Genomic DNA, 72,089 nt, shown 5'->3' with positions numbered 1-72,089 from the left:
AGGGTCACAGACCACCTTGGGACTGCCACCTGATATGCTGAGACTACCTCTGAGCCCATTCTCCTGCCAGCTTGGGACTTCCAGAACCCTGCCTTGTTGAGCCAGACACGCTAGCCTGCTGCAAACACAGACCCAGGTCTGAACCACATCCACCAAAAGCTGCAGACTTAATTGAAAACAGCTTAAGTGGTGCTCCTGTCTCTAGCACCCAGACATCCAGCTCCCAATGGGATCCAAACCCCAAATAAATCAGTTTTACTCTGTATAAAGCATATACAGGGTAAACTCACAAATTGTCCACCTTCTATAACACTGATAGAGAGAGATGCACAGCTGTTTGTGACCCAAGGAATTAATTACTTGCTCTTGGTTAATTAATAAGCAAAAAGTGATTTTATGAAGTATAAAAAGTAAGATTTAAGTGGTTCCAAGTAATAACAAAGAACAAAGTAAAGTAAAATAAAGCAAAACATGCAAGTCTAAGCCTAATACAGAAAGAAACTGATTACAGATAAAACCTCACCCTCAGAGATGTTCCAATAAGCTTCTTTCACAGACTGGACTCCTTCCTAGTCTGGGCCCAATCCTTTCCCCGGTATAGTCCTTGTTCCAGCTCAGGTGGTAGTTAGGGGATTTCTCATGACTGCAGCCTCCTTTGTTCTCTTCCACCTCCTTATGTAGCTTTGGCACAAGGCGGGAATCTTTTCTCTCTCTGGGTCCCCACTCCTCCTTCTAAATGGAAAAGCGCCAGGTTTAAGATGGATTCCAGTACCAGGTGACATGGTCACATGTCCTGTGAGACCCCAAGCCTTCATTCTTCTTGGTCTGATTCACAGGAAGGCTTCCAAGTAAACAGAGCCATCTACAGTCAATTGTCCTGGTTAATGGGAGCCATCAAGATTCCAAGCCACCATTAATGGACCACACTGCATAATTACAATAGGACCTCAGAGTTATTTCATATTTCTAGTTTCAGATAGAAGAATGATACATTTATACAAATAGGATGACCACATTCAATAGATAAGCTTTGTAATGATACCTTACATATTCCAGTTACATTATATTCACACTCATTAGCATATGTTCATAGAATCATATGGCGTTCAACATCACACTATGGTCTGCCGAGTTCTTTTACTGAGTGCAGATCTGGTCCCCCCATCTCAAAAAAAGATCTATAGGAATTGGAAAAATGTACAGAAAAAGGCAACAAAAATGATTAGGGGTATGGAACAGCTTCTGTTAGGGTGACCAGATGTCCCAATTTTGGGAGCTTTTTTTATATAGGCACTTATTATCCCCCACCTCCTGTCCCGATTTTTCACACTTGTTATCTGGTCATCCCAGCTTCTGTATAAGAAGAAATTAACAACACTGGGACTTTTCAGCTTAGAAAAGAGACAGCTAAGCAGGAGATATGATAGAGGTCTATAAAATCATGACTGGTGTGGAGAAAGTAAATAAGGAAGTGTTATTTAATTCTCATAACACAAGGACTAGGGGTCACCAAATGAAATTAATAGGCAACAGGTTTAAAAACAAAGGGAAGTATTTCTTCACACAATGGACAGTCAGCCTGTGGAACTCTTTGCCAGAGGATATTGTGAAGGCCAAGACTATAACAGGTTCAAACAAACAAAAAACCACACACAACACTAGATAAATTCATGGAGGATAGGTCCATCAATGGCTATTAGCCAGGATGGGCAGGGATGCAAAATCCTGCTCTGAAGTGTCCCTAGCCTCTGTTTGCCAGAAGCGGGGAATGGGCGATAACCATAAAGTGATCCATGCCCTATCTGTCCTGTTCATTCCCTCTGGGGCCCCTGGCATTGGTCATAGTCTGAAGACAGGAGACTGGGCTAGACGGACCATTGGTCTGACCGAGTTATGGCCGTTCTTATGTTCTTAGCAAATCACTGTAACCTCATCAAAATAACAACTTCTCATAACTGCTCATAAATATATCACCCATGTGGTTTGCTTAGTGCAGCAATGACTGGAACAGCTGATTTGTTTTCTGTAAAGTATTTGGATCTTTTACAGTGCTGTCTACGTCGTATTGTAACATTTTATCTGCTACCCCAAATAAATAAAGCAACCCCAGAAAAATACACAATGAAAAAGTAAAAACACATGTTAACGAAAAGAATGTTTTGACAAGTATTTCACAATATTTTAGTGAAGAAAATAGCAGCAATTCATTTAAAAGAATGCTTTTCAGAATACATTTCCAATGGGATATGCAGTGAGATTTGAGTTTTTATTGCTTTTCTTTTTTTTTTTTTTAACATGATCAAATTCTCCTTCCACTGTCAACAGAATGATAACTTCCATATTGTTTTTTTACAGAGGGCCAGAAACCCTTACTTGCACTGGTTATCAATTACTCATCCAAGTAAATTCCTGGGACCACTTGTATGAACAGAAGCTCATTAATGTGCAGGGGCGGGATTCATAATCTGACCACGAATCCTCAAAATCAGGGAAGACATTCCTATTTCTCCCAAACATGTCATCTGCTCTAAGGGCCTGATCCAAAGGTTGTGGAAGTCAGTGGGTAGTTTTCTATTTACTTTTCATAGGTTCATATATACAAAGGCCAGAATGCACTGTTGTGATCATCTGATCTGACCTCCATATAACACAGGCCATAGAACTTCCCCAAAATAATTCCTACAGAATCTCTTTTAGAAAAGCATCCAATCTTGATTTTAAAAAAACCATCAGTGATGGAGAAGCCATGTCAGGAGTAAGGGCCCACAGCTAACCTGTTTACCTGCCAGCACAACCTCCAAGCAGTCTAATGAGTGCAACTGGGCCTCAGTTAAGCCTCCTGATTGACCCAACCACCCAGTTAGCTGAGGGGATCAGCAGAGCTGCTCTTAAGACCAGCAGCAGCAGGGCACTGGCCACATAAAGTATTTGCCAACAGCTGTACTAGTGTCTCCTCCTGCCTTCTCCCTGTACTGTCCTAGCCCTGCTCCTGCCTTTCCTGATTTGAGGTAACCTGGTTCTGGCCTTTGGCACGGACTCTGGCTTGACCCTTGTTTCTGACATCCAGACTCTGACATGGGCCCCGACCCTCAGCTCCATTTCCAGCTCCTGACTCCTGCTCTGACCACGAGACAAAATTACCCTGGCCCTCACAATCCACCATGACTCTTGGAAAGTTGCTCCAATGGCTAATCTGACTGTTAAAAAATGTGTGCCTTATTTCCAGTCTGAATTTGTCTAGCTTCAACTTCCAGACACTGGATCAAGTTAAACCTTTCTCTGCTAGACTGAAGAGCCCATTTTTAAAAATGTAGGTACCTATAGACTATAAATGGCCTTTGGATATGGATCTAATTGAACTCTGCCCAACTTCTCTTTCGTAAACTGGGATGATTGCATTAATAGATTAACTTCCTGCATAGAATGGGCCATCACTACGTGATTTCTACATCAAGCCCATAACTTCTGGTTGAGCTGGTCACATCTCTTAAAGATATCCAATCTTGATTTAAAGAATTCAAGTGTTGAAGCATCTACATCCCTAAGTAAATTGGGTGAATTACACTCATTAGATAGAAGGGTGGGTGGAGAGAAAATGCACACCTCCTAGTCTGAATTTGTCTTGTGTCAGCTTCCAGTCATTGAATCTTGTTTTGCCTTTGTATGCTTAGATTAAAGAGCATCATACTTACATAAATCATCTTTCCATATAAGTACTTGTGGACTGATCAAGTCAACTCTGAACCTTCTCTTGGATAAAATAAATTGACCTTCAGTTTGTCATTAGAAAGCATGTATTCCAGACCTTAATCATTCCTGTAGCTCTTTCTAGACCTTCTCCAGTTTGTTACCGTTGTCTTTAAAGTGCCTAGACCAGAATTGGACATAGTGTTCCAAAATGACCAAGCTAATGCCACAAACAGCGATAATACCACCTCTCTAATATTCTCCCACTTGTACTTCCAAGAATCACATTTGCTTTCTTATCCATCCCATCATGCTAGCAGCTGATGTCCAGTTGGATTTCTCTCATTACCCATAAAGCAGGGCCATATAAAATTGATGGACTTAATTATTAAGGAGCCCCTAGAAGGGCTCCTCAATTATTATCTTCGATACTTGATCTTTCATTTCTTAATTTATTTACTGGTCTCTAAAACGTACACAAGATACATAAACATCACTAAGAGCAGTGAAATAACACTTGACATCCCCTCCTTTGTAAATGGTTTGAATGTTTCTGGCATGTGATCTGCTTTTAGACAAACACCAGTGCACTTGAACTGCAATCTGAATATGTAAATTAATATACATATGACTGGTGCTTGCTCACACTGTGGATGCTGGCATTAAAGACATTCAAACTGTTCCTGATATGCTAATTTGCAAATAGATACATGTACCAGCCATTGCTACCCAAGTGAGGGTGTGAAATGGAAGCCAAAAAGAAAAAGCTGCTTGTTTTAAACATCTATTAGAAAAAAATTCTAAGTTTAGCCAGTTTTTAAAAAACTTAGAGAAGCCTCTCTAACAGTAGTGAAGTGACTTGGGAAAAAGCAACCGGGGGGCTGGTATTGTTGAAAACTTGAAAGCAGAAGGAAAGGCTGTGGAAATACAGCAGTGAATTGCTACTTTCAAAGCTGCAAGAAGAAAAGATAAATATATCTACCGCTGACTATAGATCTTGCACTGCGGAAAAAAATTGATTGAAACAACCAGCAGTTGTTAAAGGTTGCTAAAGGTTCCGCTGTGTGGGGAAATGTGGATGGACTTCCTGACTTTTGTGCAGGTAGTTGCAGGGAACAAAAGAATGTTTTCTAAAGAACGTTTTCATTTTGCCTGCACAATGGTGAAGCTGTTGCATGAGATGGAGAGTAAATAAGCCTATCTACTGGAAATGGATATTGTCTTTCATCTAAACTTTTCTCCATTAAATTGCATGCTTTTTACAGAAGGATTCAGTAATTGGAAACCACGTGCTTACCATGTGATCCAGACCACTCTGTAGAACTGACTTGCCCTTATCATTAACTACTCCACCAATTTGCATCATCTACAAAGTTTACGAGCAATGACTTTCAAATTTTCTTCCAGATTGGTAGACATCAAATTGCACTGAGTCAGTAGCAGATCCCCGAGGAACCCCAATAAAAATGTCTCCATTGGATAATTCCCAATTTAAAATTACTTTGAGATCCATCAGTTATCCGGATTTAATCCATTTAATATAGGTAGGCTTGGCAGAAATCAATTTTTTATAATTCAAACAAATGTTTATTTAAGCATTTCTTTTCCATGTTTATCAATTTCAGTGTTCACAATTGTAGAAAATTATGGAAGTCAGGCAAACTATTGGATCAAACTATTTAATCATAACAGATATTGCTATTCAAAAGGTTAGTTTTATAACCAAATACAAGATGTCAACATCACATGGCAAAAATATATGAAGTACGGTAAATAGCCTTAAAATCAAACCCTAATATACTTCCACTTGTAAATTTCTATTATCAATGGCAATATGTTGTGAGTTTTTATGTGTGGTAAAAAAATAACATTTACCGGGAGGTGGAGGAGAAATCTAATCCTTCCAAGCCTAAGTATGGGCTATGTTGATTTTGTATCATTCTATTTTTTTTAATCAGCATGTCACATGATACTAAGCCCAATACCTTACAGAAGTCTAAAGATAACTTGTCACACAACGTACTTAATCAACAAAACAAGTAATTTCATAAAAAATCGTTTGCTTGACAAGACCTCTTTTCAACAAAAACATATGGATTGGTATTAATTATGCTACCATCTTTAATTCTTTATTGATTGCATCCCAGGTCATCCCATTTTCTATTGTTAACTTTCATAATGTTTAAGTACATCAGAAGCAGGAAGCCTGCTAAACAACCAGTGGGGCCCCTGGATGAGCTCTTAAAGACAATAAAGTCATTGCGGAGAAACTAAATGGATTATTTACTTCGGTCTTCATGGCTGAAGATGTTAGGGAGATTCCCAAACCTGAGCCGGCTTTTGTAGGTGACAAATCTGAGGAACTGTCACAGATTGAAGTGTCACTAGAGGAGGTTTTGGAATTAACTGATAAATTTAACATTAACAAGTCACCGGGACCAGATGGTATTCACCCAAGAGTTCTGAAAGAACTCAAATGTGAAGTTGCAGAACTATGGTTTGTAACCTGTCCTTTAAATCGGCTTCTGTACCCAATGACTAGAAGATTGCTAATGTAACGCCAATATTTAAAAAGGGCTCTAGAGGTCATGCCAGCAATTACAGACTGGTGTGGAAGCAGGGAAATAATTAACAAGGATTTGAAGGGGATTTTAATTCATGTCAGTCAGTTAGCAAGAGTCAGGCCATACTGTAACCCTAATGATGTGAGACTTGTAGAAGCAAGGATAGTGTGAGGCGAGAGGACAAGAACTGTGTACAAAGTTATTACGACCTTGTAACTGATAACCAAATATGCAGGCTTGCTTTTCTTAGGAGTGAGACAAATAAGATAGCAGAATGGCTTATGTATAAACAAAATGTAGTGTTGCTCTTTGTCGTCTGTATTATTGTTAGTTATTGTCTGTAACAAAAGTATAAAGGCTTGCTGTAATTGTTTACCAGTTGAGAGACCTGTCCAGGACTGGGGCGACCCTGTGTCCTATGGCACTCTCTCCCTCCATTGTAATTACTGGAGAAATAATAAAGTATTTGATTTTGCTGCACCCAAACAAAAAAGCGAGAACTGAGTTTTTCTCCGACACTGGTAAGTCTAATGTCAGTACCAGGCAAATTAGTGGAAACAATAGTAAAGAATAAAATTGTCAGACATATAGAAGAACATAACTTGTTGGGCAAAAGTTAACATGGTGTCTGTAAAGGGAAATCATGTCTTACTGAATCTAATAGAGTTCTTTGAAGGGGTCAACATACGTGTGGACAAGGGGGATCCAGTGGACATAGTGTACTTAGATTTCCAGAAAGCCTTTGACAGGTCCCTTACCAAAGGCTCTTAAGTAAATTAAGTTGTCATGGGCTAAAAGGGAAGGTCCTTTCATGGATTGAGAACTGGTTAAAAGACAGGGAACAAAGGGTAGGAATAAATGGTAAATTCTCAGAATGGAGAGGGGTCAGGTGATAGAATGGAAGGTGGATAGAATGGAAGGTGGAAAGGTGATAAGGAATAGCCAGGATGGATTTGTAAAGAACAAATCATGTCAAATCAATCTGATAGCTTTCTTTGATAGGATAACGAGTCTTGTGGATAAGGGAGAAGCAGTGGATGTGGTATACCTAGACTTTAGTAAGGCATTTGATACCATCTTGCATGATATCCTATCAATAAACTAGGCAAATACAACTTAGATGGGGATACTATAAAGGTGGGTGCATAACTGGCTGGATAACGGTACTCAGAGTAGTTATTAATGGTTCCCAATCCTGCAGGAAAGGTATAACAAGTGGGGTTCTGCAGGGGTCTGTTTTGGGACCGGCTCTGTTCAATATCTTCATCAACGACTTAGATATTGGCATAGAAAGTACGCTTATTAAGTTTGCAGATGATACCAAACTGGGAGGGATTGCAACTGCTTTGGACGATAGGGTCATAATTCAAAATGATCTGGACAAATTGGAGAAATGGTCTGAGGAAAACAGGATGAAGTTTAATAAAGACAAATGCAAAGTGCTCCACTTAGGAAGGAACAATCAATTTCACACATACAAAATGGAAAGAGACTGTCTAGGAAGGAGTATGGCAGAAAGGGATCTAGGGGTTATAGTGGACCACAAGCTAAATATGAGTTAACAACGTGATGCTTCTGGGATGCATTAACAGATGTGTTGTGAGCAAGACACGAGAAGTCATTCTTCCGCTCTACTCTGCGATGGTTAGGCCTCAACTGGAATACTGTGTCCAGTTCTGGGCACCGCATATCAAGAAAGATATGGAGAAATTGGAGAGGGTACAGCGAAGAGCAACAAGAATGATTAAAATGTCTTGAGAACATGACCTATGAAGGAAGGCTAAAATAATTGGGTTTGTTTAGTTTGGAAAAGAGAAGACTGAGAGGGGACATGATAGCAGTTTTCAAGCATCTAACAGGGTGTCATAAGGAGGAGGGAGAAAACTTGTTCATCTTAGCCTCTAAGGATAGAACAAGAAGCAATGAGCTTAAACTGCAGCAAGGGAGGTTTAGGTTGGACATTAGGAAAAAGTTCCTAAATGCCAGGGTGGTTTAACACTGGAATAAACTGCCTAGGGAGATTGCGGAATCTCCATCTCTGGAGATATTTAAGAGTAAGTTAGATAAATGGCTATCAGGGATGGTCTAGACAGTATTTGGTCCTGCCATGAGGGCAAGGGACTGGACTCGATGACCTCTCGAGGTCCCTTCAAGCCCTACAATCTATGAATCTATGGATAAACTAGTAGTGTTCCCCAGGGGCCAGTCCTAGGACCAATCCTATTCAACTTATTCATAAATGATCTGAAAAAGGGGTAAAAAGTAAGGTGGCAAAGTTTGCAGATGATATTAAACTGCTCAAGATAGTTAAGACCAAAGCAGACTGTGAAGAACTTCAAAAAGATCTCACAAAACTAAGTGATTGGGCAACAAAATGGCAAATGAAATTTAATGTGGATAAATGTAAAGTAATGCACATTGGAAAAAATAACCCCAACTATACATACAATATGATGGGGGCTAATTTAGCTACAACGAGTCAGGAAAAAGATCTTGGAGTCATCGTGGATAGTTCTCTGAAGATGTCCACGCAGTGTGCAGAGGCAGTCAAAAAAGCAAACAGGATGTTAGGAATCATTAAAAAGGGGATAAAGAATAAGACTGAGAATATATTATTGCCCTTATATAAATCGATAGTACGCCCACATCTCGAATACTGCGTATAGATGTGGTCTCTTTATCTCAAAAAAGATAGACTGGCACTAGAAAAGGTTCAGAAAAGGGCAACTAAAAATGATTAGGGGTTTGGAGAGGGTCCCATATGTGGAAAGATTAAAGAGGCTAGGACTCTTCAGCTTGGAAAAGAGGAGACTAAGGTGGGGTATGATAGACGTATATAAAATCATGAGTGATGTGGAGAAAGTGGATAAGGGAAAGTTATTTCCTTATTCCCATAATACAAGAACTAGGGATCACCAAATGAAATTAATAGGCAGCAGGTTTAAAACAAATAAAAGGAAGTTCTTCTTCATGCAGCGCACAGTCAACTTGTGGAACTCCTTACCTGAGGAGGTTGTGAAGGCTAGGACTATAACAGCGTTTAAAAGAGAACTGGATAAATTCATGGTGGCTAAGTCCATAAATGGCTATTAGCCAGGATGGGTAAGGAATGGTGTCCCTAGCCTCTGTTTGTCGGAGGATGGAGCTGGATGGCAGGAGAGAGATCACTTGATCATTGCCTGTTAGGTTCACTCCCTCTAGGGCACCTGGCATTGGCCACTGTTGGTAGACAGGATACTGGGCTAGATGGACCTTTGGTCTGACCCAGAACAACTGTTCTTATGTAAGGGAGGATGATTTCATATAGTGAGAATATTTTTGGTCACTATTTCACAAGAATGTTTTAAACTCAGGAAATTCTACTTACAGACCAGTTTCTAAGATTTAAGCATTACTTTAAGATATGATTTTTCCATTGGGTTTCAGCTACCTAATTCATTGTTTTCCTAGTAGACCATATGCCTTTTTCTGCTTTCCTTTTGCACCCAAAAATACTATTGCAGACAATGGGAGTTTTAGGTATGCAAGCATTGAACCCCAAACAGAAGGTACAAAGAATGCAGAATTAAAAATGAAACCGTTCAAGATTGCTTTGAAATACATTTTATCTTTCTTTACCACCACAGTAGATTGTCTGTTTGTGTGCTGTTTGTTTACATAAATGCACATAAATTATTTAATAAGGATAGCATGTGATAAGGTGCCATCAATTAGGTGAATCAGATTCAGGTATTCTTTGCCTATTGGCTACCAACCAACAAATAAAAGGTAGGTAGAGTGACTTTAATAATACAATTAATGGTACAAATAGTCTGTTGTCCTTTTGTTTGTTATTGTTTGAGATGACTATTTATGGTAAGACCATATGCTCTCATCTGCTAAAGTCAGGTCCAGTGCAAAGGGAAGGAATGGGGAGCTATGTAGCATGCTTCCCCTGCCTCTTGATACCAAATATGTAGGGCTCTACCAAATTTACAGCCATGAAAAACGTGTCTCAGACTGTGAAATCTGGTCTCCCCCCGTGAAATCTCGTCCTTTTTGTTCCCTTTACCTTATTCTATACAGATTTCACATGGGAGACCAGCGTCTCTCAAATTGGGTGTCCTAACCCAAAAGATAGTTGCAGGGGGGTCACAACATTATTTTAGGGGGGTCGTGGTGTTGCCACCCTTACTTCTGCACTGCCTTCAGAGCTGGGTGGCCAGAGAGTGGTGGCTGTTGGCCGGTTGCCTAGCTCTGAAGGCAGCACTCTGCCAGCAGCAGTGCAGAAGTAAGGGTGGCAATACCATACCAGACCTTCCTTACTTCTGTGCAGCTGCTGGTGCCGGCTCTGCCTTCAGAGCTGGGATCCAGGCCAGCAGCCGCCGCTCTCCAGCTGCCCAGAGCTGAAGGCATCACTGCCGCCAGCAGCAGCACAGAAATAAGGGTAGCAGTACCACAACCCCCCCCCCAATAGTAATCTTGCACCCTCCCCCCACAACTTGGTGGATCAGGACCCCTACAGTTACAACACTGTGAAATTTCAGATTTCAGTAGCTGAAATCATGAAATTTATGATTTTTAAAACCCTATGTCTGTGAAATTGACCAAAATGGACCATGAATTTGGTAGGGTCCTACAGATATGCCTATTAGGTCTCACTCTGTGTGTATATAAGGAGAGGGCATGTCTGGCTGGTTCATGTTTGTGGCATGACAGAGGATGGACCTTTGGTCTGACCCAGTTCAGCCATTCTTATGAATATCCATTCTAAAAATATTTATTATGATAAGTCTGAAATCCATATAAATGTCCAGTCCTTTTTGAATCTTGCTAAGTTCTTGGCCTCAGTGACTTCTGGTGGCAATGTGTTCCACAGCCTAATTTTATGTGGGTGTGTGAGAAAAATTTCTGTGATCAGTTTTGCATTTGCCACCTTAATTTCATTGACTGTACCCTTATCCCTGTATCATAACACAACAGTAGTAGTTCCAGATCTGCTTTCTCCATATCATTTATTTTATGAGGTCATCTCCTTTCCCAGATAACCTATGAGTTTTTCCATACCCGTGTTCATTCTTGTCATTCTTCTCAGAACCCCTCTACTTCTTCAATATGGGGAAAGCCAGAACTGCATACTGTTCCTGATGACACTTGCACCATTGGCTCTTATGACTTTGGGGACACAGGTGGAGAAAAACTGAGAACCCTTACACTGAAGGATCCAGTAAAATAAATTCAAATAAATGGAACACCTGATTAAATAGACACTACAGCTAAACATTTGTTTTCTTAAGGTGAAATAACCTTTAATGAAACCAAAGTAAGGGTTATTTCCCAACACTGAGTAACTGATAGGACATCAAAAAAAGAAAGTTCTTAAAATACAAGTTTTGTTTTTTTAAGCTAGAAGCCATGTCACTTGCACCAATGAGTCTGCTTGTATGTCAGTTGATCTTCCTAGCCCCAATCAAATATAGTAGCAAAGGTCAAAAGGCAAGTACCTACAGTAACCACCTTCCCAACTATTACAATAAAGGTAATTGTAAATTTAACACAACAGGGGTTTATTTAGAAGAAAGAGAAAATGACCACCTAGAAATAATCAAAAATAGCATTTCTCACTTTGACAGCAAAAGGTAAAGTAGCTTAAGGTCTGATAATGCTTGACGCCACTCGGTGGGTAATTGTGGAGTCTGTAAAAGCTCTTTTTGAAGCTGGGAAACTGATGTCAGTAAATAAAGTGGTTAACCCCAGCAAAGGAGAAGTTCACTTTGGGGAAAAGTTATCAGAAAAAATATTTTGGTGCTCTGATAAAGGCAAAAAGTGTCCAGTAAGATTAAAATGTATTGTGGAATGTCATTATTCCAGGGGGGAAATGGGGGGGGGGGATAAAAAAATGTCCTCGCAATGTCACATTTAAAAGATGGGGAGGTGGAGAATCAGTCTCCTGTACAAAGGTGTCTGATGTGTCATACAAGTGGTCAAACTGGTTTCCACATGACACTGGATTTAATGTGCACTTTGCACTATATTCAAAGCTGGTGCCTTTATACCTGCAGACACATTTTACTCAAAACTTGATCGTCTATGGGTAGTCATGAGGTGTGTTGTGCTTGTGCCTTTACAGAGCTGTTCTAAGCAGGCTGCCCTGTATAACAAAATGCTTTTGTGCTTTGGAGACAATAAGGGGAAATGACCTAAATGCAATTCAGTCTTGATATTAATAAAAATCCATAGCTCTTCCCTTGTACAGAAGACAGTTTTGGTTTGGTCTTCCCTGAATAATTTTTGAAGATTGCTTTTTAAAGAAATCAACTACATTATGGAAATTTAATTCCAGCCTGCTGAAAACTGATCTACATGACAAATGAATTCACAAAGCTCAGTGTGCATTTGTCAGATAAAAGCCTTCACCTGACCATGGGGGAAGCTAGTCTTTTGCAGAGAGATAAAAAGGGGAAAAAAATACAGCTCACTCTCTCGCCCCACTGAAAGGTTAAGATTAGAAACACTTCTGCCATCCAGTAGGAGGAAGACTGTCTGAAGAGGAGCCTACACCAAAAGTAGTAATAGCAAACAGCAATCCTTGTGAGTAATTGCAAGTGATGGCTATTTCAACATCACCCTGAATTGATTTGTTATACATAGTTTGTGTTCTTTGTCATCCTAAATCAGATACCTTATATGTAAATGGTGTTTACTGAAGCCTGCCTAAAAAAGCCAAATTATTCCAAAATTTGCTATTATGAATGCTTGTGTAGTACAAAACATGCTGTGCTGCTGAAATACCTTGTAAGGTAACAAAGGGGTTGCAGTGTTTTGCTTGCTCCAGATGATTACCCAGAGAATACTTTCAAAGTATTTGAAGTGATGAGTCTTCAGTTTTTTTAAAAAACTGATCTGTTCAGATATTCATTTGTTTGCTTTGTCTTGTGGTGAAAACACAAGTGGATGGTAATATTTAATGTCATCCTTTGGACACAGCACTACATAGCTCATGCCCAAGTAAAGCATTTGCCTTTTAAAAAGAGGGCCTGCATTCATTTTCTATAACTGGTTTGTTATTGAAACTGAACAATCAACAGGTTTAAACATCACTTCATCAAACCTTATCCAAAACAAACTGCAAGCAAGACCGTGCTGTCTTTTGAAATGGAATTCTTTAGAACTAGGTCACTTGACAGAGGGAATTTAAGTCGTTTCTATATTTGAGGTACAGAGCTTCCATTTGCCTTTTAGAGCTCATTTTATCAGGCATTGTTTTGTTTGTATGTTAAGTAGATCAGCAGGAGACCCCTGCTGAAAAATTCACACATACAATGAAACCTGACTTTCTGCAACCTCCTGGAAAGTAAAACAAAAAAACCAACCCGCCACTGTTCAGTTTGGATTATTTGACCAGGCAAAGATGCAGAGCTTACAGCAAATGCTCTTAGCAAGGTTCTTTAGGATGGGAACTCCAGCTTGTTTGTTAAAGTGAACATAGGCACTGACTCCATGGGTGCTCCAGGATTGGAGCACAGATGCAGGGGGGCGGGGGGAAGAAGGGAAGAAGTGGGTGCTCAACACCCACTGGGAGCCCCGATCAGCTCCTCCCCCTACCTCCCAGCACCTCCTACCACCACAATCAGCTGTTCAGCAGTGTGGAGGAGGTATTGGGGGAGAGAGGGAAGAATGGGGGGGCAGGAAGAGGCGGGGATTTGGGGGAAGAGGTGGAGTGGGGGCAGGGCCTGGGGCAGCTTCCCCCAGGAATGCGAGAAGTCGGTGCCTCTGAAAGTGTATGTGGAAGAAGATGTTTTGCCCAGTTTGGTGGCCTTTGTGAAATGGATTTTTTAGGGTCTAGTGGGCAAGTGCCCATGTCAAAATACACTTCCCCCTCCCCCCGGTACTTTTATTGTCCCAGGACTGAACTGACTAGAAACTATCTTAGAGATAGCGTCTTTAGACTACAAGGGCAGTGTTTCAAATATGCCAGAATGATTGATGTAGAGTTATACTCTTGGTTTGATCAATGTTCTTCAGTGCAGTAGAGTGGGAGTCGCTTACTATACCATTACTACTTGCTGTGGTCTAATTATTTTAGAGAAAACCTATTGAGGGAGTCAGCTAAGCAGAAGCTACACTTTGCATAGAATTTTTTTTTTTAAGAAGTTCAATCTGCTTCTTTATTAGCTCACTCGTTTTTAACTATTTCAGGTTCTATTTATTTATTTTTAGCAGTGAATGTTTTAGCTACCACTAACAATCTGACAGATTCTAATCTGGTAAAGGGGGTGGAGGATATATTGTCTTTACATTATATAATGAAAGATATGCTATATTAGCTTGTTAAACAATTAGATTTTGTAAGATATTGCAAAGATTTTCTTCCATTCTAGACTAGTAAGTAATAAAAATCCTATGAGTATGTGATCTGGTTTCAAAGAAGCCGCCAAGTCTTCCTATATTTATCTCAAGTGACTCTTTTGTGGCTCACATCATTAGAGCTAAATGAATAATTATTTTTTTGGTTTGGGGGCAAACAGATATTAAACAAATTTATTTATAATACCGGAAACAGAATATTTTTGGGTTCTCTCCCCCATGGAAAAAAAAGTTGTTCAGGTCAAGTGAAATGTTTTCAAAACATGTTGAAATATGCCATTTCACTTTTTTCCCCCTTCATTTTGATTTGGCCCAAATTATTTTTTGAATTCAACCCAAATTGGAAAAAATAGTGTCAGTTGCCCTGGAATTACATTTTTTCCCCAGCATATTTACTAAAAAATTTGACCAAACCCTCCTCCCCCACCCCCCAAAAAATAAAAAACCCCCAAAAACTCATTACTTGCCCAGCTCTGCTCACCATTGGTCTATTTTTGGGAGTGTTTACAAATGCTATAATCTAACTGGTGCATATACACATTGATGAAAACCTTCTTTCATGTCCTCTAGACCAATGTGACCTCTTACTATGAAGCAATGTTGCTGAGTAAGCATTCAGCAGCGCACGTGCGTGTGTGGGGGGAGCACTCCCTTTTATGGACCCAGCCAGCTAGCTATAAAATCCCTCTTGATAGCTGTTCTCTACTTGCTTTACCTGTAAAGGGTTAAAAGTCACTGCTATGCATAGGTAAAAGGAAGTGAGTGGGCACCTGGCCAAAAGAGCCAATGGGAAGGCTAGAACTTTTTAAAAATCAAAGCAAGACTCCCTTTTTGTCAGTCTGTTCTCAGGGAGAAGCAGACAGGAAGCAGCGATGCTGTAAGAAGCTTTGGGCCAGGTATGGAAAAAAAATTGGTATCATACCTAGAAACTACTCATTTAAAATCCCAGATATGCAAGTAGACCAGAAAACGTATAGGAAGATGTGATTAGGTTTCTCTCCATTTCTTTATGGCTTGTGGACTCCTCCACTTTTGCTTTGCTTGTAACCTTTAAGCTGGACCTCAAGAAACTTCTTCTTGATGCTTAATTCTTGCAAGTTTTTTTTTTTAAATCTAGCAATAGCTTGAGTTTCCAGATGTATTTTCTTTCTTTGTTTTTAATAAAATTTACCTTTAAGAACAGGATTGAATTTGTGTGTTCTAAGAGGTTTGTGCACAGGTTTAATTAGCTTGTGGCAAGAGCTGATTTCCTTTGCTTGTCTTTCTCAGCTCTTTCCCAGAGTGGGGGGGGAAGGGCTTGAGGGTACCCCACAGGAAGGAATTCCCAAGTGGGCCTTCCTGGGTTCTCAAAGGGTTTTTTCCCCCACTTAGGTGGTGGCAGCATCTACCCATCTAGGGTCAGGAAAAAAAGCTGTAAACTTGGGAGTTTAATAGAAGCCTGGACTGGTGAGTATTATTAACTTTTAGAGTCCTTGCAGGCCCCCAACTTCTGCACTTGAAGCAGGGCCGACCCACAACATTTTGGCACCTGAGGCAGGGAGCTCAAACACCACCCCCATATCCCCTTGCCTAGTCCAAAACTTTGAAAGGTCTCAATTCTGCCTTCTTCCTGTTCTGCTCCTCTCATGGTACTGCTCTACTACCTACCCCAGTAAAGGAGAACTAACAACTTAAAATGCCTTGTTCAAAACTTTTAAGTAACACTTACACTTGCTGTTCAGGCATTTGAAAGTTAACTTTTCTTGTCTGCATAGTAAATACTGGCATTTTTATCTGTTTGAATAATCAAAGTGGTGCTTTCCGTGCCTTCTTGGTTGCAAAGATTTGAACTGCTTCCTGCTGAAGGTCCACAGTCTGGGCCAGCTCATGCTCTATTGAGATAGTTGCAAGGCCGACCAGCCTCTCCTGTGTCATTGTGGAGCATAGATGTGTTTTTATTAACTTCAGCTTGGAGAAGCTGCGTTCTCCACTGGCAACTGTTACAGGAAGTGTTAGAAGTATGCAGAGCAACAAAAGCATTTGGAAAGAGGGTGGTCATCTTATTCATGCACATATATTCCAGAACAGCCTTTGGAGTGGATCCTGCTGAAATGAAATCCTACTTTCAGTTCATCACCTAAATCACTCGCATCAATATCGCGCATGTCATCATGTGTCACTGTCTCTAGTGCCCTGCATTGCTGGTGTAGGTCCTCTTCAGATATAGTGAGAAGTTTTGGAATATCATACAAAATCCCAAATATACTGCTGTGTTCCTTGAGCTGCATGAAGAACATTCTTCAGCTGACTATATTGCACAATCTAGCACCTGGTTAAAGAATTCAACTTTGAATTGTTGTTTGGGGTCTCTTATGGGATTATCCTGTGCCTCGTAATCAAAAAATGTCTTCTTCCTCAGTGACTCTTGTATTCTTGAATGGGTGAGAAAATAGCTTCAGTGTGAAGTTCCTCTGCCAACTTCTGTGGACTCTTCAGAATGTTTTGAAATCCCTCATCTGACCAATAAGACTGTAGGTATGGCTTTGCTTTGCCCAGTTGTTCCATTGCTCCAGATATATCAAGGTCAACACCTTAGAGTCTCTTGCTTACAACATTTATTTCAAACAGTATGTCATGCCACAACACTAAGCCACACAGATATTTGAAGTGATGTATATTTCTGGTGATTACATTTCCCTCTGCCACTGTTCTCCCACAAAAACAGTTCCTGTCACAGCATTATCCTCCATAATGGTAATATCTATCTTCCCAATTTGGTGTTTGATAGGCTTTATTGCCTCCACTCAACTTTCCCATCATGTGGCACTCAGTGGTTTCAGTGTCAGAGGATGTTCCTAGATGTTGCTTCAAAAATTTGCCATCGATGGGTTGATGCAGAAAAAAAAATAAAAAATACATAGATGCTTTGAATGACATTAAAAAAAGTCAGCAGCCTCACTAGAAGCTGATGCTGCATCACTGACCACCAAGTTCAATGAATGAGAACTACATGGGAAAAAAAAAAAAAAAAAAAAAAAAACCCTCTAGGGTTTAACTCTTAGATCCGTGTCTGCACTCCTCTGTTCTTTCCTCTCATGTTGGCACCATCATCGTAGCCCTGACCTCTCATGTAATCTATCGCAATTCCCATATCTTCCAGCTTTTTAAGAAGCACATTTGTCATACCAGATCCTGTAGTATTATCAATGTCAAATTCTAGAAAACACTGTCTGACAGTCACCATTGCAGGGACATTTTCACTATGTTCCGTTGTTAATGGTGCTTTTTGTAACAAGGTCATTTGTTCCATATGGCTGATGTCAGGTGTGCAGTCCAGAATAACATCTTGCTGACTTCAGATCTGCCACAATCCTCTGTTTGACTTTTGGTGCCAGTAACTGTATGATCTCATTTTGAATTGTTTTTCCAAGGTAGTGGTGTGTGTATACATTTCTTGGGTGGTGACTCTTCTTAGATGCTCCTGGAGTACAGCATCAAACTCAACCATCAGCTCCACAATTTTAAGGAAGTTTCCATTGTTTGGCACATACAGCTGATCTGAAGTGCCACATAGTGCTAGGATTTGGGTAGCAAGCATTCTCACAACGGCAATGAGCCTTTTCAGAACATTTTGCCAATAAAGAGACTCTGATGCAATCTTCTCTTGGTGCTGATTATTTGTGGTGGCCTTTAACCTTAGTCTCATCTCAAGCTCTTTCCACCTATGGAATGCACCCTGGTGATTTGCTGCCTTCTCATGGCATGCCAGATTTTTCCAGTCCTTTGTTCCTGTAGAACCCAATGTGGCTGGAATATTAGACTGGAAGAGTTTGCAACAAAAACAGTATGCAGCATTCTGGGTTTTTGAGTACATAAGCGATGGCCTCCCCACTTTGTCACCATTGGGGATTTCACGCCAGTAATGTGTTAGATGGAAACTTCTATTTTCATTGTCTTTGGGGAACATGGAGTTTTTCACTTGCTGTGGCCCATGCAGTACAAGGAAGTCCCTCAGGCTACTGCTCAAGTGGCTCCACAATCCTGGATCATCTAGACTTAAGGAACTAAACTCAGCAGCAGCTGTTTCTTGCACCTTCACCACACTCTTCTCTGATCTACACTTTTCTTCAGGAATGTGCATGGTTACATCCATTTGAGATGGAGATATGGATGCTGCAGTAGCTGCCAGGTCACCTGCACTCTGACTAACTGGAAGATCAGCCATCTCCTCACCACTCACCTCCTCGTTGGGGTCAGAAGGCTCACCATGAACATTTGTCTCCATGTATCTCAGGAGAACTCCTTTCTGCTTAGATAGAAAAACTTCCTTTGCTTTCTTTCTTTCTCTGAATGCGTCCCCAGAGGGGCATTTTCTTCTTTCATTCATGACTGCTGTTCTGTGCCAGCTATAGTGGCTCAACACTCGATTGAAGGGTACAAATAAGCAGGCTGGTAGCGGGGCCTGAGTGAGGGAAGATATCAGTGTCTTAAGGGCCTAACTGGCTCCTACTACTTCAGTTGACTGACTGTTCTCCTCAAGTGAGTTCGGGGAAGCAGCAGGAAAAAGGAAGTTCCCTGAGAAGCTGGTCTTAATTAATCCAGGCTCCCGGGGGTGCTAGAGAGGTACATAAGAGGCTCCTCCTCTCACCCTCTGCAGCCCTGCTGCTTTCTGTTATTCCCTCTCACCTTTTCTCCTGCCTGCCTGGTCTCTTGTGCCCTCTTTCCTCCAGCGCAGCACTCCACAATCTCTGTGCATCTAGAGCAGAGAGAATACATATCCACCAGTAGCAGGCAATTTTCTACACTCTGGGTCCTAGTGGACCCCCCCCACCTCCCCCCCAGTCTGGCACCAGAGGCAGCTGCCTCAGTTTGCCACCTGGTAAGGCTAGCCCTGACTTGAAGTGCCAGAGGGGGGGAATCAGCCTTGAGAAGTACAAACACATGCATTATATTGAGTGTGTGGGGGTAGGGTGGAGTTTAATAAGAGTGACAGAGGCAATATGGTATTAACTATCTTTTATTGGAACTGAGAGGAGGAAGTTCTGGGGGAAGAGGGATTCAGCAGGCAATGTCTCATCATTCCAGGCACATGGTTGTGTAGGATGTTGACCTTACATCACAATCATGGACAGCTCAGTGTTGAGATCTGTTGCAACATACCCTCTCCTCAAGTGAAAGATGTGGATAACTGATGTATAAATCAGATGTGGCTTTCATTTTAGCCAAGTTAAAAGATTCTGGGAGTGCAAGAGCAGATGTGAATACAATTTAAAAAAAAATAGTAAATTGTGGGTTACCCTCCTCATAGCCTCTATCAGTTTCTAAGAGCTTAACCAGTATCTTCTCCAGGTTGAGTGCAAGTTAGCTAGGTCCTTTATCCCTAACAGATACTTGGGGGACCTGCAAAAAATATTACTTTCCAGCCTTGATGAGAGGGAGATTTACAGCTGAATATAGTTGACATCATAACCTCAGACTCTCCTCCCAAGCATCTCTCTACCCCATCCCAGTGGTCTTCATAACTAGAGGAATGACAACTGGACACTGTGGACTTCACAACCAGTGGTCAGAGTGCTAAGCAGATCAAACTCAAATCAAAACTTTCAATCTCAAGAGAGAAGTAGGTGGGTTTGGAAAAGTTAATTCACCTGTCTCTACATCAGACTCATACAGACATATCAAACACAGGTGCAGGGCTGGCGCAGGGATGTTTCATGCCCTAGGTGAAACTTCCACCTTGCGCCCCCCCCTGCCCTGAGGCGCCCCCCCCGCGGCAGCTCCCCCCCTCCGCCCTGAGGCGCCCCCCTTGCAGCAGCTCCCCACCCCCCACCCTCAACCCTGAGGCACCCCCCCACCCCAGCTCACCCCTGCTCCACACACGAGCACCCCATCACTGCTTCACTTCTCCCGCCTCCCAGGCTTGTGGTGCCAATCAGATTAGGAGCCGCAAGCCTGGGAGAGGGGAGAAGTGAAGCAGCCACGGCGTGCTCGGGGAGGAGGCGGGGCAGAGGTGAGCTGGGGCAGGGAGTTCCCCTGCGTGCCGCCCCCCGCCCTTTCTTGCTGCAGGTGGCCCTCCCCTGCCCCAGCTCCCTCTGCCTAAATGCCGGCGGCAACCGGGGCAGCCGAAGATCCGGCTGACGCTGTCGCTGCTGAAGAAAATGGCGCTCCCCAAATGCCAGAGCCCTAGGCAACCACCTAGGTCGCCTAAATGGTTGCACCGGCCCTGCACAGGTGGTATTTCAGTTGCCAAAACAATCACACTTCAGTTTGTAACAGTAAGTTTGGATGCTTTATCTGTATGCATCTCCCATTGTATCTGAAAAGGATAGCAGCTTTCACTCTCAGGATTAAAACACTATGACCAATTATTAAAACAAGTGTTTAACATTGGCATTTCAAATAGCTGATGTGCTTTTTGTAATTGCTTTGCCTAGTCAGTGGAATGCTGTCATCACTTAGGCCCGCTGGTGCATAAATTTACTAACATCATGCAAATGCACTATTTGTAATAAAACTGACTAATGAACTTTAAAGGCCAATTATTTGTACATGTCTGCTGGCTTAGGGTACAGCTAATCATGCATCATTCAGTTTTACAGTTATGTGTTTGCAGTAGTGCAATTTTAATCACTCTAATCTATGCTTTGATATGCATCATGGGTTTAGATACTTATGAAAACTGAGTACAAGGACAGAAAGCTACCAGATTTACAGACTTACAATTGTTCTCTGAATGTTTTCTTAATGTAGTTCTCATAAATCAATTCAAACACAACTGGACCAAATTGGCCCAGTATGGAACAGCTGGAGCTTCTTTCTTCTGCATTAGCTTTCCTAGCTCTGCTTCAGTGTGTATGGACGAGTGTGGGAGGAAAAGCCTAATTTACAATCTTGACTATGCAAGGAAAAGTAGTATAACATACAAGCTTATTAGTATTGGGAGCAGAGATTGCCTCCTGGTTGAAGACAGAATTCAGAGTCAGATTCTCCTCTCACAGTTTTTACACTAGGGAAACTCCACTGGCTTGAATGAAGTCACTACTGATTTACACTGATGAGAGAGCCCCAAGGTCTATCCTTAACTCTGCTAATGACCTTGGGGAAGTTCCTTAACTTTCTTATGCTTCATCTTACCCATTGTAATACTTAACTATCAGCGGAGGTTGTGAAGCTTATTCTTAGAAAAACTTAATTAAGATCCTTGAATAAGAGGCAACATTTTTTTTTTTAAAAACAGTGGATGCATGCGTCACTAGCAGACATGCCCTCAATTTTGCCTTTCACTTTCTAATATTGTTCCCCCAATTGCATCAAAATGAACAATTGGAAAATATTTTTTAAAAATTAACACCTAGAAGAAAGCTGTCACGTTAGTCCCCTTGCTCACTACTCATTCTATTGCTCTGCCAAAATCAGTTAGCAGTCCCACTCCTGCTAAGGTTGCTGCTGTGAAAGCTTGTCACCTAGTTGATGCTGTATGCTGTGACACTGGAGCCCCCAGAAAAAAAAAATCTTTAAAAGAAACACTTTGTTAATGTCACTACTGAAAACTCATTAGAAAAATCACTGTTAAGAGTAAATGACTTCTGTCTGTGTGCCCCCCTTTCTCATTCCTCAGAGCCTAGTATTGCCATTGGGAATAAGGCAAGTACAAGAATCTGACATGTTGTCATAATAGAAAGACTCAAAGAGCTTTTCAGGTGTGAGCTAGGGGAAGTGCTAAACCATTATATATTTTCTGCCTAGCAAAGAATGTTGATTCCAATTTAGGAAATGGAATTAGGGATGCTGTTCAAAGGAGGTGGAAAGAAGTGGGAATTAATGCTACACATTTGATGAGAGCCCAGTCTCCAAGAATAAGCTAGAGAAGAGAACTCAGATGAAAAATGTAATTGGGCTAAGTGGGGAACCAAACCCCAATAATACACAAATCAAGGGGTGCTTCATTAAATCTGTTTCTCTTATTCCGTGGGACCACGGACAGACAATTATAGACAGTTATTTCTCTCCCTTTCTTACCACTTCTCTATTTGGGGTCAGCAACTACTTTAGCCTTCTTCCAGAACTCATGATTTTATGCCAGGCTGATATCCTGGCATTTTATGCTCCAAGATCCGCTGATATCCAGTCCATAAACCAAGTCTTCCGGTCTCCCCATTGGTTGTCTTTTGTCCACAGTTATTGCATGAGCCACCCTACTAATACAACACTCTGGTCTCTGCTGAATATGCCCATAAACTTAGCCTAGCCTCCCTAAAATAGTCTTCAGTTGGAGCAATCCACATTAGGCTCCTTACAATCTCATTTTGTTTCCTGTCATGATCATTTGACCATCTCTTGGGGCTGGCTAAACTGTTCTGTACCAAAAATGGGTCAAATTACAGTTTTATGCACTGTACCTTTTAACTTTATTGGTATCTTTTTGTCACAGAACAGGGGTCAGCTCCCACGTTTTGCACCACACAGCCTTAGTGCTAGGCCACACATATCTCAGGAGGGCACCATCAGCAGCAACCATTGATCCTAGATATTTAAGTTCTTTCACTCTAAGCTCTCTGCCTGCGATATCCTAGGCGGTGAATTTTCCTCCCTCATTTATAGCCTTGCTCTGACCAGGGTTCAATCTAAGCCCAGCCCACTTACAATTGTATTGCCACTGTTCAAAGTTGACTTGCAGGGTCTCACAAACTTCTGCACATATCACTAAATCATCAACTAGCAGCATGTTCCAAGGTGGATCCCTTCGTATCTTCTTACATATCACATCCATGACAGCAACAAACAAAAAAGAGCTCCACACTGACCCCTGCTGTAGGCTAACATTTACTGGAAATTTTCTACTGCAGCCCCATTTAGTTTTCACTACAGCAATCACACCACTATACCCATCCTGGATAAGATGGGCCATGGGTGGCAGGTAGAGCCCCACTTCAGGGAGGCTATCCTCTGGCTCTGCCCCTTTCACACCCCCACACACAGCTGGAGCCTTGAGAGCACGCGCGCGCACACATACACACACACACACACGGCCGGAAGAGCCTTAGGCTGGCCAAAGCCATAAGTACCCCTCCCCCACACGGCCTGGCCACGCTGTGCCTCCCCAGAACCCAAGCTGCCCCAGGAAAAGCAACTCGTCCCAAAGAAGCTTTTGATATGCCCCAGGCAGGTTCCAGGGCAGCTGAGGATGTGATATTTGGAGTCCATGGAGATTACTGATGAACCCAGGCAACTGAATAGCCTCCTCAGCCACCCCAGAACCTGCATGGGGCATAATAAAGCAAAAAACTCCCCCCCCCCCCCCGCCCAACCCCACAACCAGGGATCCAGTGGCAGCTCTCTATTCTACCCGCTGCCCATGAGATGGGCATATCCTTCTGTCTAGGGTGACCAGAGAGCAAGTGTGAAAAATCAGGACAGGGGGTGGGGGGTAATAGGCACCCATAGAAAACAAAGCCTCAAATATCAGGACTGTCCCTATAAAAGCAGGACATCTGGTCACCCTACTTCTGTCACATCTCTCCATCATAAACTACACCAAATTAGTTCTTTTGGTACATGATTGCCTTCTCCAAGTCCACAATTTAAAGACCACACCTAGTTGTCATCTCAGTTTTCTCTGAACTTCTCTGAGGATTTGCAGTGCAAATATGGCTTCAGTTATGTCTATGTCTGACTAGCGATTTGTTTTGAAGTAGTGTTAGAACACTTCTACTGAGGTGGAACAAATATAACAAGGATGAACAGGATCACTGACTCCAATCCCTCCTTTCAAATGGAACCCTCAAGGCTTACCCAGTGGGTGAACGCTTCAGCCTCGAGACACATTCCTCTCCCCTTTTATTCAATATCCATACAAAGACATTGGAAGAGATTATCCAACATTACAGGTTCAAGTACCAGCAGTACACGGACAGCCAGCCAGCCTTGTCTTTCTTTACTGTCAAATCATAATAGCAACAAGTTATACTATGCCAGTATGTGGAAGCTATGAGCAGCAGCATGAGAAACAGCTGATAGAACAGACCCCAGGCAAGATAGAGGCTAGGCTGAATGTCCTTTATTTTGAAGCAGTTTAAATAAACAACAATACTAATTAGGAAGGGTTATATTTGTATTAAGATAATGTTCTTAGGCCCCAGTCAGGCTTGGAGCCCTTGCATGCTAGGTGGTAAAGAAGCAAAACATTCAGTCTTGTCTTAGATCAGTGGTTTTTAAGCTTTTTTCCTTTGTGGAGCCCTAAAAAAAAATTTCAAATGGAGGTGCAGACGTCTATGGAAATCTTAGGCATTGTATGCGGATATCTGGCAGTCCTCTGGCAGACCACAGGTTGAAAATCACCGTCTCAAGTTATTAAATCTTTGGAGCAAACAAGCAACCTACAAAAGTAGAAGATTATCAAACATATACAGTTTTAATATCCATATAGACATTTGCTATACAGACTTGTAAAAAAAAAAACGCATTAATAAAGCATCCCAACTTCTTACTGGGGCAGGGCTTAAGTGTACTGAAGTGCCAATTCTTTTGAGGTTTCCCCATTAGTAATTTTGGAATAGCAATATACCATTCACAGCCTAACCCCTTTACATTATATATTTACAGCCAAATTCTTATCCCTCATGGAATGCCAGACTTCGAACAAAGGACTCACTATGGTTTGTGGAAATCTTCCCCCCCCCCCCCAACATACAGCCACTTGATGTTTGCTACTTTAGCCTCTCAGAGGCAGTAATGTGCCAAGACAACACAGCCAGTACTTCCCCTAAGCACTCATGTTACTACTAGTTAACGGATGCACTAATATTTCCTTCTACCATAAGCTTTCAGTATATCCATCAAAAACATCCATTCCTTCATTCCTATAGGCAGAGCTTAAAGTGAATTAAAATAAATGCCAAGCTTCATGTGCCAACAATTGCTGAACTTAGAGTCAACAATAGTGATGCTTCTGATAACCTTTATTAATTCAAAACATAGATTTTAGGTATTTTTGGCACATTATCCATCAGAAATGAATACAGATAGATGAATGTACATTCGATTTTTTTCTTCCTAAAAATAAAACCTACCCACTCACCACTTTTTTTTTTTTTTTTTTTGCCCTAGGTGGAACGTTGGATTATTTTTCTGCTCAGTGGTTTTCTTTGAATGGTTCATTCTACTCAGACAAGTACAAGATTTAACAAAAGAATGAAAAGCAACAAACGTTGCTATTGTTAAGAAGGCTCCAGAGTGGACATCAGTGAGTGCCCTGAAGGTATAAAATAGCCTATTAGTTTTGTGGTTAATGATTTAGAGCTACAGTTGGACATAATTAACCTATTTAAGTATGGTTTCTTATTTTAAGCTATCCTTTACTTTTTCAGAAAAAAAAAAATCACACAGTGTAACAGCATCTTATGTTCCCACAGAAGGAGAGTTCTCTAAGACAGTCATGACCCCATCCATAAGAACTTAGCATAAGATAAGAATGTTCATACTGGGTCAGACCAAAGGTCCATATAGCCCATTATCCTGTCTTCCAACAGTGGCCAATGCCAGGTGCCCCAGAACAGAACAGGTAATCAAGTGATCTATCCCGTCGCTGATTCCCAGCTTCTGGCAAACAGAGGGTAGGGACACTATCACTGCCCATCCTGGCTAATAGCCATTGATGGACCTATCCTCCATTAATTCATCCAGTCCTTTTTTTAAACCCTGTTAGTGTCTTGGTCTTCACAACATCTTCTGGCAAAGTTTCACAGGTAGACTGTGTGTTGTGTGAAGAAATACTTCCTTTTGTTTATTTTAAACCTGCTGCCAATTAATTTCTTTTGGTAAATTCTAGTTCTTGTGTTATGAGAAGGACTAATGCTTCCTTTTTACTTTCTCCACACCAGTCATGATTTTATAGACCTCAATCTTATCTCTCCCTGCCCTCAGATGTCTGTTTTCCAAGCTGAAAAGTCCCAGTCTTATTAATCTCTCCTCATATGGCAGCCTTTCCATATCCCTAATCATTTTTGTTGCCCTTTTCTGAACCTTTTCCAATTCTGATGCATTTTTTTTTTGAGATGGGGAGTCCACATCTTCATGCAGTATTCAAGATGTGGGCTACCATGGATTCATATAGAGGCAATATGATCTTTTCTGTCTTATCTATCCCTTTCCTAATAATCCAACATTCTGTTTGCTTTGACTACCACTGCACACTGAGTGGCTGTTTTCAGAGAACTATCCACAATGATTCCAAGATCTCTCTCAAGTGGTAACAGCTAATTTAGACCCCATCATTTTATATGTATAGTTAAGATTGTGTTTCCAATGTGCATTACTTTGCATTCATCAACACTGAATTTCATCCGCCAGTTTGTTGCCCAGTCACCTAGTTTTGAAAGATCCTTTTGTAGCTCTTTGCAGACTGCCTGGGATTTAATTGTCTTGAGTAGTTTTGTATCACCTGTGAATTTTGCCACCTGGTTACCCCTTTTTCCAGTTCATTTATGAATATGTTGAATAGGACTGGTCGCAGTACAGACTGCTGGAGGGAACACCACTATTTACCTCTCTCCAGTCTGAAAACTGACCATTTATTCCCTATCTTTTAAACTACTTACTGATCCACGAGAGGACCTTCCCTCTTATCCCATGACAGCTTAATTTGCTTAAGAGCCTTTGGTGAGGGACCTTGCCAAAGGCTTTCTGGAAATCTAAGAACACTATGTCCACTGGATCTCCCTGGTCCACATGCTAGAATTCTTTGAGGGGGTCAACAAGCAGATTGGTGAGGCATGATTTCCCTTTACAAAAAAAAAAAATGTTGACTCTTCCCCCAACAAATTATGTTCATCTATGTGTCTGACAATTTTGTTCTTGACTATAGTTTCAACCAGTTTGCCCAGTACTGAAATCAGGCTTACCAGCCTGTAATTGCCAGTATCATATCTGGAGCCCTTTTTAAAATTGGCGTCACATTAGCTATCCTCCAGTCATTTTGTACAGAAGCGGATTTAAATGTTATACATTACAGACTACAGTTAGTAGTGCTGCAATTTCACATTTGAGTTCCTTCAGAACTCTTGGGTGAATGCCATCTGGTTCTGGTGACTTATTACTGTTTAGTTTATCAATTTGTTCCAAAACCTCCTTGAATGATACCTCAATCTGGGACAGTGCCTCAGATTTGTCACCTAAAAAGGATGCCTCAGGTTTGGGAACCTCTGTCACATCCTCAGCCATGAAGACTGATACAAAGAATTATTTTAGTTTCTCTGAAATGGCCTTATCCTTGAGTGTTCCTTTATCATCTTGATCGTCCAGTGCGCCACGCTCCCCCCGGTTGTTTAGCAGGCTTCCTGCTTCTGATATACTTAAAAAAAATGTTGCTGTTATGTTTTGAATCTTTGGCTAGCTGTTTTTCAAATTCTTTTTTGGCCTTCCTAATTATATTTTTACACTTCATCTACCGGAGTTTATGCTCCTTTCTATTTTCCTCACAGGTTATAAATTCCACTTTTTAAAAGGATGCCTTTTTGCCTCTCACTGCTTCTTTTACTTTGTTGTGTAGGCACGGTGGCACTGTTTTGGTTTTCTTACTACGTTTTTTTAATTTAGGGTATACATTTAAATTGAGCCTCTATTATGGTGTCTCTCCATGCAGCTTGCAGGGATTTCACTTTTTGCATTGTACCTTCTAATTTCTGTTTCATTAGCTTCATTTTTGTGTAGTCCCTGGTTCCGAAATGAAATACTACAGTGTTGGGCTTCTGTGGTGTTTTCCCCACAACAGGGATGTTAAATTTAATTATATTATGGTGACTATTACCAAGTGGTCCAGCTAGCAGCCTTCCAGTCTCTCTCCTATCTAAGGATTTTTCTTGCATTCCTGTATTCAAAAACTCTGGCAAAACGAAAAAAACACACACCTTTTCCACTGAAGAGATTAGAACAGCCTTTGTTTGCAGAGCTCCATAGCTGCAAGGTGCTTAGATAGAGTGATGAGTGTGTTGTAAGAACCTATATAGAATAGATGATCAAGCACCTGGAAAATTTGTAAGGTTCAAAGAGGTTGAAGAGAGACTTCTGCCCCCTTGATATAGTGTTTACAGTTAATCACATATTGAAACGTTAATTAGATTAGGCCTCAAGGTCTCATAGAAGGCCTATTAAGAAGTGTAGAGAAGACTCCGTTTAACTTCAATGGGTTTTAGAGCAATGGTTTAAGTGATAAAACAGCTCCTATAGATCTAAGGTGCACAGCATTTGAAGAAGGGTTTCTGTGCACTCTATAAAATACCTGCTAGCAATGCTCTCAGTATGCATTTTAGAAGTGGAGCAGCAGCAGAATGGCTCTCTTGTAGAACTTGTAAAGTTCCTGGCAAAGGACATACCAGTGCTGTCTAGCCAAATAGTCAGACTTTGGTGTTTACACACACTGGAACTGATTTTTTTTGCAGGTCAGCAGAACTCTAGAGTACTGGAGAATTAGATTCCTTTGTACATATTTATTTTTTTTAAAGCTAGCAAGAAGAAAACCTTAGGAAGTTCCACACAAAACAATGCTTTAAGAATTAAGAAAATATTAAGGTTACATAGCTATGTAGACAGTAAGAAATCAGGAAAATCCAAGGAGTTAAGTTTTCATAGAATATATCTTGGGCCGATCCTCACCTAAATAAATAATAATTATAATAAATAATAATAATAATATTATTATTAAACCCGGTATAAATTGCACAGTTCCACTGAAGTCAGTCAATTGGACTATGCCAATTATACCAGCTGAGGATCTGGTCCAACATTGTTTACACACACGGGTGCACACTTCTTACCTCCCATTGCAGCTATTGGTAAAGCCAGTTCCAAGAATTGATATGTGGGTCATTTATACCATCAAGGACAAAGAGGTTAGGATATTGATGCTTAACACAACATTGACAATTTAGGGGTGCAGAGTGGGTGGGAAGCTTATTTCTCTCCTCTACCTTTTAATTTAACTTAAATTACAGCTAGCAACTGACTCAGGTTTGTTTTGGTTTCCCCACTCTCCCAGATGAGACATTAGACGTTAAACTGGAAATGTCTATATAGTACTGGAAGTTCTACAATACAATGTCTCGTGAACAAAGCCTATTCTGAACACAACTTTTTGGTTCTGGCAAATTCAATATCTTCAGAGGAATATTATCAAAGAGACACCAAATTGTAGGGCAAATCAATTAAAAGAAAGAAAGCTGATATTTTAGGATCTTATTACCAAATGAGAGGAAATTAAAATCTTTAGCCTTTATATAGAGGTAACCTAAGCATATTACCTCTCCTCTGGCAAGTGGTGCCAGCTGTAAGGGCCTTGCAGATCAACTGCCAGTTAGAAGAGTCTTCCAATGATGCAGAGTCTTAGTATTTTCTTAATATAATTTGTTTTATTGCATATAAACACTAGTGTTTGAACAGAGGTGGTAGCAAAGAGCACTCAGGCAAACCTCTCTTTCTGAATCTCCATCCAAAAACACTAATGATCGATTCCCAGGCAGCAACTCTATCCCATGAATTGACTCTACTTAGGGCAGAGAACAATCTCTTCACTGTTTGCCCCTACTCCTCAAAGGATCTTTCATCTTACAAAACTGATAACACTACAGCATTTCTTCAAAGTGTGCATATGGCACGCACATGAAGAAAAACAGCTTGTAAGAGTATGCGTAACAGAGCCACCTGGTCATTCCCTCTAGTGCACTCACATCACAAAAAGGCTAAGGCACAAAATGAGTTACACCTAATCAAAAGACATAAGGCAACAAGAAGAGGTTCTCTAAAATACACTTTCTTTCATCTTTCTCTTCCTCTTACTCTAAGTCTTCTATATACTGGGAAAGGAAATTTAACAGATGATGTCTGAGGAATTCAATGTCCATTTTGCTTCAGTCTTCACTAAAAGTAGTAATTGTGACAAGATGCTAAACAACATTCATATTAAGAACAAAAGGGAAGGAATACAAGCCAGAATAGGGAAAGAACAGGTTAAAACATTTAGAGAAGTTAAAGGTATTCATTTCAGCCGGGCCTGGGAAAATTTACTGTAGGGTACTTAAAGAACTAGCTGAAGCAACCTTCAAGAATTCATGGAGGACAGAAGAGATCCAGAAGACTGGAGAAGGGCAAACATAGCACCTATCTTTAAACCAAGAGAACCTAGGAAATTATATACCAATCAGCCTAACTTTGATACCTGAAAAAAATTGGAACAAATTATTCAAGAATCAATTTGTAAGCACCTAGAGGATAATAGGGTTATAAGGACTAGCCAGCATGATTTGTCAAGAACAAATCATGCCAAACCAACCTACTTTCCTTATTTGACAGGGTTACTGGCCTAGTGGCTAGGGAGGAAACAGCAGACTTGATATATGGATTTTTAATAAGGCTTTTGACATGGTCCCACATGATGTTCTCATAATGAGGCTAGGAAATTGTGGTCAAGATGAAGTTACTATGAAGTGGGCACCCACCTGGTTCAAAAACTACACTTTAAAAAAGAGTATTTATCAGTTTTTCCTCTGTCAGACTGGAAGGACGTATTGAGTGGGGTCCTACATGGTCTATCATGGGCCCAATATATTCTATATTTTCCGTTAACAGCTCGGATAGTGGAGTGGAGAGTATGCTTATAGAATTGCAGATGACACCAGCCGGGGAGGTGTTTCAAGTACTTTGGAGGACAGGATTAGAATTCAAAATGGCCTTGATAAATTAGAGAATTGATCTGGAATCAACAAGATGACATTCAATAAAAGACAAGGGTAAAGTACACCACTTAGGTGAGAAAAATCAAGTGCACAAATACAAAATGGGAAATAAGTGGCTAGGTAGTAATACTGCAGAAGAGGATCTGGGTAATATAGTGCATCACAAATTGAATAGGCACTAACAATGTAATGCAGTTGAAAAAAGGCTAATGTCATCCTGGGATTTATTAACAGGAGTGTGGTATGAGAGACCCAGGAGGCAACTGTCCTACTCTACTTGACAGTGGTGAAACCTCTCAGCTGGAGTAACATGTCCAGTTTGGGATATTACACTTAAAGATGCAGACAAATTGGAAAGAGTCCAGAGGAGAGCAACAAAAATGATATGAGGTTTAGAAAACCTGACCTCTGAGAAAAGGTTATAAAAACTAGATATGTTTAGACTTGAGAAAAGACAGCTGGGGGGGAGGGGCGGGATCTTCAAATACATTGAGCTGTTTTAAAGAAGGAGAACAATTGTTCTTCATGTCCATTGAAGATAGGACAATAAATAGTGGCTGTAATCTGCAGTAAGATAAATTTAGGTTAGATATTAGGAAAAGCTTTCTAATTATAAGGATAGTTAAGCTCTGGAATAGACTTCCGAGGAAGGCTGTAGCACTCCAATCATTGGAGGTTGTTAAGAACAGGTTGGACAAACACCTGTCAGAGATGGTCTAGATATACTGACTATTGCCTCATCCTGGGGGTGGGGCAGGGGAGGGGGAAATGGATTAGATCTCTGAACGGCCCTTCCCGTTCTACATTTCTAAAATTCCTATGATCCCCTTTTGTTTTGTGAAGTATGAATGCTGGGGCGGGAAACAGTATAGTTACAGACTGACAAATTTATTTGGGCATAAGCTTTCGTGGGCTAAAACCCACTTCATCAGATGCGTGGAGTGAAAAATACAGTAGGCAGGTATATAGCACATGAAAAGATGGGAGTTAGCACTACAAAAAGTAAACTCCCATCTTTTTTCCACGTGCTGTAATATATTATATATAGACACACACACACCTGCCTACTGTATTTTTCACTCCATGCATCTGATGAAGTGGGTTTTAGCCCATGAAAGTTTATGCCCAAATAAATTTGTTAGTCTAAGGTGCAACAAAGCCTCCTCATTGTTTTTGCAGATACAGGCTAACACAGCTACCACTCCGAAACCTGTCAGTATGGTTAGATAGCAGTAAGATACAAGAGGTAATTTGAGTCAAACAACTATCCTTTAGGTGAAGGCTCCTATCATGTGACAGGATTCCATGGCAATGCATTGCTGCAGTCTGAAACTGGAGGGGAGGAGAGACTTTAAATTGTGAATAAATATCTGGAATTCATCAACAGAAAAATAGCACAAAATACTATTTTCAGAGTTTGAGACAGATTTTTCTTATATTTATGAGAGAATCTTTTTAGTCTGCTGTTTTAGTTCAAGTTCTAGATATTACACATGTGCAATGAAACTCTATGCAACTCCGCAAAAAGGACTGCAACAAAATAATCAGTTGCAAATGTAGGTAATATAAGGAAGCAGGATTCAGCTGGCCAAACTTCTCAGTTACACTGGTGTTACTCTGTATATACCTTGGATTTACACTGGCATAATAGAGCAGAGTTTGGCTCAGTACATTGGAAAGTGTTTTGAGATGTAGTCTTGAGACAAGATGTACCTAGTAAGACAGATTTCTGGTACAGGTTTACCGTATGAGAAATGAAAACACTAAACCCTGAACCTGCATCTGATCCACACAGCCTAACCCTTATACTTGTACAGAGTCCCAGTGACTTCATTTAGACTTGGTGCATGTGCAAAGATTGGTCTCTGTAGAACAGATTACAAGATCAAGGCCAACATATAGATACATTGTCTACAGTTACATCAAAATTATTTAATAAAACAAATGGTTTAATTTAGACCTTCAGTTAAATATTTTCCTAGTCTGTAAAGTGTTGTGCCTTAAAAAAAAAAAAAATACGAAATTGTGCATTTGTTAGTAATAATACTGTGCAAACACAATACCTGGCTGGATACTGTACTGCTGATTGACAATACAGATACTTGAAATTTTATACCACAATGAAACTAATTTTTCTGGATTAGTTCCATGTTCTAGCTGCCTATTCCTAGGCTGTTAGTTGTGGACCATGTCTCCAGCCCTATGTAAAGATGTTTCATTTTAGCAGAGAGTCTGTAGTACTTGTAATCAAGCTTCCATTCCTTCCTGTTTTTAAGAAAGTAATTTGATGCAGCTGTGCTGTTGGCTCAACACAGTGATGTAAATTTGAGCTTGCCTGGTTGCTTTGGCCCCTAGCTATACGTGAGCTGCACTTTGCATTCCCAGACCAATGCTGGCTTTTATGTAAGTACTTTTCATGAAGGCTCAGTTACTGGGCTTTTTCAACCCCCACCGCCCAAATTTCCTGTTACAGTCCCCCATGCTGCACCCCAAAGATTGCCCCCTCTTAACCCCTTCCAAAATTAATACTGGGAGTTTGGTATGGATGAAAAATCCCAAAATGATGGCTAAGCAACATCTGTGAAGGTTAAATTCTGTTCATTCGATTCTGTGCACTAGATATGCAAGATATACTGAACATAGCATATATAAAATTAGTTCAGATTTAGGTCATTAATATATTTAGTTTTCCACCAAATATTTTTTATAGAAACACTGTCACATCACTGCATTTATATGTCTGTCTGTATTCCTGTCCAAAGTACAGATTCACTTTTGGCTCAGTACCACTCCCACTGACTTCAGACATATATCCATTGCTATAGTTATCAACTCCTCTCCCCTCCCCCCCGCTCACACACTTCCCTCCAACACCCCTTTCAAGATACATGGGTTTTACACATGCCTATCACAACAACATGTGGTATACCTCATCCAGTGCACAAAATGCCCTAATAGCAACTATGTGAGTGAAACCAGACTGACAATCACTATGTTCAAACGAACAAACTCATACAGGAAAAAGACAAAACCACCACATCACATATGGGTGAACACTTTTCACATAGCAAACACGATAGCTGACCTATCAGTCCTCATCCTCAAAGGAAACCTGCACAACAAGACTTTCAAAAGACAAATCTGGAAGCTTAAATCTGGTAGACACTAAAAATCATGTACTGAGACACTGGATTTATGGCTTATTACAACAATCTACAACCCCATTTACAACCCCAACCCCTCCCCTCCTGTCTGCTGTTTCACCTCCTCCCCACTTCCTTTCCTCCTTATGGACTGGAGCAGGTGTTAACAGGCCACTTCACCTGGAATGGTCCCTTGCAATGTGTTAACTATTTATGCTAAACCATCTGTCCCATCTTCTATTTAGCTGTGACAAGTCTCCCAGACTGAGACCTGAAGAAGAGCTCTGTGTAAGCTCAAAAGCTTGTTTCTCTCACCAATAGAAGTAGGTCCAATGAGAGATATTAGCTCACCCACCTTGTATCTCTAATATCCTAGACCCAACACTGCTCCTACACCACTACGTTCAGGACACAAACAGTTGAAAATACCAGCACCTTGAGGCACAGGTTTGCAAGAGACAGATTCCAGCCTGAGAATCTTCTAAGGTGCTTGGGGCTGAGTGTCCTAGTTGTGTCTAGCCAACAAGTTCAAAATTAAGGAATTTATACAGGCTACTGCCAATTTATTGCAAGCCAGCAGAGCTTCCAATTCCTGGACTGTGAAGTGCCATTCTACGTTCTTTCCCCTGCTCCCTCCTCCAACCGTCTCTCTTGGGGGGGGCGGGGGGGGGAAGCAGCCATTTTGGAATTTGTACAAGATGTTGTGCAGTATAGTTTGTGCCTTCCAAACTACCCCACTGCTTTGGCAGCCTTGCCAGCTAGTATGCTGGGCTACCATTGGTTCCCCCACAGTGGTTAGCATGCCTTCCCCCTGCTTGGGTGGGTGGGGAGAAGGTTTTCATGGTACAAGAACGCGTGTTGTTCTGAGCAATATGAACCACACTGGCACTTTGCTGCAGAATTCAGGCTTCCTTCACTTGGGGCCAGCCCATGTCAAGCAGTTTCTCCCATCAGCCAATCATGCTTCTTCCAGCCATTTTCAAACTGGGCTGAAAATGCACTATGGGACTACTCCAGCACCCAGTGAAGTCACTGAGAGTCTTCCGTTGACTTCAAATGGAAGCAGCCCTACAGGGCTAAGGGGAAGAGAAAGATACCATGCCCACTAGCAGCTGCTCCTTTTAACGCAGCCCTCTGACCCTGTGCACTACATAGCAAATTGAAATATCAGGCCCAATGAGTTTAACATTTGCAGTACTATTTTTTCCTCTAAACATTATTTGGCAGTCTCACTCAAAATAATTATACCTTGTAAATACTTCATTTGAAGTTTCGATGACTTTCCTTTCATGAACTTTTGCTAATTATTGTACTTCAAGTGACAAATTAAATGCCATTTGATGCAATTATTCCAAAATGATTAAAAAAATTACAAGTACATCAATTAATATAATTAAGTCAAAAGCTATTTTTCACAGCTGATTCAGCATTTCCACTATAATCTAAAGAACATTCAGGGATTGAAAGCAAGCATAAAATTTGAACAAATCTGAAACAAACCTCTCCAAGGAAGGAATTCTTAAAAAAAAAAATACCCTGAATTTGCAAACAAAAGTTGATTCATTTTGAATGATATCAAATAGTTTCTCAGATGATTTTATTTTTTGCTTTTAATTAACTCAAAACATATTTTTCAAAGTGCTGTAGGAAAAGTCTATGTGCTACCACTCTTTTCTTGGATCACGTTAAATGAATAGGATTTTTTTGTTTGTATGTTTTAAAAAACAAACAACCGGAGTTGTGGAAGTGCCAGGGAGCTGAGCCAAATACAAAGTACTTATTTTAAAAGGTCGCCAGGATACCAAAGCTTTCTAATATAGTACTATTTATTTTAAAGTGGATCCCATTTGTCTAAGTGGAGTCCCCCTCACAGCCATTACCCCACAACAGCTCTAGATCCCTAGAGGCTGCTCTCTACTCCAAGCTGAAATTCCCTGGGGCTCCTCACTCCTCTCCAGTAAGCCAATGTAAAATTGGTGCAACACCACTGAAATCAATGGAGTTTCACTGGTGTTGCAGAATTGAGGAACAAGTCCCCTGTCTCAATGGCAGACCAGGCCTTCTGCCGCCACTCTTTTCCAAGGAGCAGTCTGTATATCTGCCTACTGATTACGGCCTGGGCCCCTGATTATTACATGTTCACTGAGTTCGCCAAAGTACATTTTGCCTGCTATCATTTTAATCAAAGGATTACTGGGTAACAACAAAAATAATAAAACTATACCTATTTTAACCTAAAATAAACCTGACATTTTAAAAAACTTCTCTGCATTTGTAAGGCTCCTGACACTATAATACTAAAGCCAGTATATAAAAATTTACCCAGGGCTTTCAGGAGTACTGTGTATTATCAAGGTATTAAGTGGAAAAACCATGAGCCAGAATTTAGAGATCATGAAAGGTGCTGAATTTACAGCTCTGGGAACAGGTATTTATTTATTTGTCCACAGATTAGATACAGTAACTGTATATTTGTTTTCTCCATGTGTGTTTGTTTCCTTACACTTAACTAAATATCTAAAACAGAAAGATTAGGCCTTTGTGTATGAAAACCCCATTCTCTTCCTTAAAGCAAGACTTAAAATATTTGACCACCGATCAAGGCCCAAATACGGGATGTAGGTGCTCAGATACTAAAGCAATGACACCTATATAAAGACCCAGATAGATGAGAGAGTCAAGATGGGGGAGATAATATCTTTTATCAGACCAACTTCCGTTAGTGAAAGACAATCTTTCGAGCTAGAGAGAAGAAAAGCTCTGTATAGCTCAAAAGCTTGTCTGTTTCACTGACACTCGTCTTTCTAATATCCTGGGACCAACATATCTAGAACACTGCAAACAGATTAATTCATTTTACCACTGTGTGAGTTTTTTAGAAAACAAGCAGTGCAAGAATCTGTGAAGGACCAGCGATTAAATACTGTAGCATAAACATTGATAATCAGTTTCATGATTCCACATTTGTGATATGAATAAATTACAATAATAAAAAAGTAAACTAAAACATGTGCATGGCACAACTAGTGCCTTTAGAACTAGAATGAGAGATTTTCCTCCCCATTAAGGCATAGTCAATTTTTGACCTGCCGGACAAGTTAGTTGTACTTAATATAGGTTGAATATGTATGTGTGTGTGGGAGGGTGAAGTTTCCCCTCAAATAATCCATTCAACACGTAATGGCAAAACTTGGTGAATACATTCTTTGACCAGCTCAAGTGTGCACATAGACTACAAAAAAGGATTGGAATCCGAAAGCTCTGCTCATTTTATTAAAAATAATCATAAAAATTACTTTGACAAACAGAGACAACTGACTGGAGATTTAATCAGGTCAGAATATTTGCTGAAAGATTGCATTACTCAGAAGCAAGAGATCTTGATATGTAAATTAGCATGATTAACAAACACCTAAATGACATAAGATAAAGGCCTTATAATTGGCCTCTTGAGATTAATAGGCTGTTCAGCTAGCCCTCAGTCACTTATTTCTCCTAATGAAATGTCAATGTCTGTAGAGTAAACAAACTTCCAAAAGCAACAGACCTAAGAAGGCTGAAATGAATTCTGTAACATAAGAGTTTGATCATTAAAAACTGCAAAGCACTAAGGGGCAGATTTTTAAAGCCATTTAAGTACCTAGGGATGCAGATTTGAAAGTCTCCCTGGGTGCCAAAATGTCTAGGTGCCCAGAGAGCTGTAAAAATCTGGCCCTAGCTCTGTAGGAACTCACTTAACTATATAGAGCAGACTTTTAGGATTGTCTGAATTTAGGTCCTGATCCTAAATTAGGTCTATAATTCCTATTCAGTGACAATAACAAAATCATTAACAATGAAACATTGGCTTTCATGCTATGGCATTCATTACTTGAGACTCCACAGAGACTTGAAATGCTGCTGTATTTATAATGAAATGTCTTAATTATCATGCCCATCATTTCAGTTCCAGCTGTCACTCCACTGCAAATGCTGTGACTGGAATGAAAATATAGATGTGGGTGTGTTGTCAATTCCAAAACAAAAGCAACCCCAGTATATCGAATTGTATGGCTTGTCAAACAATCAAAGATGGCTCAACTTTGAAACAGGGAAGTTGAAAATCTGGCTCATTACTTTGCTAAATTAATGAGGAGTCCTTGTGGCACCTTAGAGACTAACATTTATTTGGGCATAAGTTTTCATGGGCTATAACCCAGAAGTGGGTTATAACCCACGAAAGCTTATGCCCAAATAAAATTTGTTAGTCTCCAAGGTTCCTCATTGTTTTTGAGAATACACACTAACAGGGCTACCCCTCTGAAACCTTTGCTAAATTAGGCACTTAGGCATTTAAGTACCTGTGAGGATCTGGGCCTATGAGAGTTAGGCATTTAAACACTTAAGATTCTGGGCCTCAGCAATTAAATAGGGACAAACACAATATAAAGACCTAGATTAAAAATAAAAATAATTTAAAAAACCACAAAAATTCACTTATACAAAAGGTTAAAATGATAGAAGTTGCATCATGACATTCATGGAAGAAACAATTTGGCACTTTGGGGAGCAGTTTAAACACTTTCTCTATTCACCTCCCACCCACAGTGTGCCTTATCTTTATTACCCTCAGTTTGAACCTCTCACCAATTTAAAATATATTGGTGGATTGCTTGAGGTATTCAAGTGATGATGTCCCAGCTATGCAGCACTGAAAGCTGCTACCCAGCTGTGACATCAGAAATATCCAACCAGCCAATCAGAATGCAGTTTTGGACAACCATTGCCCTGTTCTCATTTGGGCTGGTCTTCTTCCCTAAGAAAGGCAATCAAATTTAGGTCAAGCTTAGCTACCACATACTAGCCAAGCCACTTATATTATGGGTCCCTTTAAATTGCTCTGGCAGGATAAAGGGCCCTTAAAGTAGATATAACCTGCCCAAGTGGCATAAAGGGACCTTATATTTGTGTGTGTGTGTGTGTGTGTGTGTGTGTGTGTGTGTGTGTGTGTGTGTGTGTGTGTGTGTGTGTGTGTGTGTATATATATATAAAAATCAGTCCTCAGGTACTCTGATCTTTATGTCAGGTAGCCATGAAGGTGCTGCCATATTTGCCTACCTAATAATGGGGAAAATTAGCTACAGAGGTGACCAGAACTGGCCAGGATTTTTAGTACTGCAAGTTCATCTTTATGGGTTTTTTTGAACACCACACAGATCTTTCTCCTCATGCTGTTCAGGGCCCAAAGTCTAGCAGCGAGAACTAAGTTAGCAGCCAGGGATTCCAAGCCTCCTAGTTCTAGTACTACTTCATCTAACTGACCATAATGATATTTTGTAGTTCCATATTACTTTCAAAACATTGTTTAGACAGACCTAGAAGTATTCCTATATTTCCCCAGTTTAAGTTTAACTGAAGCACAGACGATTTAAGTGACTTGCACAAGGTCAAACAAAGTCATTGTCAGGAGTCTGAAACCATTAGTGTGATATTCTGTACCTCGTGGGAACACCATACACTCCCATGTTAATCCTTGTAATATGGTTGGGTGGTATCTAATGAAAAGATTGTCATGTCGGGTGTCTTCGGAAGGCTCATGATGTACTGAGCATTGTTATTATAGTGATGTTATAGTAATGTTATAGGTTGTAATTTCATGTATATAGTTCTGAGGCTGAAAATGTGTCCTCATGGCTTAAAGCAAGCCCAGGAAAAAACTCTCCAAGAGCAGAGGGGCAGTTCACACCTCATCAGGGCATATATGGGACAAACACTGCCCAGCCTCAGAGAAACAAAGTACACTAGCCTAGGCAGCAGCAAAAGGATCTGTTGGACTCTCAAGTGATCCACTCCCCTTTCCATAGGGACTACAATTAGGTAATGCTCACCTGACCCTGAAAAGTGGTGGTGGGGAGGAAGAACATGTTAAAGGGAGAGGTTTGCCATGCTCTTCCTCTCTCATTCACCTCCATCTACAGACATCACCACCAAACGACTGAAGGACTGATCAAAGGAGAGAGCCTGGCTGAAGGGCAACCAGCCAGCCTGTGATAAGAAGCATCTAAGTTTGTAAGGGCATAGAAAGTGTTAAGATTGGCTTAGAATAGTTTTGCTTTTACTTCATTTGACCAAATCTGACTTGTTATGCTTTGACTTGTAATCACTTAAAATCTATCTTTGTAGTTATGTGGTGTTTAAATGCTGCTTGTATTATTAGAACAGAGCACTGGCTGTTGGGAGTCTGAAAGAACAGGAAACAGGGAGGAGGGGGAGGAGTTGAGGAGGCTGAGTGAGAGCTACAGAGGGTGCAGCAGCAGCTTGGTAATGAGGTTTCCACTGTAAAAATAAAGTCCTGTTGAAGCTTGTTGTATCAAGCAGGCAAGGTACTAACAAGTTAATAAATCTGTTTATTCTACCTGAAGCAGTGCATTTGGTTTGAAGTGTGTCAGAAACTCCCCTTGCGATAACAAGCCTGGTACATATCAATTTCTTCAATTTAACAAACTCATATAAACTTGCAACATCCAGCGGGATAACTGGACACTGCAAGGCGGAGGTTCCTAGTGCTGTGTCTGGGACCAGAGATATTGGCTAGTGTCATTTGGTTGCACAATTCAAGGAGCAGTTTACATGGCAGAGGCTGTGCGTGAACAGTGCAGGAATGGGGGTTCTCACAGCAAAGCAGGGTAGGGCTGGGTCCCAGAGTCAAGGACTGTAGTGACCTAGCAGATAGCACTAGGTGAATGTCACACAGTGACTCCCAAGCAAAATTCTGGGCCGAATTCTGCTCAGCTACACCCACACTGACAGAATCAAGCACCAGGAAATACATTTCAGAAATAAAAGTTATTCAACTAATATTGCCGGCTTGTGTCAAAGTTTGACACATGGGAACAACACTGCAAACTACTACTTGTCAAATACATTACTCAAAAATGCAGAATATGTCAAATATTTCATGAGTGCACTCTACCAGCTATACAACTGTGTAACTGAAGAAAAATTAGTCCATTCTTTTTCATCTACCCTATTGATAAAATTCATACAAAAACAGATTACTGAAAAGTTAAAGCTGCATAACTGAGAACTCAAAACTCAGGAAAACTCCACATTTGAAGTTTGATGGTACAAATGTAATTCTCTCTCTGGGGTTACACTGGGGCACACCTAATAGATTCTGTTTAGAAAGTTTCTACTAGCTCCAGTGATTCTCTTGCATATGTATGGAAACTCTCTCTGTGTATGTGTTTGGTAAGGTCTGTTAAAATGGAAGAGCTTTTTTCCAAATAAATACACTGTATCCATAGAGTCTGATTATGCGACCACAAGATTATATCCAATTTTCATGACTCTTTCATTGAAAGTTTGGATGCCTATCCTATGACTGGGTTCTGATGGGTGGATTCTTGCACTTTGTTTGAGCTGTGTTGAAGACAGACTTCAAGGGCACAAGTATTTATCTGCAAGATCTAATTGCTGGATCAAAGCCTAGCTCTGCACTTGCACACAACTATGTTCTGAGCACCTGGGAAATCCAAGAACCCTACAGTCTTAAATCTCACCAACAAGTACATGAAACAAATTTGAAGGGTTTTGTATTTCTGTAACTAAAAAAAAAAAAAAAAAAGACTGTTATATTATGCCTAAAATATATACAGATGAAAGGAAATTCACTCCTAGGCATGCCAAGTATCATTTTGTAGTGATTATTTTTTATGATGGAGGTATAAGGAGCATAATAGAAATTCTGATGGACTATTAGCTGCAGCAGTGCTAGTGATTACTTCACAACATGTAAGTGGTAGTAATAGTAGCTTTTCATTGGGCCTATTTTAAAACTTTAATTATTTTTTCTTCTTGAAAGTAAATAAAGCAATTGTGTGAAAAGCAGAACTGAAGTATTTAATTACTAGCAAATTTCATATTGTAAATTAAATAGCTGTGAAAGGCCCCGCTTGTTTATAGACAGACAAAAGCTGAAAAGTTTTACATTTCACATTTTTGTAAGTGTGAGGTCATTAGCTCCTGTCAACCTTAATTACGTTTTAACAGAGTTTCTCTGAAGTATTCTGATTTATTCTAGTTCTCTACATACCACTGGATCAATCAGATATGGATCTGAATATAACTGAACACAAATTTCCTCAGAGTACAGGAAATCATTTACCATTTTACCTTAATAGCTTACTGCCACAATTCACCAGCCCAGAGGCTTGCAAAATTTTTCACTAGCAAACATGTAACTTTTCACTAACCACATATTCAGACAAATAGTCTCTTGTTTCAGTAGCAATGCCAGGAAACTCTCAGCTGCTTTCTTCCTTCTAGTTAATGAAGAGATTGTGTGGGCATTGGTTCTGTAACATGTTGCAATGACAACTGCTTGCTTACCCTTACATCTGGTTCTGCATTGGTCCTTTGAGTTTGTGTTCCATATTCACATGTGATGTATACAGCGAGTTTAAATCCTTTTTTTGGTTTTAAAAGCAACCAAAAAACAGTCACTGCACTAAGGATGGGTACAGGGAGCAGTAACAAAATGGACAGAAGTTCAATACAGCAAAGCCTATCCTGGCTTCGAATTCATAGTATGCAACCATGCACTGAAATCCTATTGAAAACCAGGCTCTCAAGGTCCAGAGGGACTTCAATACCAAATGCTTAAGTACTTTTCTGGATTGGGACCTACGTGAGCATACACAGGACTGATTTAGCAACTGATTTTTAATCAGTGTGATCTTCTAGTAAAGGTGGAGCAGAACTGTATTCAGAGGGCCTAATTCTTAGTTGGTACACACTGATGCAGCTCAATGGCACAGCTCCTGTTGACCCAATCTGTTTTAAGTGGCCTTCTCAACCAAAAGTTATGGAATGGAGTAGTCTATTCCACAGGTTTGCTTATATTTGAACTTTGTGGATATTAGCAATGCATATCTGGAAGTTGATTTGTGTAATGTCCTGGGTATATTCTTTTCAGATTTGAGATCAGGGATCTGGAAACCTCAAACAAGACAGCCTCTTAGATTTCATCCCAAATTTTCCACCGAGTATATTGGGAATGGACTTTGAGAGCTGTCTCAGTGCTGTGCAAGTACCCAAATTGCAATCATGATCAATGATTCTCAGTTATGAGAGTAAAAGCACAGTGCTTTGCAACTTTGAATGCAACTATTTTGTTATTTGATTTATAATTTTCAGGTTTCTTCTACCTGTAACTGGTCAAGTGGCTGCACTCCATCTTGTTGGGCTTAGATTTGGCCATGGTGGTCCATGAAATTGTGTCCCCAGGCCTGAATCCTGGGTGCAGAAAAACAACAACATGACCTCCCACCTGAAAAAGACATCGGAGGATCAAAACATAACCTCTTTACTCAGTAAATACAGGCTGCCAAGAGCACATCACCCCACTATTCTCATTTTACATTGGTTTCCTGTTGAATATTGGGTCAGATTCATCTTCAAAGTTTTCCATGGGACTAGCCCAAGTTACCCAAGGGACTACCTCATCATATGGGGGGAGGGATAGCTCAGTGGTTTGAGCATTGGCCTGCTAAACCCAGGCTTGTGAGTTCAATCCTTGAGGTGGCCATTTGGGGATTGGTTCTGTTTTGAGCAGGGGGTTGGACTAGATGATCTCTTGAGGTCCCTTCCAACCCTAATAATCTATGATACCTACCATGACAGAGATGGTTGGAAAATTAAATTTATCTTCCCTCCTCCTTTCTTCAATCTACCACCCTGAAGCTTATTTTTGTCCAGCTTTTTCCTCCTTTCTTTTACCTCCCTATCTGCCTGGCTAGTTTTTTAGTTTAACAACAATTCAGGCACTGGTTTTCCCTCTTAATAGATCCCTCCAACCTTTGAGGATGACAAATTAAGCTATTTAAAGAATGACTCATTACATGTATATACCCTGTTGGTGCCACCACCCTCCTACACATAATAATTATTTAAGTTTGCAAAATGACGCACAGTCAGCACTTTCAAAATGGGTTATCAGTGCTTGCTGTTCCCATGCCTGAATACCTTACTGGCAGTGGTTACCCATGGCAACTAAAATGATCTATTTGATGATAGTGGTTTGTTGTTGTTCTGTTAGTTATTTTCCTGCTGAAATTAAACTGCAATCTATAGATATAAAAATGGAGTTTGAGAGGGTAGGTCAGATTTTACAGTTACATAGGTGTAAACATATGGGGTTGCCACAACATAATGTATTTACTCTTCTTTGATCTCATTTACACTGGTGTAAATGAGATCAAAGTTGCACCAATGAGATTAAGTCATTTCACTTTAACTGGCTGAAGGGATGTATTTACAAATAATTATAAGAAAACACTCTTACTCTGGAGGTTATAGTAAATTTGGGGGTGGGGGGGGGGAGGACAGAAAGGGGAGTGGAATAGACCACCATGATTCCAGCGTATTGCTTCAGTATTAAACACTGATTACTTAGATTTCTTGCCATCATTAAAGATTTTTAAAGAGCTATTCAAAAGCTAGACAGAGGATAATCATTTGTATTTAAGTTGTTTACTAACATTTGGATAAAATAAAGCACAAGTAGTTTTGGCATTGTAAAGCTAAAAAACATTTTCCCTGCTACAAGCATGTTTTAATTGGCAAGTATTTTTAATTGGCAATGCTGAACTGCAAATATTTTGGATTGTTCAATGAAATTCAGTGTAACCATTATATCTTTTGGCAGCTTTAAGACCATAGACTCTCGCTGGTCTGTTATGTAATCAATCAAGGAAATAATAGTATATATACACAGTTGAGAATTTTCTTTTTTGCACTGGAGCTTGACAGATAATTAGCCTTCTGAAGAAAATATTTTTGGGCTCTATTTTATATGGGAACACAGAGGGCCAGCCTGAAAAGTTAAATTAAATATAGAACTGCGGGAAAGTTGACCAGACTTGACTACAGAATACAATAATGTGTTCAACATGAAGAATGAAAGAAAAATACATTCTCAATTTTTTTGGTACGAACCAAATCCTGAAATAGCAATATATATGAGCACCCTTTCTGTAACAACTGCAATCCATCAAATCCAGCATGTTACTGGTCTAGACTGACCAAGTCAAAAGGAACAGATTCCAGTCTAATCACTCAGGCCCAGATTCACAGAGGAGCTTATGCATTGTAATGCCTAGCAGTGCCTAACTTTTAGGAACTGAGCCACCCACTGGACTCTACAACCCTTAAAATTAGGCACCTAGGCTCCCTATACAATGCATGGGAAGAAATAGGCAACTAAAATTGGGAGCCTCAAAAAGCCAGCAAACTAGGTGGGGAGTTCCTTTAACTAGCCAATAGCACACACCAAGGAGAGGGCTGTGTCCGAAGCCCTGCTCCTCTCAGGGAATTAGACACTAAATTCTGGGCTGGCACTAGATGCCTATTTCTGCCTGGGAGCCACAGTCATGAACCCTCTCCTGATAGGAAAATCCGGTCAAAACAGGGACCGGACAGTGTCCAGTCAGATCTACTGACCAGACAACCAAAGTCCAGTTACTGCAGGAGGGGGAGGCACTAGGTCATCACCCATGCCAGCCCCTTCTCAGATGGGGCTGCCTGCTACCTGGCAGCTCCCAGCCCCAGGCCCACAGGCAAGTCCCTCCTGACTTGTAGGGGAGGAGGAGGAAATGAGGGGAAGGGAAGAGGAGAAGAGACATGGTAGGGGAGATTCCTGCACTCCTGCTGGAATGTTGGTTTTTTAAAATTACCAAGTTGGCAATCTTATCTCCTGGACTCAGTTGCCCCAGCCATTTCTTGTAAGAACAGTAGCAGCCCATGCCTACCTCCACACAAAATGGCTGCAGTACAGGGGAGGCAGTCATGACAGCCTCCATTATAACCTTTAGCCCAGCGAGTAAGGTATAGCCCAGTGAGTAGGATATGATCCAGGATGTGGAAGGCTCCACTTCAAATCCCACCTCTGCCTGAGGAAAAGGGATTTGAACAGTGGTTTCCCACCTGTCAGGGGAGTGCCCTACCCACTGGGCTATAGAAAATCTTTTTCTCACTCTCTGCCCCAGTGCATATTTGTATTCATAAAGTGGAATGACTTCAGCAGGACAGCTTGAAGGAGACCCACACCAAACTATGCCCTAATCCAGTGGTTAGGGCACCCACCTGAGAGGAGGGAAAACCCTTGTTCAAATACCTTAACAGGCACAGAGGGAATTGAACCAGTGTCTCCTACATCCCAAGCAAGTACCCCAGCCACTGGGCTAAAGGTTAGAAGGAATGCTGTTTTTGCCCCATCCTCTGGCTGCTTTGTGTGGAGTTAGACATGCTCACTGAATCAGGCCCTACAGCAAGATGGGCATACCTCTCCCTACCTTCACTGGCTGTGAAGATTGCACTGGGGCTTGGTGTAAGTTAGGTGCCTGCTTGAGGCAGCACTACATATACCCAGAGGCAGAAACTTAGGTACCTAGGAGATTTTACAGCAAACATTTAGGCACTGAGGGATTTTAGGTGCCTACAGGGCTAAGCAGCAGCTGAGTAGGGATTTTCAGGATCTCACTCATGCCTAAAATTTTGGCCTTAGGATCCTAAGTCATTTGGTGGATCCAAGCCTGGGTCTTTGACTTAAAGGGTTTCTTTGTCATGAAAAAGAAAGGATTTCTTCTCTTTAAAAAGCTTCCTTTAGTGCACATATTTAGTAGTTGTGCTGTCAGTTGAAACATGGGTACTTTTAAATTGACCCTTTTCTGCAGTTTTGCTCTCATTCAGTAATTCTGTAAATATTTGATGATTAAGCATTAAAAATTAAATGCAACATGGTCAAGACATGGTCCTAAAATGTTTAAAGAGATTTTTAAGATAAGGGGCCTAAAAGCTCCTTAGCTGCCTGTTTTCTTTGAGAGGGATTTGTGCCCAGATTGGGAATTCCTTCAATGAACATTATTATTGACAATGTTTTGGGCCAGATGGTCATGCCATTATGATATGGGTCTGCATTTGAGGGCGGTGCAGAATGATGGAGTCTAAAATAGTTGTTACCCCTCAAGAAAGAGATCTTGGAGTCATTGTGGATAGTTCTCAGAAAACATCCACTCAGTGCACAGTGGCAGTCAAAAAAAGTTAACAGAATGTTGGAAATAATTAAGAAAGGGATAGATAATAAGACAGAAAATATATCGCTTCTATATAAATCCATGGTATGCCCGCATCTTGAATACTGAGTGCAGATCTGGTCGTCCATCTATTGGAATTGGAAAAGGTTCAGAAAAGGGAAACAGTGATTAGGGGTATGGAACAGCTTTCATATGAGGAGAGATTAATAAAATGGACTTTTCAACTTGGAAAAGAGATGACTGGGGTGGGGGGGGGAATATGATAGAGATGTATAAAATCATGACGTGTGGAGAAAGTAAATAAGGAAATGTTATTTACTCCGTCTCATAACACAAGAACTAGGGGCCAAATGAAATTAATAGGCAGCAGTTTGGGAAAAAAAAAAAGGGGAAGTATTTCTTCATACAATGCACAGTCAAGTTGTGGAACACTTTGCCAGAGGATGTTGTGAAGGCCAAGACTATAACAGGGTTCAAAAAAAGGTTCAAAAAGGGTCCATGGAAGATAGCCATTGATGGACCTATTAGCCAGGATGGGCAGGGATGGTGTCCCTAGCCTACCCTCTGTTTGCCAGAAGCTGGGAATGGGCGACAGGGGATGGATCACTTGATGATTACCTGTTCTGTTCATTCCCTCTGAAGCATCTGGCATTGGCCACTGTTGGAAGACAGGATACTGAGCTAGATGGATCTTTGGTCTGACCCAGTATGGCCGTTCTTATGTTCTCACACACCTTACAGGCAGCTCCAGGATGGGGGTGGAGAAGCAAGTATTTTTCTACAAAATTCCTATTTGCCAAAAATTGTCTAGTTCTTCTCAGGAGTGCAAAGGGTGGGGAAGGCTCCTAGTGCACACAGGCCCCCCACTCTCCTTGTGTGCCATTTGACCTTTATCTGGAGAGCTGGATAGGTTTGTTGGGGAGCCTGCTTTTAGAACCTGATATAGAAAAGCTTTCAAGCATGTGTTTAAGTTGTAGTCTTATTGAGTAGATTTTAAAGATTTTGGGCTATGTATGTGCTTAAGTGATTTGCTGGATCAGTAGCATGGGTGGGGGAAGCCTTTAAGGAGTGCCAACTAAGTAGATATAGCAAATAACATGAAAGTCAATGGGCTAAATCCAGATGTCCTTAAATTGGCCAAGCTCTAGTGAAGGCAGTGGGAGTTTGCCTGAGTATGAGCTGATTAAGGATCTCAGGGTCTGGCTCCATAGCACAGAAGTTGTCCTTGGTGAGATTTGGTTAGGGTTGATTATTTCATACTGGATTCACCAGGCTCTGATAGTCCAATAAATTCCATCTGTTCTACCAGAAGCACATTAACTGGGATACAAAATACAACTGTTTTACCCACCAATGTCACAAATGAGATGTTCTCTCAGATCTATTTTAGTTGGGTGCTCCAGCAAAGCCAGCTGTTCCCAGGGAAACAACAGGCAATCAAAATGACTTAAAGAATCACAATTTTAGATAATACATCTTATACCAGGAGTTTTCATGAAGATGCATTATACCTTTCAGCCACTCCCCTCCCCTTTATTCAAGCAATTTCTACACAAAGATCCTATTTCTGCATGAAATACTTTCCATAACTTAATATTGCTTTACAGATCCACTAAGGTTCATAAAAGACTACATTGCATTTAGTTGGATGGTACCAGCAGCGATTGTCCTCAGAGAAGACGACCTTCTACAGACTCCAGAACCTTGTGCAATCATCATCATTTATGCCAGTGCATACAGGGTGTAAAACACTGCCATTCTGATTTAGTAGTAGCATACACCTATTGTGTACTGACATAAATAATTGCACAAAGGGTACAGCAACAGAGAATCAGACTCTGTTTTTGTCCCATGTTCAGAAGGACCTAGTCGGTCTATACTAAGCTGTGACTTTTCTGTTTTAAATTACATAATAGCTATTTGAACTTGAATACTCTGAAGGGAAGGTAGATCTGAATTATGTTTCAGACCCCAAACTCTGCTGGTCTGAACTTTAGTTACTCAGTGACTTCTATCCAAAAGGAACTTTACAAACTATGGAGTTTATCAGTAAACACTTACAAAGCTAGTCCTTATGTGGCATCAGTGACACTATTCATGAGAATAAGGACTACTCATATGAAGGCAGATGGAATCTAGAGAAGCTAGGACTAGTGAAGCAGCCAGTTATGTTTGGGTGAAGCTTTCTGTATCTTACTGGAATAGTGGATGTACTTCTCCTGTGTGCTAGACATCTCTGATAAGCACAACATACTTCCTGATACCCCCAACTGTGCCTGTGCCTTAGGTGGTATAGTCTAGTTATCAGTGTAACCTGTAAGTGACTATTTATATGCTGTAGACAACGCTACTAGGTTTTCACAGCCCCAACCCCTATTTCTTTTCCATTTGAAATGGAATCTCATGTTTCTCCTCTTTGTTGCAAGACTGTTATAACTCTCTGCCTTCTGCCAGGTTATTTAAATATTGTCTCCCACTTAAACTGAGTTATTTCCCCATGTTATAACAGGGCATTAAGACTTCCAAACTAAGCTTTTTGTGATATTAGGATGAGTGTGAACTGTACATTTTAACCACTTGGTTTGGGGGGGGGGGGGAGAGAAGACACATCTTCTGTAAATGAAGTAGCAAAGAAAAATATCTGCTGTAAGACAGCCTCCCACAAATGAAAGCTGATACATGTATCTCTGGTAACTGCCTATTTTTCATTATTTATGATTAGCAAACAAGGTATGCATTGCTGTGGGACTCTGTAAACATTAATTCTCCATCATGCTTCTACTTACTCATTTCTTTTATTTATAGAATATTGCCTACACTGGAAATATGGAGCATTTTTACCTTTCAGATCACTTGATTATTCAGGTTGCACAAGACATACAGAAACTGACCTGCAGGGAAATATCCTCCGCCTAACTGAGAAGCAGGAAAGGGTGTCCCAAGGTACCCTATACCTACAGAACTACATGTTGTGAATCCAAGAAAAAAAAATTGAAATGATATTGAGACACACTTCCTCATTACTGTAATGCTGCCAATTTAGCTACAGAGAAAAAACCTTAGATAATCCTCAACTTTTTTTGGGGGGGGAGGGGAGAATATATTAAATTAAGCCCCTTCTGGGGCCCTATTAAACTAATGCAGTGCAGAAGAAGTAGGGAGGGATTTTCAAAATAGCACAGCATCAGTCTAGCTTTGCTCACATTGAAGTCAAATGGAATTTTTCCCAGTGACTTCAATGGGAGCACAGTGAGGGCAACACTGAGCATTTCTGACAATCCATTCTGTAATATACATTGGCCTAAATTTTCAAGTGACTTGTGATTTTGGGTGCTCAACTTGACAGGGAACATCTTTCATAGGGCAGGTACTAAGTGCTTTCTGAATGTGAGGACCCTTTGTGACACTGCACCCCATATTCTTCAGTGATATTATATATATTATGATTATGTCATAATCATTTTATGCAAGATAAGTTGTGTGAGGTATCATTGGAAAGGTTATGATTTACTGAATATGAGTATCCTGTTTGTATGCATGTATCATTTTTGTATCGGAAGTCAGGAATATTGTATTAATGTGTTTACCCCTGGGGAACACCCACTAGACAAGATGCTTTCATTCTGAAAAGCTGGGTGGGGAAGGGCCATTAGAGAAATTAATAGGCCTTAGAAGAAGCTTATCTCCCACCTGGGGGCCTTCCTGAGGAGGCTGCAGACAGCCTCCGAGTCATGGCTGCTGTGACACTACAGGGACATGTGACCAGATCACCTGGTGCTGGACTCCATCTTGGGATATCAGTGTTGTTCCACTGACTGGCTTTGAAGCAAAGCCTGCTATACAAAGCATCCATGTTTCACAGTCGGAGCTGGCATGCACCTTGTAGTGTCATGTCACGAGGTTGGTAGGGCCAAGCGTATGGAACTCATACCAATAATGTTAGGAATTGACCTAAATCAGAACAATCTATCTTAAATGGTTTTGCATCTTCTACTGAACTTTTACTCAGCCTTACTTGATCTTTTCACTGTTCTACATACTTACTATGGAACAAGATATTGATATGATAATAGTTGATCTAATCTAGTATGAACTGCAATACTCTGTAATATGCTTTCAAATGCTAGTCACCCAAGCAGTGTTTTATGGGTGCAGAGCACACAGAATTACCTATGAATATTTTTGTGGCTCCTCGATGGACATTTAACAGGTTTTTCTTCTTTCCAAAAACAGCTTTAACTAGAGCTGGTACCTGGGTTAAAGACAGCAGAGGGTGCTTTATAAGCAAATACGAAACACTTGATGGAAAAATATTGCTGTAGCTAGGTGCTATAGCTATGTGGATGCTCTGCCACCAGCTCTATTCATGAAGTGGCAGTTTCAATCGCTCCCTGCTTATTAGGATTGTTTTCAAATGCCTCAATAAATTTCTGCTGAAAACTATCCCCAAAATTCAATGTAGATGTTTAATCAGAGAGCTCCATATTTTTAAATAGGGTGAACAGTGTGCTGTGAAAGAATGCGTTATTCATAGATTCATACTGTTTCAAAAGCTTAATAAAGAATTTGATTAATAGTCTAGGGACATGTTCCACATATTTATACTCTGGTATGCATACAAATGTAATGTATAACATTAGATACTTGTAATCTCCTCTTGTCTTTTATGCTTTTGAAGCACTTACAATACAGAGTAGTTTAATCAGATTGCAAAGCAAAGCCAAGCACACCAAATTGTTATCATTCTGCAGAGCGGGTGGGTGGTCATACTTCACAATGGCTTTTGTGCAACCATTATTGTACTGATTTGGAACTATTTCAGCAAGGAATGTTTGCCTAACCAGTGTCAAGGAGTCTGAATTAGTTAGTGTCCTGTGCTCAGAACTATCAGTGTACAATTTAATCTTTCTGAAGAAAAGTTAAGTGGCCAGTCTCTCAGCTTTATCTGTCACTTCCATGAATCACAAAAATGACTTCCTTCTCACAACTAAAACAAAAACATTACAATCTTATTGACAAGCCAGTGCTTTGTGAAGTATCTAACGAAAACAAAACCACCCCACAAACACATGCCTTCTGTGCTTACCAGAAACTGCAGTGCTTTTGAGATCAGGTTCTTTTGTAGAGGTTCAATCATAGAAAATGCATACTCAGAATGCTACACGAAGCCTGGAAAACAGCTGGGGGGAAGGGAGGGCGGTTATGCACAAAACTGTGGTGACTGATTTTATCCCCAGTGTGATGGATCAGCTGAAATATTTGAGGGAAAACGGTTCTCTGAAACCCATAGTTTGAGAGATGGAAGTTTTGATAATGAGAATCTAAAACCTTTTCAACAGTTCTCTGGTGACTCCCACTTATCTCTGACCCCTTTATGGTTTTGTCTTTCACATGTCCTCTCTTTCCCCCTTTGTTTTTAACTTCCTTTTTGCCCGTTTGTGCTTTCCACCCTATTCCACTTAGTCCCATTTGCAGTTGCCCCTCCAACCCGCCTTTGCCTTTGCACCCTTGTACTTTTATTTCTGCCCACAATAATAAATAAGCCCAAGGTTGAGAGCTTGAGTGATGGTAGGATGGCAGTACCGTCAGCTGCAGTGGAGAATGATAGCAATGGAGGGGGAGATCTTCATTCAGCTGGTATAAACTGCCATAGCTCCTTTGACTTCAAAGCTACGACAATTTACAGCAGCTGAGGATCTGAACCAGAAAGTTAAAAAATAAATAAGCAGATAGGTTCTGTACTCAAGGTTGAGCTACCAGTGGAGGCCCATCCGGGATGTCATGTTGGACAGATAGATAGTCAGATATTGGGGAGTGGGGGAGGAGAGAGGGAGCTATCTACCTCTCCAAGCCTGTGTTCTCAGGTGTCAGCATAGAGATGGGAGCTCAAGCCATGCAAATTAATTAAATTGTTCAGAGACAAGTATAAAAATGGAAGAGGTTAATTACACAGATTTGTGAAGCTGACAGAGAGGAAGAGGGGAGACATCTGAAAAAAGTAGTCAGAGGTAAGAAGACAGATGAGTACAAAGCATCAAGGAGCCAGGCATGATCTGAGGTGTTCATAGATTTTTAAGGCTAGAGTGCTCCATTATGATTCTAGAATCATAGAACTGGAAGGGACCTTGAGAGGTCATCTAGTCTAGTCCTGCCATGAGTGCAGGGGACTGATTAGACCATTCCTGACAGTTGTTTGTCTAACCTGCTCATAGAGATCTCCAATGATGGACATTCCACAACCTCCCTCCGCAATTTATTCCAGTGCTTAACTACCCTGACAGTTAGGAAGTTTTTCCTAATGTCCAACCTAAACCTCCCTTGCTGCAATTTAAGCACATTGCTGCTTGTCCTATCCTTGTAAGGACCTTTTATGTACTTGAAAATGGTTATCGTGTCCCCACTTGGTCTTCTATTTTCTAGACTAAACAAACCCAGTATTTTTCAAATCATTTGGCAGAGGTCACGTTTTCTAGACCTTTAATCATTTTTGTCACTCTTCTCTGGACTCTCTTGAATTTTTCCACATCCTTTCTGAAATGTGGTGTCCTGAACTGGATACAATACTCCAGTTGAGGCCTAATCAGAGCAGAGTAGAACAGAACTACTTCTCATGTCTTACTTACATCCCAGAATGAGGTATGCTTCCCCCCCCCGCCCCTTCAACTGTTGATTCATTTAGCTTATGGTCACCTATGGGCCACAAATCCCTTTCCGCAGTACTCCTAGGCAGTCATTTCCCATTTTGTATGTGTGCAACTGATTGTTCCTTCCTAAATGGAGTACTTTGCATTTGTCCTTATTGCATTTCATCCTATATCCTCCAAAGTACTTGCAACATCTCCCAGCTTGGTATCGTCTGCAAACTTTATAAGTGTACTCCGTATACCATTACCTAATTCATTGATGAAGATATTGGACAGAACCCAACCTAGAACTGATCCCTGTGGGACCCCACTCATTATGCCTTTCCAGCATGACTGTGAAGCCACTGATGATTACTCTCCAGGAATGATTTTCCAACCAGTTTTGCATCCACCTTATAGTAGCTTCATCTAGGTTGCATTTCCCTAGTTTGTTTATGAGTAGGTGATGCGAGACAGTATCAAAAGTCTTACTAAAGTCAAGATATACCACGTCTACGACTCCTCTCCCCCCCCCCCATTCACAAGGATTCTTACCCTATCAAGGAAAGCTATTAGGTTGGTTTGACACAATTTGTTTTTGACAAATCCATGCTGACTGTTACTTATCACCTTATTATCTTCTAGATGTTGTAAAATGATTGCTTTATTATTTGCTCCATTATCTTTCCAGGTACAGAAGGTAAGCTGACTGGTCTGTAATTCCCTGGGTTGTCCTTATTTCCCTTTTTATAAATGGGCACTATATTTGCCCTTTTCCAATCTTCTGGAATCTCTCCCGTCTTCCATGACTTCTCATCTAGTCTGACCTCCTGCATAGCACAAGCCAACAAGCCTCATCCAGTAATTTCTGCATCAAGCATACAATCTCAGTTTGAGCTGTAGCATATGTCTTAGAGAGAGACATCCAATCTTAACTTGAAGTCTTAGAGTGATTGAGAATCCACAATTTGCTGTTATGGACCAGGATAGAGACCATCTGGCCTAGTAATTAGAGCAGGAATCAGACCTAGTGGGCAGAGCAGGCATCCAGGTTGGGGAATAAAGTCAAGGGTCAGCACCAGAGTCAACTGCAAGTTACCAAAGTCAGAGATCAAGCCAGAGTCAGGACCAGGAATTGAATCTGAAGATCAGCACTGAGGTGAGATACCAAATTCCAGAACCAAGGGTCAAGCCAGAGTCAGGGTTAGAAGTTGGAGGCTGGGGTTGGAGCCAGGATTGGTGGTGGACAGGAGGAGAAGCAAGGATCAAGAATGGAGCAGGAGCCTGGTGGAAAGAGGAGTAAAGATAGGGGTGAGCCAGGAGCAGAGCAGGAATCAGGAACAGGGTTGAGTGCAGGACATTGGACCTTGCTTGTGCCTATGCAGTTACAACAGCAAGCCACCTTGTTGCTCAGATAAACTTCCTGTTCCTGGTTTAACTAGTGGTTTTGGACCAATTAGTGGAGCTGAGCGATCCTCCAATCTGAGCTCCCATGCGTAGTGCTTTGGCTGAGGCTGTAGTCCTAGTAGCTTCTCAGCCCACCAGGGTTCAGTAGACACTGGATAGAGCCCAGGATATGGCAACTACCTGGGGACTCCCAGGCCTGAGTTCAAGATCTGGGACAGCACACTCCCATAACACACTGGAGAGCATGGCACTTCCAGGAATGATATTGTGCAAGTTCACATCTGCTTGACTTTGCCTGCATGGGGGATGCCATTTTGAAGAGCGTGCTGCTCTTCAAAATGGCATCCCCATCTGATTTTTGTTCCAGTACCAGGTGAGAAACAAACCAGTTAAAAAGCAGACCATCCAGAATAAAACTGGACATGATATTCCAATAATTGTCTCACTGATGCCATATTCAGATGTGATACCACCTCCCTACTTTTACTGTATATTCCCCTATTTATACATTCAAGGGTCACATTCACCTCTATCTACACCACCACCACAGGCACTCCTCTTCAACTGATTATCTGCTATTACCACAATAGCCTTTTCAGGGTCACTGCATTCCAGGATCCAATTCTCCCACCCATATCTCCTGTGACCGCAATTCTTTCTTCCTGAAATTGCTGAATGTAGAATGTGTTGAACACAGCAAAAAAGAATAGAGGCCCAAGAGTTGGTCATGAAAAAGTCAATGGGAACTCTTGCCAGAGGAAGGGGCAGAAATCAGTAGGGATTTTGAAAAGCAAGGAGCAGATTTGGTAAATAGATATCACTATGGAGGGGAAGGGGCAATTAGCTCATAGTGGAGTAGAGTCCAAAGGAGAAGAATGAATGGAAGGGAGAAGCAGCAGGGAGTGGATGCAATCAGAAGGAAAGAAGAGCCTAACACCGCTGCTGTGGTCCACAAGATGGGTGGTGTGGGAGAAAGACAAGAGATTACATCTACAACAAAGATTTTAGTGAGTACAAGGAGTTGGAGAGATCATAAACTCTGGCAAGTTTCAGGGAGAATGGGCACTACAGAGTGAACTAGAGAAGAGAGGGACATTTGGGGGATGATATTGCATCATATGCCTACTGTGGGGGTAGAGGTGTCAGTGGGGAAAGATGCAGCTAAAAAGAGTAGGGATGAAGGATGAGTCAAGACTATGGCACATGTTGGCTATGAGGAGGAAAAGGGTAAAGGAGCTGGAATATGGATGTGAGGGTGTGAGTGATTGGGGGGGCAGGGAGAAACAGGGATGGGAGAGAAGAGATGGAGATAAGAGCTTCTTATGGCAGGAGTCACCAGATGGCACTGTTACACATAGCCTTACATGCTAAGACAGCATGTAAGCAAGTTTTAGATTTTGAAGATATGCTGTGGTGTTGGTTTTCTGTTGCAGCGTTTCTTTGGAAGCAGCAGCAAGGAAGTTTGCTCTCTGCCTTAATCCCATTTCATAGAGTCAATTCTTGAGGTAGAGTTGCTCCTTAGGAATTGGGCATTATTGTTTGGGCTGAGATCCCTGAAAAAGGGATTGTCTGCTTGCCATTTGTGAGCCCTCTGATCAAGGACTGGTTTATGTGCAAACAAGCTGAACACACACACACACCCACCCACCTCCCTATGCCCAACATCACGGATTTCTTCTCCAACAGAACTCAACCTGTAAGGTCCCAACATCTGTTATTGCTCAGCAGAGAAGGAACAAGTTGATGAGGCCACCTCAGGGACATAACATTAAGAATTAACGAGACAAAGGGAGGATGGAGATGAGGAAGCAGAGTATGAACGTTGAAGAAACAATGGTGGGAGAAGGACGGAGAAAGTGATGGATTTAAAAAAAACCACAATAGATAGCAAAGAAAATTGCAAGTGAAGACATTAAATGAAGCAACAGTCAGAGCAATGGCAAAGACAAGTACTACGGAGCAATGATATGCAACCAAAATAAAATGTGTGTGGCAGGGCCAGATTATGACATTCTGAGGCCCTAAACTATGACAAATGGAAGAGGCCTCATATCATTAAAAAAAGTTTTTTCCACAGAAAGGACATTGAATATATACAAAGGCAAAGTTGTGAAAATAGAATCCAACTAAAAACACGTCTTGCAATATACCTGTCTGCATTATACAATAGTTTCAAATTAACATTTTCATTTATGATTTCTTGATTAGTAGATATGAAAACTTTATATCTACAGCAACACAAAAGCTGGTCTGTGTAACTGCTTACTTAATAGAAGCAGTACAATCTGACATATGTCTGTTTTAAAATTAATGTGATATGCACACTGAAAATTAAAATGTTTTCTTTTGTGATTTTTGGAGCAAAGTCATTGATGATGTCCTCAAATGATAAGCTCCAGAGTTTGTCACTTTCGATGCACAGAATGCTTAGGGCAGATTGCCTAGAAAATGCTGCAAGAAAAGCTGACATCACTCTTCGTGTTCACTTCTCTATTCTGTCTCCCACAGGACCACTAATTAATCTCAAGTAAACACCTCAGACACACAGAGTGACAACAAGCTATATCCGTGAAAGAGAAAAATAATTTACCTGAAAAAAGACTGGTAGACAGGCATTGAGAAAGTGAGAAAAAACTTGCCTATATTCAAGCAAATATAATGAATATTATAGGTTTTAATAGCCTATAAAGCATATATGCACTTAATTTGAAATAACTTGCTCACCAAGTACACAGAATATTTTTATATATCTATCTATCTCTTCCTTCACTTCTCTCAAAACACTCAATTTATCTTTTTGTCAGCACTCTGATATTTACTGTGAAGGTTCCTGAAACTGACTGAGGGAAGCCAACACAAATTTATTCTCCTGAAGACCCACTTGACCCAAGTCCATAAGATGATCACCTGCAAACTCAATCATGTGAAGCATGGATAGCACATGAAGCAGAAAGGGGCATGCACACTAAAATACACAATTGTATGTATGTAACAGATCAAAAGAAGAACGAACACACTAACTTTAAGAAAAAGAAGAAAAACAGGCATGGAGGCACTATACAACTGAGCATGCTGGACTGTAAACAAAAGATAGTCACCTCCTGGCTATTACCAGCCAAAGGGGATGCTATACATGACATTACTCCTAGGACGAGTCCCATATGAGTGTGAGCTTGGCAGGATTGCTTCATGACACTGCCGTCTCTGACCTCACATTTTTCCCTGATTTTATTGGCAGTGAGATTTAAATAAGTTATGAAGGCACAGTCAGAATTTTACCAGTAGCAGCTGGCCAACGAAATGCTGCCTTAGGAGACTGTTAGCAGACTTACTCGTAAAAATACTAATTTTATGAGTACAATTATTTTTTTTCCCTCAGCCCTGGCCTCCTGCCTGTCAATAATGAACAATTAGCAAAGGGTAAAGGTATTTGTGTAGCTAGATGTATACATTGGTCGTATTTGAGCCAAAATGTCTATATTTAGAGAGAGAGAGAGAATGAATCTTCTTTTTCCCATATCTCCATTACTTATCAACCGATTTTGATAAAATTTGAAATGGAGTCAGTTTCTCTTTTTTAGGGGCCCCTCATATAGCGTGGCCCTAAACTGCAGCTTAGTTAGTTTATGCCTTAATCCAGCCCTGGTGGGTGGTATTAAAATGCAACTTCTGTCAGTAGCTGAGTTCTACCTCTGGTTTTTTTTCCCCCCCTTTTAATACCTTTATCACCACATTTTGTTTTTCCAAGCCTACTTCTATGTAGATTTTTTCCCCTATTTAGTATGTAGCCTAGTAATAGTGTCATTCTGGAGAAAAGCTAGGAGTCTAACAGGACTGTTTCTGAAGAACAGTACAGGTACTTACTATTCCAAAAAGGGAGAGGACTGTGAACAAGTCTACACATACTATATTCATTCCAAATTTGCCTCCTTCCTGTGGTTTGGCTTTCAAGATAAGTCAAACAGAACAAGAGCCTGAACTTTCTCCCTAAGCATTGACTGTTCCTAGAGGGTCCCTACAGAATCTTCTCCATTGCTTCTTCTAGTTGTCTCTGATGCAGAGACACTCCAGCCCCTGTTATATCCTGGTAATTAGGTGAATTGTGTTAGCTCCAGCATGATCCTGTAATAATCACTCTGGAGGAAATCCTGATTCCATTGGATTTGGGGTCAGGATTTCACACTCTTTATCTCTACGCAAGGTTCTGGCCCCTGAACTCAAGTTGGCTCACCCAAGGAATTCTGGATGCCTGTGCAGGATTCTAGAAACTGTCCTGCTCTTACAAGAACTTTAAGCCAAGAAGAATCAAAATCCTTTAGGAAAAAAGCTAAGGATTAATTGGTGGTAGCAAAAACTCATTGTACTCTCTGAGAGAAGCCATCAGCCACAAAGTATTGCATGGTGTTACAGGTTGTGGCCCTGGAGCACGCCACACCATGGTATGCCACTGCAATCATCCCACTTCAACTCCCAGCTTGATTCACCAATCGGCTGCCAAAGAAACTGTCCCTCAATTGAATAACAGATTGTTTGATGATTTCCCTTGCACCACTGAAACAGATACTCAGAATTAATGACCTACCCAATGTTATGTAAGGAGCTTTAACATAATAAATTAGCCCCAAGATAGCTAGTGTTAAGGTTTTACAAAGCATGGAGTGCTTTTGGCCCTTCTAGGTTCAAACTAATTCTTCCTCAGGGCTTCCATTTTATCCTGGTTTCAGCAATTCTTATCTCAACTGTTCACCCCACCGAGCATGGGCGCTCTGCCAGTTCCACACTGGCCCCATGCTTCTCTGGAGAGACCCCACCCAGGTATCTTCCTAGTCCATGGACTCAAACTCCTTCTGCCCTTGGCACAGGATTTCCCTGGCCCTCCTTCTTGAGGTTCTTCTTGAATCTCAGCAAGCTTCCCCAGTCTGCCATCATCCTGAATCAGCCACAGAAGAACCTCCCTCCACATCGTGCCCAACTCGAGATTCCCCGACTGAGCTAAGAACACTCCTTTATAAATCTTCAGATGGTAGTCACATTATTCAGGCACCTAGTCCTCATTCCCAGCTTGGCCTATGATCCTTCTCAGACCTACTTGTTCTTGGAAGAGCCATGCCTTGGAATAGGGTTAGATAGCACCAGAACCCACTACCCTTAAAGGGGACAGACCATGCTGTTACAGATGGTAGTTTAGCTACTAGCAGGTGTACATATTCCCATCACCACCACCACCACCACTTTAAAAGTGCCTAGCGTGGTCAGCTATTAAGAGGCTCACCCCTCTTTTGCCAACATGGTGGTAAGTTTTTCCCTATGCACACCTTTTCATGGACCATTTATCATATTTCTACTACACAGTTACCATTTATCCTGAAAGGATAGAGACAATAAGTAAATGCATTAAGTTGCAAGGTCCTTTGTTTTTAATATTGTAATGGAATTGATTACAACAAGGCTTTTTACAGAAGCTTTTAGTTCTCTATTTTTAACTTTTTCTCAGCTTGGACTCCATCCCTTCATTTTTTCCTCCTCTGTTTGGCTTAGCTGTTGTCAGTTATGCAACTCTTCTTCTTAGTATGTAAATTTAAAGGTCAATATAGCATAATGTCAAACTGAGGATTATCTCTTGTGAAGAGGCAATAAAACAATCCAATGTGAACCAAACGGGTGAGTTCATGTGATGTGGCTTACTAATTTCTCCTTTCTATCCACAATCATGAGACTTGCTGTATTTCTCATGGTCACGAGTCAGGAGAAGTGTTTGTGCCATACTCAAAAGTAATGCTTCTAACTGCCACTAATTCCCATAAGAGGAATGTCTTTACATTACTGGAAACTGGTGCAACACAGCATGCAAAAGTCACAAGGAATGCAGCACCAAGAAGGAACATCATTCATGTCACAATGTTGACTCTCCAACTCCCTAGCAACCAAACATGGTCATGCTCTTTTAATCCTCAACAAAAAACAACATGTGAATGGGGTACTGGGTCACTTCCAAACGAGAGAGGACAGCAGTACTAGAAAGGAGATTGCATGCATATACCTATTGCGCAGACCATCACAAACCTCAACACCGTCTACTCAAGTGCAAGGTGCATTTCTTTCACCTGCCTTCTCTGACAGACACAGAGCAAATTGGAAATTAAAACACACACACAGAAAGAGAATACCAGCCAAATTACAAAAATAAAGTTCAAACCCCTACCAAAACAAGATAGTCCACTGCATATACTTCTCCCCCAGGGGAAGAATGAGAGAACAACAACCATGTGACATGTGTAGTCACAGTGCTTAATGCATTACTGGAAGGCACTCAGATACTACCGTGATAAGAACAGTATAAAAACCCATATAGACTAGACTTAAGTCCCAAGACCTCCAAGTTTCAGAATCTAAGTTTTTCCCTAAGAAAAATCAAAATCATTCTGGAATCTTGTTTAGAAGTAGATCGATGAAAATAAAGTTCTTGGCTGGGTGATTGCTTCAAGCAGTTTTTTAAAATCCTCTAGGTAGCCTGCTCAGTTGCAGAAACTAAAACTGTCAGCAATTATACATTAGTGTGCACTGGTGTCTTTCATAAAAATTTCATCTGCATAACAAACCCACTTCTAAAGTCATTACTTGGGCAAATCTGATTACAAATAAGACCTGCTCTGTTTTTCCAAGAGGACCAGTCCCAGCTCCCACGAGTGGAATCTAAGATTTTCACAAAAAAATCTGCTTCTGCAATTTGTTTGTACTCACTGGCATCTCTGGCCCCAATTCAGCAAAACAGTTCAGCATGTTAACATTCTCAAGCCCCTGTGAGATTACTGGAATTTAAACATGTGCTTTGCTGAATTGGGACTTAAGTGACTCAGGCCCAGATTTTCAAAGAGACTTTTAGGCATCTAGAGAAGTCACTAGAACAATCCACAAAAACTGAATTAGGCACTTTCAACAAGGCACTGTACTCACAGCTGGGTGGTGCCTCCCTCTGGAGATGAGCTCTATCTGCTTCAGTGCCTCCTTCCTTTTCTTCCATTGCTGCAGCTCTCTTCCTGCTCATGGAGTCGCAGTATAGACACTTTGTAACTCAGCCCAGGTCACTTTGAAAGACTCCCCTGGAAGGGGAAAACAAAGTCTCTCTTCTCCTCCTACATCAGGTAGTCCTCGTACCCAGTGCTCTGACTATATCACTCCTGCAGTGAGTCAGGCAGTCTTCCCATTCATTACCTGTACCAATACTACTCTGCAGTGGATGGTAAGGAAATCCAGGCCTGCCCTTACTCAGGGTTCCAGTCCAGGGCCCTATAGCAAGCCATTAAAACCTGGACTTCACCCACCCTACTGCTGTCTTCCCTGGACTACTTCCTACCATGCTTCTTTAAGCCTTGTCCATAGTATTCCTAGTTAAACCCCTCTCTCAGGCCTCCTAGCTAAATTCTTTCTTAAGGGTTCTTATCAGTCCCCCATTTCTTCTCCTTTACCTCAGGAAGAGAGGCTACAAGCTTCCTATGCTAGTACTAACCTCCTTGCTTCATAGAAGCCCCTACATGTTCCCCCACAGGTGAGCTTCCTTCTAATTAGCAGCTTCCCCCTAGCCTAAATCTCCCCCATTTGCAGCTTAATTGGCTGATTGGGACCACCTGGCCTAATTCAACTCTCTCAGGGCTGGCGTGGGGAGCACACTGCACCACAGACAGGATGAGAATGATGGATGGGAAGGTGCTCTGTGACTGTGTGGCCTACTTACATTCCTCCCTTGTTTCACATATCTGGGCAGCATTTGCTGGCTCCCTAGACACCTTTGAGGAGCAGTGAGCACTGTCTGCTGTTCTCTACTCAGTGTCCATCTCTCGATCCCTGATTTTGTACCTCTGACCCTCACTCCGGTCCCTGTTTAATCATTTGTTGTCCCTCACAATCAGTTGAAACCTGGGTTTATTGGCTCCTCCCCTGAGGCTGGCAGAGGAGCCTTCTGATATGGGCAGGCTTGCACCCACCCCTTCCCAAAATTCAATAGGTGCACCCCAGGCACATAGGTCACCTGTATAATGAATGGGAAGAGTTAGGCACCTAAGAACACAATCCACAGAAGCTAGCACACTAAGCCTAAAATACCCCATGGGAGATGCCAATAGGAGGGTGAGTTCTAAGCCGCACCCCTCTCACAGAGTTCAGAGCCTAAGTCTGGGCTGTAGTGAGGCATCTATTTCTGCTTGCAACCCACAAATGAGGAATCTTCTCTTGGAATCAGGTGGCTTTGGTGTTTAAGTCATTTCTTGTGTGAATGAGTTAGGCACTGGCCTCACTCCACACAAAATGTCCAGGGGAGGAGCTGCCCACTTTATAACTTTAGCCCCAGTGGTTAGAGCATTTGCAGGGGATTTGGTAGACCCAGGTTCAATTCCCTCCTCCTCCACCAGACCCGAGGGGAAGAAAAGATTTGCATGGGTGTCTCTCACTTTTCAGGAGTGCTCTCTAACCACTGGGCTATGGAATATTCCAATGAAGGGTTCCCTCAGTCTCTCCTCTTGAAGCTATACCATTATGTATAACTAATTAGAGAGTCAATGGAGCAGAGGGACTGGACCATGGATCTCCCACCTCCCAAGAGGGAGCCTCAACTACTAGGCTATAGAGTCAGTCTCTTTCGCTCTGTGGCCTAATGACTAATTATTTAATCCAGAGTGGAACAGTCAACAGGAGAGACTGAGGGAGCCCCACACCAGAACATGCCAAAGCTCAGTGGTTAAATCACTCTCCTGGGAGGGGTGGGAAACCCAAGTTCATCTCCTTTCTCCTCATCAGACAGAGGAGGAATTGAACCTTGATCTCCCAAATCCCAGGTGAGTGCTCTAGCCAATGGGCTAAAAGTGGTGGGTGGCACCACCACCACTGGTCACATTTTGAATGAAACCTCATCCTGTCACCATGCTCTGAACATGGCTACCTGTTCAGGCCTGTGGCAAGACAGGCACTCCTCCATCTATCTTCTTTTGTGGATTTCTTCTGGGATTTAGAAGTGAGCAGCTGCTCAGATGCCTAGAGTGAGAAGTGAGCTAGCTGTCCAGAGGCAAAACCTCTGGTGGCTAGGGAACTTTTACCCTGAAAATGTAAGTGCTGATTGAGTTTAAGTGCCTATAAAGTTCGCCAGCAGCTGAATGGCGGTTTTGTGGATACAGTGGTGCCTAAAATTGGGACATAGGCCTTGGCTACACTTGAGAGTTACAGCGCTGTTGGTGGCTTTATAGCACTGTAACTCGCTCCCCGTCCACACTGGCAAGGCACATACAGCCCTGTATCTCCATGGCTACAGCGCTGGTTGTACTCCACCTCCATGAGAGGAATAAAGAGTATAGCGCTGCTGCTGCAGCGCTGGGGCGCCAGTGTAAACAGGGAATAATCTTAGTATGCTGTGACTGACCTCCGGAAGCTTCCCATAATCCTTTTAAGTGAAGGTTCTGCTCTTTGTTTTGTTGTGAACTCCGGGCTCCCGGAGCTGCTTATCAAAAAAACCAAACACAGCTACTGTTTGCTGTGAATGAGAAGAGGCAGGAGTGCTCCCTTTGGAACACCCACAGCTAGTGTTTGCTTGAAGAGAGGGGGAGGGGGCTTGAGGAGAGAAGCAGCACAGCGGGCAGGAGGGAGGGAGGAAGGGGTCTGTTTTGGAGTGGCTGCTGTTTGCTTTCAGTGAGTGAGAGAGGGGTTGGGGAAGGGGTCGGAACTTGCAAGGCAGCTGCTGACAGTGTCAGCTCCAAAAATCAACTCTCTCTCTCTCTCCCCCGTGCTCCCTGTCACACTGCACCCCACCCAACCCCTTTTGAAAAGCACGTTGCAGCCACTTGAATGCTGGGATAGCTTCCCATAATGCACCGCTCCCAATGCCGCAGCAGATGCTGCAAATGTGGCCACGACAGTGCGCTGGTAGCTGTCAGTGTGGACAGACTGCAGCACTTTCCCTACACAGCTGTACGAAGACAGGTTTAACTCCCAGCGCTGTACAGCTGCAAGTGTAGCCATACCCATAGGTTCCTAAATCAGAGGTTTGGGCACTTAAATCCTTTTGAGGATCTGGGCATAAGCACACTCATATATGGTAGCTTCATCTCTTTCTACCTGTTTTTCCAGTGTTAGTAACACTGGGTCTGGCTCATTTACCTCCTTTCTATCAGATTTCAGATGGTGACCATGAAAAGTATGTATTCAGGAAACTGAGACAGTGATGCAGGACCTTGGAGAGACTGAGAATGGACCTTGAACAGAAAGAGAACTCAGAGGGCGGATCATCCATTCGTTGCTGAATAAAGAAAGGTTCTGAGCTAGAAACAGCAAGATTAGAATTATTTAATCCTGGATTAATCAGGCATTCAAACAAGTGGATGTATTGCAAAAATGAGAAATGATTATTTTTTTATTCCCTAACCCAATTTCATAACCACACATGATCCAATTCCTAAAAGTTCTAAATAGTCTAAGCGTTTGTGAAAATACCTGGAAAGTTTTGGTTTTTTTTAAAGTTCTACATACTGTCAGAACTCGATGATGATTCTCCTATCCTCATTTCAGCAGAGAAGAAAAATGGGGGTTCTCTCCTCACCACATTTAGATGAAGATAGTATTTATCTGTATGGGCCAGCAGTGTGATAGGCACTATATAGACAGGGTATAAAGATAAGATACCTGTCCCAAAGAATGTACAGATTAGAAGGAGAATGCTCAGAAGGAGGAGGGGAGAAGGGCAACATAAGCAGAATGATTAAAAAATGTAGCATAGCGGGCGAAAAAAGAATGACTCCACTAGCTGCCATGAGAATGGGGCTAGCCTAATTGTGATTTAGATAATATAGTCACAGGTGTAACAATTCCCACTTGGCTGATTCGGAAACAGTATGAGGTTTCTGCTATAAACAAAGCCCTGCAGCAGAGGTCTATATTGGGATAGTAGATCATCCTCCTTGGACTCCCTATCTAAGAAATTCATAGCCAGCTCTTGGGACTAACTTGATTATTCTTGGGTAATGGAGGAAAAACATGGTACCCTATTATTTTTGGTTTGTTTTTATTTCAATATAGAGACACTCTGAATTTAGGGACAATGTCAGTTAAAAATGCCTTTTGTTAGTGACAGCCTAGGTTGAAACAGTTCAATCTGAAACATGCTCTGTTTGCAACACTTTCACTTGTTATGACTCTGGTCCTGACAGTCTTGAACTGGGACAGCCTGGATTTAGAACACAGCAGTATGAATTTAATGTGAATAGTGCACACATATTTCCTTATGAAGAGCACCACTCACTCCAGTTTAGATGCAAATGGGGCAGATTCTGCTGTCATGGATGTAGCACCAGAGTAATACCATAACTGTCATCATGCTCAGCACACCTAGCATCAGCAGTGTCCTTTCAGATTTATATCAGTGTAAACACGAGTAGAATCTGCTGATATTTGTATTTCACAATAGAATACCTTGGATAAATATGCATTTCATTTTACATTCTATTAGAAAAGAAATATATAGTGATAGAGACCCTAGTTTCATTCATAAACACAAGGGGACACAATTAAAGTTGATTAGGACTTCCAAGTGCATGACTTATATACGTTTAGGGTTAAGAAGAAAAGTCTGATAATGGGACTTTTTTGTGTGTTTTGGCATGCAATATAATATTTGCTGAGGCTAATGCTTTGAAGATCTATAATACACAGCTTGCCTGTAAAATGTAATGAACCAGCCACAGATCACAACTCTTGTCTTTTGTTCTTTTTCTTCTCAAGTTAAAGATACAGGCTCCATGGAGGGAGATGAAGATAATAAGCATGCTAGAACATACAAAAATTGGGTGATTCAGCATAGTGTCTCCATGGGCTGAAATTAAAAGGCAGGCAGACACACATTTCCAATAATGTGAAGGAAAGTGCTTTCTAATTGCTGGGTTTTTTCCAAATGGAATGTACTTGTTTAACCTATAGTGCAATCTATTCCTTCCTATCATTATGTGTCATAAGTGAAAGAGGGATTATTCATTCTCTGTATTATACACCCCCAATCATTTTATATGTAAAAGCTTCAAACCACGTGTTGGCATTCTGCAAAACTCATCCAGGCCATTTAGGCATATTTACTGTAGTCTTTCATGCTAAAATTCAAGAGGGGTGGCAGTACAGTTATTTTTGTAGTCTACCAAGCTTTACGCTGAATTAAAAATCGTACATCCATTTAAGATCAGGATAGAGAGAGGTTAATTGTTATGGATGAGAATCACACCATCAGCATTCCCTGTGTGGTACACAATGCATAATCTGCCTACATTTGCACCAATCTATGTAGAAGGAATGGTATGTTCTCACATACCTTGCAAAGATATATTTGCATATACAGCCTACACACAGCCCATACCAGTAATGAAGCATTTGGTACCATGTCTCGTAATTAACACTGATGTGAAATACCAGAGTTACAGAACAATAGAAGAAAGCAAGATAATTTACATTGTTCTGTCTCTTTCTCTGTTCAAGACTCACAGTCCTGCAGTGCCCCTTATGGTGAAGCCTGGCATAGCAGTCCCTCTGCCTCAGTCTCTTCCTCCAGGCTCCCATGGTCTGTGGCGGTGGCTTGGCTCTGTGGTCAGGTCACCTTTATGTTTTCATCCCTTCTGGGGTAGTAGAGTCCCTTAGTTCAAGTCTAAAACCAAGACCAGAACAAAATAATCTTTGCCCCCCCCTTCCTTACAGGCAACAACAGCCAGCCTGCTACCTAACTATGGACTCCTGGGCCCAATCACCTCAACAATCTAGGCCACATCTACCCTCCTATTAAGGGCCTCCAGCAGGTCCTAGCTTGAGCCAGGCTTCTTGACCCACACAGAAACTAACTAACTAACTAACTGCCTGCCCTCCTCCCCCCATCCAGCCCCCAGCTGCAGCACTTTCTTCCTCATAAGTTCAACAGCCAATACAGGTGTACAAGAGCAGGGCTAATTGAACAAGACTGGCTGGCCCCAGGCCTCCTGGCCCTTAAAAGGACAGGCCAATCCGTTACACTGATTATTTCTGGTTTACTACCAGTGTATTCTCTAAGGGTATGTCTACACTACAAGAGTAATTCGATTTAACTTAGGTCGAATTTGTGGATTCGACCTGATGAATTCGAATTTGTGTATCCACACTAAGGACACTAATTCGACTTTGTGAGTCCACACTAACGGGGCAAGCGTCGACATTGGAAGCGGTGCATTCTGGGCAGCTATCCCACAATTCCCGCAGTCCCCGCTTCCCATTGGAATGCTGGGTAGAGCCCCCAATGCCTTCTGGGGGAAAAATGTGTCGAGGGTGGTTTTGGGTAACTGTCGTCATTCAACCGTCACTCCCGCCCTCTCTCCTTGAAAGCGCCGGCGGGAACTCTGTTCGCGCACTTTTCTGGTCAGTGACAGCGCGGACGCCACAGCACTGCGAGCATGGAGCCCGCTGCGATCATCGCTGCACTTATGGCCGTTGTCAACTCCTCGCACCTTATCGAACACCTCTTCCACAGTCAGCTGCTGAGAAATCGGGCGAGGAGGCTCCGGCAGTGCGGTGAGGACATGAAGTGTGAGAGTGGCACAGACCTCTCACAAAGCACGGGATCCCGCGCTGCGGAGATCATGGTGGCAATGGGTCACGTTCATGCTATGGGACGGCGATTCTGGGCCAGGGAAACAAGCACGGACTGGTGGGACCGCATAGTGCTGCAGGTCTGGGATGAATCACAGTGGCTGCGAATCTTCAGGATGCGTAAGGGCACTTTCCTTGAACTGTGTGACTTGCTGGCCCCTGCCCTGAAGCGCCAGGACACCCGTATGTGAGCAGCCCTGAGTGTGCAGAAGCGAGTGGCCATAGCCCTCTGGAAACTTGCAACGCCAGACAGCTACCGGTCAGTAGCGAACCACTTTGGCGTGGGCAAATCTACCGTGGGGGTTGCTGTGATGCAAGTAGCCCACGCAATCGTTGACCTACTGCTCTCAAAGGTGGTGACCCTGGGAAACGTCCAGGTCATCATAGATGGCTTCGCTGCAATGGGATTCCCAAACTGCGGTGGGGCTATAGATGGCACTCACATCCCTATCCTGGGACCGGCCCACTAGGCCAGCCAGTATATTAACCGAAAGCGCTACTTTTCAATGGTGCTGCAAGCACTGGTGGACCATAGGGGACGTTTTACCAACATCTACGTCGGGTGGCCGGGCAAGGTTCATGACGCGCGTGTTTTCAGGAACTCTGGTCTGTTTAGACGCCTGCAGGAAGGTAGTTTCTTCCCGGACCACAAAGTAAGTGTTGGGGATGTGGAGATGCCTACAGTGATCCTCGGGGACCCAGCCTACCCGCTAATGCCCTGGCTCATGAAGCCCTATACAGGCGCCCTGGACAGTGACAAGGAGCTCTTCAACTACCAGCTGAGCAAGTGCAGAATGGTGGTGGAGTGTGCTTTCGGACGTCTCAAGGGGAGATGAAGGAGCTTACTCACTCGCTCGGATCTCAGCGAAACCAATATCCCCATTGTTATTGCAGCTTGCTGTGTGCTCCACAATCTCTGTGAGAGCAAGGGGGAGACCTTTATGGCGGGATGGGAGGTTGAGGCAAATCGCATGGCTGCTGATTACGCTCAGCCAGACACCCGTGCGATTAGAAGAGCCCAGCGGGAAGCGCTGTGCATCCGGGAGGCTTTGAAAGCTAGGTTCCTCAGAGAGCAGGGTAACCTATGACTGTCCAGTCTCTTTACAGAGAAGCTGAACCTACCCCTGTTTCACTTACTATTGACTTTTTTCAGCGGTTACATACCCCGTTCACCAGGTTTCCCCCCTTCCAACAGATGTTTAAAAATAAAGTTATTGGAACATTTTTAATTAACAGTTTTCTTTACTAACGAATTCTCGTTCAAGGGTTACAACAGGGACGCAGACTGTGGTGGGTACGGTGTGCAGTGATGTACAGACCGCTTCTACACTCGAGGACTGACAGGCTCCTGCTCCTACAGCGGTCTCTGGGGGGAGGACGGTTACCGGAGTGTGTGCAGGAAGGGGTGGGTTTGCAGGAAGGGGTGAGGGGTGTGTGGGAAGGGTGAGTAGGTGTGGGGGGATGATGGCTCTGCTGGGGCTCAGGGCATCGGAGAGGTTCATGGCTAGGGTGGAAGGGCATGGTAAGGGCAGCCTGCCTTGCCATTTGTGGGTGCCAGGCGCTCGGACCCTGGGGCAATATACACCTCCCAGACTGACCTGGGGCAGCAGACACCTCGCAGAGTGACCCGGGTGCCTAGTGACTGCAGTCTGTGTGCGACCTGCTGTTGATCCTGCCCCCATGTCTGTACCCTGTTAATGGTGGCTGTCCTATGCAATTAACAAACCCCTCCCCCCCCTTCACACAAAGTCTTCTGCAAAGAAACATGACGGAAACAGTAATGAACAGCAAACTATTTTTAATACTCAACTACACAGTTGGGGGATGAAACTGGGATTTGGGATCGGGTGAGCCAGGAAGGCAAGCAATTCTCATACTTTAGGGAATGTGAGCTGTTTGGTACATGAGCGCTCTGCTGGGGTGGAGTGACAGTTTTCACGGCCCCTAGCGCCCCTCCTTCTTGTGATTTTAGGTGAGGGGGGGACAGGACTTTGTGGCGGGGGAGGGCGGTTGCAGATACAGTTCAGGGGGGCTCTCTGCTCCTGCCTGTGGTCCTGCAGAACATCCACAAGGCGCCGGAGCATGTCCGTTTGCTCCCTCATTAGTCCAAGCAGCGTTTGAGTTGCCTGCTGGTCTTCCTGCCGCCACCTGTCCTCCCGTTCGCTGTGTGAGCGCTGCTGCTGAGAGAGGGTCTCCCTCCACTGGCTCTGCTGTGCCGCCTCGGCTCTGGAGCAGGCCATCAGTTCAGCGAACATCTCATCCCGAGTCTTTTTCTTTCGCCGCCTAATCTGCGCCAGCCTCTGTGAGGGGGATGCTGGGGCAGTTCGGGAAAGAGCCGCAGCTGTGTGATGGGAAAAAGGAAGTGATTTCCTTCCAAAGATACATGTTTGCGAACACTGAACACAGTCTACTCAGTTTCTGTGAACAAGACCATACAGGGCACCTAATCTCATGTGCTCTCAGGACAAGTTCGAATTTTCGGCATTCGCTTTCATTGCCTGGGGTCTTGCACTGGAGATCGGACAAGCAGGGCAGGACAGCAGAATCCGTGTAGCAGCCAGGCCTGGTAAGCCGTAAACTTTAGGCTGCTTAACAGTTAATGGATAGCAGTGCCCTCCTGCTGCAGGCAATCTGGAAAGCATAAAGTCTGACCCTGTTCCAGCCCCTCGCGGCTGTCCCCGGGAAAGATCCCTGTATGCTTTTCCTCTGCAGCCTACAACACGTGGCTGTTAAACGACGGTCATTGTTATGCAAAGGAAAAGTCAAGCATTCACAATAGTAACATTAAAGTAATTCCCCTAATTAGATGCAGCAGTCGCCGAGCGAGATCGCCCTGAGGCGGGTCTCCAGAAGAAACAAAGCGCGAATGCTGCGTGAATCCCTGCACAGACCAGGGCCCTATGCTGCCATG

At 41.9% G+C, this 72,089-nt stretch overlaps 1 long non-coding RNA gene across 5 annotated transcripts; it reads right to left on the bottom strand.

Moving 5' to 3' along the window:
• Nucleotides 1-24,634: 24,634 nt before the first annotated feature.
• Nucleotides 24,635-63,047, bottom strand: LOC123365943. Of its 5 annotated transcripts, XR_006577840.1 has the most exons (5): nucleotides 62,501-63,047; nucleotides 52,603-52,696; nucleotides 51,687-51,768; nucleotides 43,632-43,753; nucleotides 24,635-24,952 (listed from the first exon to the last, which is right to left on the bottom strand). It is a non-coding gene; the product is annotated as an uncharacterized LOC123365943 (long non-coding RNA). The 5 variants fall into 5 exon arrangements; XR_006577843.1 differs by lacking the exon at nucleotides 43,632-43,753; XR_006577842.1 differs by lacking the exon at nucleotides 51,687-51,768.
• Nucleotides 63,048-72,089: the final 9,042 nt, after the last annotated feature.

The sequence above is a fragment of the Mauremys mutica genome, chromosome 3, assembly GCF_020497125.1.
Source record: "Mauremys mutica isolate MM-2020 ecotype Southern chromosome 3, ASM2049712v1, whole genome shotgun sequence".
Lineage (NCBI taxonomy): Eukaryota > Metazoa > Chordata > Testudines > Geoemydidae > Mauremys > Mauremys mutica.
Note: the sequence above shows the minus strand (reverse complement) of the source record. Positions and strands in the feature narration are given on the sequence as shown.